Consider the following 72,089-nt stretch of genomic DNA (forward strand, 5'->3'; position numbering starts at 1 on the left):
CTAGGACTGAGCCCTGAGGAACACCACTTCTAACCGGTTTAGAGTCAGATTTAGCTCCCACAACTCTTACAATGTGGGTTCTGTCCATGAGCCAGTTGGCAACCCATCTCGTGATGTAGGGGTTTATGTTCAGGCTGGTGAGCTTGTGTATAATACCTGAGTGGGGAATGGCGTCGGTGGCCTTTGCAAGGTCTGGGTAGGCTGTGTGGACCACCTTTCCCTCATCTATAGCCTTGGTAACTGTCTCATAGATGTCCACCAGGTTTAGGAGGCATGATCTGCCCTTAACAAAGCCGAACTGGGTAGGTTCCAGTATTTGGAGGTTTCCAATGTCTCTGTTTATGAGATCCATGATGATGCACTCCATAGCTTTGCAGACCAAGCTAATCAGGCTTATAGGGCGATAGTTCCTGGGGTCCGTTGTGGCTCCACCTTTGTGGAGTGGAATAACTGTTGCTGTGTACCACTCTGTGGGCATGTAGCCTGTGGAGAGGATGAGTTTAAACAGTGTGTTTAGGTGAGGGGTTAGTTCATCTTTGAACTCATGTAGGACACAGCCTGGGACACCATCCGGTCCCATTAATGCTGTGTTTTTGGCTTTGGAGAGGGATGTTTTAACCTGCATGTCTGTGCTTTTAGGGGCACTACATTCTTCTGGTATAGTTATGGGCCCATTTGGGGGTGAGAGGGGGTGAAGTTTGCACTGAACCTGTCTGCCAGGATGTTGGCTATATCAGGCAGTTCAGTGTATTTTGTGCCATTCTGCACTAACTCCGAGTAGATCTGAGAATTGCCACTTACATTCTTGACATAGCTAAAGAATGCCTTGTGGTTATCTTTGGAATACATGGCAATTTTTCTTTCGAAGCTACTCTGGGTCAGGGTAATTCTGGCCTGGGCTATGTGATCAGAGAGCTCCTCCATGTCTCTTTTCATGTAGTCCAGGGAGGTATGGCTCAGGTCATTCACACCAACATGGATAATGACAGAGTCATATCTGTTCTTGTTATGGAGTGACCTGAGTGCTTGTGTTATGTGGTGGATCCTGGCACCTGACAGGCAGCTAACAGTAACCTTCTCCTTGTTCAGTCTCGTGAGTGGGACATCAGTGTACCTGACTATAGAGTCACCTATTACTAGTGTGTTGGGTATGTGATTTTGCCTTAAGGGCTGTGATTGTGTGGCACACTGGTTTTGTGAAGTATGTGTTTCATGGTTTGTGTTGGGGGGCTGGAGGTTACTTGGATGTCTGCTTTGGAGTTCTCTGTTGCATCTGCAAAATTGAACAGTATGCAGTACAGACGGGTGAGCAGGTTGCAGATCATGGTGCTGCTGCCTGAAAACTGGAAAATATGAAATCCTGGGATAAATTTTTATTAGAAAAAAATAAAAGGCGAATCAACAATCTATTCTCTGTAATTGGGCGATGTGCAGTTGGCTCGTTACCTGTGGAAATGCAAAAAATATATGACCAGCTGGAACAGTTAATGAATAAAGAGCTAATGGTGCACTTTAGCTTTTTGAGCTTGCAATGGTATTTGGAGTTGGATGTGACATCCAGTGGACTGATGACTATTTAATCCTAATGATGAGGAGGATAAATAATTCCAGCGGAGTTGGATGGCTGCAGCTCATCGGTGCTCCATAGACTGGATTAATATTTTAGTAGAATGGGATTTGTTAAAGCAGCATAGAATGAGAGGTGAAATATCATCAGTCTGTGACACTTTGTTGGCTAATGTGTCTGCTGGCAAGCTGGAACAATATTTCGGTGATATTAATAAACTGGCTGATGTGGAAAAATGGCTCTTAGCTATGAAAAAGAACAAATTGCTAAGAAATCCAAAGGACTGCAAAAATGGCTCTGCTTTTCTTTGGGGAACCAATAGAAGGAGACGATTTAAAGGCATTCATTTCTGGGTACCGGAAGAGGATGTAGAATAACATGCTGGCGCGGTAACGTTTTCAGAATACACTAAGGAGTCTACAGATTGGGACAGTGACTATGTGAACTATCCTGAGTTACCGCCAGCTAAGGATCCCAATTATATGCAGCAAACTTTTCGTAAGGAGAGAATGGAAGGAAATGGTATAAAATAGGGGAGGAATTTCTATGAGCCCAATAATGGATTTTATAAGGACAGGCAACAACAACAGTGACAATATTTGCATCAACAGCAACAGCAAATGTATAAAAGGTTTAAAAAGTAATGATGCACTAACTGATTTTTTTGTAAAAAAGACCAATATTGATTATATTACTAACTTATCAGGCTATGCATTAAATGACTGTGAGACAGCTGTATTAAATCCTGGTCTCAAGTTCATTCCCATTGTTAGCCTAGGCTTCATATGATTAAGAAAGACATTTTTGTCTAGTGAGGAAATTACATTTGCGGAATTTTTTTCATAATGAGAATTGCAATGATCTTGTGCAACACTTGAATGAATAATGTGAAACTGATGCAAGTTTTTATTCATGTGTTTCTGATGTAGATGATTATGATGGACGTAATGCATATTGTAAATTTGATACTAATACTCTGCCTTATAACACAAGTTTCATTTCACCCTTCACACATGATGAAGTACAACAGTTTTCCATAACGTTGAATTTTGCAATAGAGTTCATCTTTAATGAGTTTTTGGGAAATAAAAGTCAGGTTAAATATAATTTATATAGACAGGAATGGCAGGTCTTACAAAGGTTAAGTAGTAAGGAAGAAATAATTTTTAAGTCAGCGGATAAGGGAAATAAACTTGTTATGCTTCATTATGAACAGTATCTTAAGATTTGTTATGAACATTTTGGCAATACTGAAGTATATAGTAAAAGTCATGGAACAATATAAGGAAGTGATTAAAAAAGATCAAGAATTGTTAACTAGGGGTTATAGGCTGGACTATTTTTTAGAGGAAGATGTGAGTAAACATTTTAATGTAGAAGAATGTGAGATGGCCACCTTGTATTGTCTCCCCAATGTACATAAAATATTAATAATCCCCCAGGCAGACTGATAGCATCAGCTTGTAATTATTTTTTTGAATAGAGTTGGTATTTCTTTCCATAATTATTTATTAAATGTAGTTAAAAAGCAGCCATCATATATTAAAGATATGTTTAAGTTTTTGAATAAAATAGCAAAGGTACAATGGGAAAGAAATATGTTCTTGTTAGTAATTGATGTAAAGAGTTTATATACTAGCATCAAACATACTAATGGGATTGAAACCCTGAAATTTGCATTGGGAAATATTCCAGTGGCTATATATATATATATATATCTATATCTATATATATATATATATATATATATATATATATATATATATATATATATGTAGGGATATGAGAAGGTTATGCAATTTATTGGGGAATTGCAAACTAACATGTTTGATTTACAGTTTGATTAACCAATATATGGACAGCATGTTATGCTTTAGATGTACATTTGGTGGGGAGATTAAATGGAGGTATAAAAACTAAAGTAAACAGAACATTTTAGGATAGTAATCACTTCCTTCGTGGAACTAGTTTCCACCCCTTACATCTTATGAAGTCACTTCCATATGGTGTACTAATGAGGGTTAAAAGATTATGTAGTGATGAGGATATATAGGAAGAAGAATTTAAAAGAACATTGGAAATGTTTATTGAAAGGGGATGTCATGAAGGAATATTAAAAGATTCTTTATGTACATGAAAAGTAGGAAGATGTTAATAAAATCAGGGGCCGGATTCACGAAGGCTTGCATGGAGTCTAAGAGTAGAGTAAGACTCCAGACAGCCAATATGTCTGCCGAGCAATCCAGGAACAGCCGGCAGCGGCATGCATGAGAGCTCCTAAAACTACTCTTGCATGGACAGTGTTATGTTATGCAAATTACCTCACTTGCTGCTGAATGCTATGCAAATGAGGTAAATTTGCGATCCAGGAAACATTAACCTGTCCAAGTAAGAGTAGCGTTACTTGCAGAAATGTACTCCATTGGTAACAGAGTACCGTTCTGTAAATAGCTAAACGGAGGTATGATAGCTCCAAATAAAGGAGTTACCCAGTTGAGGAAGCATGCCAATGGCCAAATATAAGGCCATTGGCATTTTTATCTGTTGCAAAATAATAAAAACAAATTTTCTTTTCCCCGATCTCCGACATTTAAGCATAGCGCAGTGCCGCGCAAATGTGCGGCACTCTAAAAACCAGAAAATAAAAACAGAAAGGCAAAAAATAGGAATTTCATTAAAAATATTATTTTGCCATGCAGGTGAATGGCAGGCTGAAGACAACATGACTACTGAGTAGTGGTTGCTAAGGGTGGAAGCTCAGTTTGAGAGATGTAACCAAGCATTAGTAGGCAATCCTATGCAAATGAGGATAAGGATAGTGAATCCCAATTTTCCCTGCCATATGAACCATGTCCCTAGAGTGTAAGTGTAGGATTAGGGGAGTAGTAGAGTAGAAAATAGGTGACATCATGAGGGGGTATGTATCAAAGACTGTAAGCTTAATGGAGCAGAGTGGAATGTGTTTGCTGAGAGTTACACAGGACTGGAAGAGGCGTGTCTACAGTTGTCTGAACTGAAACCCAGAAACCAAAGGTGTACACCGTGGATATCACTAAAGTTTCTTGCAAAGATGCGTACACTGTGTGCGTGCCTGTAAACCCGTCTAAGCCTGTGTGTGAGTGTGTGCACCCATGTAAGCCTGCGTAAGGCTGTCTAAGCCTGTGTGCGCGGATGTGCACCTGACTAAGCCTGTGTACGTACGTGTGCACTTGTGTGCACGTGTTTGCGCTTGTTTGCGCGTCACTGCCTCCTGTGGAAACAGAAAGGGAAAAGGAAGGAAAAGAAGTAGTAGGAAGTTATCCAAAGAGAACTAGCAGAGCTGCCAGGTGAAATCAATCAGAATCAGCCAATTACACAGGCAGTAGACTAGCCCAGCCCAGCACTTGAAACTCTGCAAACAACATTCCCCCATGTTTTTCTCAGAAACACTGCAACACTGCAGTATACAAAGAGAAGTGAAAACTTAAAAAGCTTAACTGAGACAAAAAAATGTTAGGGGCTGCCATTGCTATTATAAGGCAACATGTGCAAGATGCTGAGGATGGTGCCATTGTGAATGCTGCTGAGCAACTGACAGTGAGGAGATTGAGAAGAGTGTATAGACCCAGGGTAATCTACCAGGGGCTACATGAGCTGGAGATAGTGGAGCGCTATAGAGTGGACAGAGACCTCCAGCAGCAAAGTGTTGAGCTGTGCAGGCCACGCCTCAAACAGAGAACCAACAGAGGAGAACCCATCCCAGTGGAAACCAAGGTATGTGTTGGCCTAGGAATACTAGCAACCGGTACCTTCCAGAGACCAACTGGTGATATGATGGGGATTTCACAGGCATCAGCATCAAGGGTACTGCACCAGTTCCTGAATGCCATATCAGCACATGTCGGTGATCATGTATTTTTCCCCAATTCCTGTGAGGTATTGGCCAGCAATATGCATCTCTTCCTGCAAATAGCGGAATACCCTGAGGTAGTGGGTTCAATTGACTGCACGCACATACACATCAAAGCACCAGCCGGTGAGTGGGCTAGGGCCTACATCAACCGCAAGGGCTTCCACTCCATCAACCGCCAGGTCATGTGCAATGCCCAGGGCATAATACTGAATGCGTATGCTGGCTGCCCTGGAAGCTACCACAATTCCCATATCTGGCATCTGACGCAGCTGTACCAGATATTTGCCAATGGGGGCATCCCTTACGGTCACCTAGTGAGGGATGCTGGATACACACTGGAACCATGGCTGATGACACCCATCAGAAATGCACATACACCTGAACAAGAACTCCATAATGAGGCACACGCACAAACACAAAATGTAATCGAGCATGTATTTGGGATGCTCAAGTCACGGTTCCGGTGCCTGGACACATCTAGTGGAGCCTAGCAGTACTCACCAACTACATGTACCCAAATTGTCATGGTATGTGCCATGCTACACAATATGATCCTGCAAAAACAGCTGCAGCAGGAACAGCATGGGGCAGGGCTAAGCAGCCCCCCACCACTGCCAAGGCCTGCACAAGCACAGCGTGATTCGGAAGAGGAACAACCTGAGCCTGCCCCAGTAGGCAGAAGTAGGTGTGTCTAGTATGCCTTGGCCTTGGCAAAGAGGCAATGCATAGCACATACACTGGCTCAGTAGGAGCCCTGGAACTGATACCTCTCTCTGACTTGCACATAAAATAAAAGGGATGCCTAACTTGACACTACCTGTTTACACACATGTATAAGGAGTGTACTATGTGCATCCAACATAGGCAGCCCTACAGCACCACCTGAGGCATGATTGCCATGTTTTAAGCAATATAAAGCAGTGCTAGGCAGCTTTTACCACTAATTAGTATATGTAAACAAAATTTCCCACGCCAACTAGCGCAACGTCAGGCAACGTTGAGCAATGTTGGGCAAGGTCGGTCAAAGTCGGGCAAAGTTGAGCAAAGTCAGGTAAACATGCTCATATCTGCTTTACTGTTCCTTAAGCAGTCTGGTCTGCCCAGCATGAAAATAAAAAGCAGTGACAGGGCTCGAACCCAGGATACTGTGCACTATAGTCACAGTACTGAACCAGTAAGCCATAACAGCATTTCACTGGCACAGACACAGCAGGACAATTGTACACTAATGCAAACACAAAGAAATGTTGTAACATGCCCTGAAAGAGGCATATGGGTAACCTCCCTCACAGGCCTATGCAGACAGAGAACAGCAGGCCAGGCGGTGTGATGTGGGTTGGGTAGGCTATGAAGTCACAATCTAATATACGTGACAGTGGACGCCAAGATCTGTAGTACAGTAGTATGCCTCAAGCCAGTACAATAGGCAACAGTACAGACTGAAATGGAGTACCTTACATAGCAGTGCAGGCCTAGCAAATGTGTATAAGTGTCAGGTGAACCACTCATCCTATGTACACCCACAGTAACAATCAGGTGTGCCCCAGGGTAGAAATGTACAAAGAATAGCTGTCCCTCCTGTATGTAGATATGTTGATAAGTCTATGCAAAGTATCTCATGGAAGCCCTGCAGGCACAGCATGATCCCTGTTGATTTATGACACAAAGGGTGGGAGGGTGTCCTAATGGTTAAGGTGTTTGCCTTACAAACACAAGGTGCAGGGTTTGAGTCTCACAAGGGATAATTGGCTAGGCTTAAAATGGCTCGCAAGGGCAGTTAGCTTAGTACTAATCTATGAACCTATGAACCTAAAGGTAAGCCCTGCTGTAAAAATACAACTTGATTTTCCACACACATATAGTATAAATGTCTATAGCGGCCGTGCTCACACACTTCAACAAATGTAGTGGATTTCATTCATCATCACACTGAAAGGTCATACTGGGCATGCTCACATACTTAAATAAACAAAGAAAATGTCAGGCAACAACATACTGAAAGGTCATACTGGGCATGCTCACACAGGCTAAATATGGAGATGATAATAAGGGATCTATGGACAAATAGGCTAAATATGGAGATGATAATAAGGGATCTATGGACAAATGTGGTTAGTCATCTCTACTTCCAGAAACACATTCACAAAGTGGTCAGAAAATCATGCTATGTGTTCACACAACCTGCCAAGGTCTGTGCATGTAGGTCAAAGGAGGTTTCCTCTACTCATCAGTCATCAGACCCATCAGAGACTACCACAACACACCTGCGATGAATCTGACTAGGCACCGTCAGCAGCTGGAAAGACCACTGAAGTACCTCAACAAGAGAATTACTGGCCTCAAACAGTTGCCCCATGCAACAAGACTGAATTTAACCCAATCTGTACTCTGTTGCATACTGTCTACTCAGGACATCTCTGCACAACAGATAGGTCCATGTCATGGCAACACTCAGATCTGTTCTGAGTTACAGCTCAATGGCACTAAATATACAGACCCAACTGATTTTGCCAACATCCTGGCAGATAGGATCAGTGTTAACTTTACCCCCCTCTCACCCATGAAAGAGAACATCACTATAATGGAAGACTGCAAAGTTGTTTTCATCACGGCTGTACGGGTAAAAAAACACTCTCCAAAGCCAGTATCACAGCAGCCATGGGACCAGATAACATTCCAGGCTGTGTTCTACACAAACCACAGAACAAACCGACGTACCATGTTCAGTCATAGCCACACCTCAGGCTTTGTGCCAGCTGAATGGTGCACAGCGATGGTTATCACACTACACAAGGGTGGAGACACCATGGACCCCAGGAACTAGCACCCCATTAGCCTGATGAGCCTGCCCTTCAAGGCCATGGAATGTATCATCATACAACTTATAAAAAAATACATTTGTAATCCCCAAACTCTGGACCACAATCATGTTGGGTTTGTAAAATGCAGATCATGTCTCCCAAACCTGATAGATGACATTGAAGCAGTCACCAGAACCGTAGACAAGGGTAAGGTGGTTCGCACAGCCTATGAAGATCCTGCCATGGCTTACAACACCACCCCACACTCTGTAAATACAGATAAACCCACTAAATGAGGTATAAATTGCTATGTCATAAGATGTGTTGCCAACAGGCTTACTGATAGAATACACACTGTGAAAGTAGCAGACTCCATGTATGACTTTGGACCAGTGACAAGTGCAGTACCACAGGGTCCAGTCCTGTGTCTTGTCCTGTTTAGTATCTACTTCCCTGAAGTAAACTTTAACATGGAAGGTCTGTGGCTATTGAAGTATCCAGATGACTGCAAACTAAGAGCCATAATTGTAAACACTAAAGATGTGGACATCCTACAAAAGGGCCTCACTGAGACAGATGGCCATTGTCAAAGCCATGGGCTTAAGCTCAATGCCAAAAAGTGCATTGTCATCCCCTTTGTTAAAAACTCTGTAGCCATGAACTACAACATAGGCGGTAGTATACTTAAAACTGAAAGTGTGAGATGAGACCTCGGGTCTCAGGTGGACAGTGGACATAACTGTGATAATCACATCTCCACAGTATTCAGCAAATCCTCCTATGTGGCACACCTCATCACAAAAGGTGTCTCATGCAGAATAGAAGAGGACATTGTTCCCCTCTACTCATCACTCACTAGAACCATAATAGAGTACAATGCCCCTTTTGCTATGTATCTCATAAGACAACTACAACAACTGGAAAGCCTGCAGCAATACCTCACAAAGAGCATTAGTGGCCTGAAATACATGCCATACACAGACCATCTCAAAATGCTCCAGCCATACTCCCTTGCATATCGCCTACTCAGAGGTGTTCTCTGCCTAACATACAAAGCTATGTTGAACACAGAGCTGTTGGACATGCTCCACATAAAACACTCACATTCCCTCTGATCTTCAGACCAATAACCACGAGTGAAATACCAAAGGAAGGGGTGTATCCATTTACCTTATGGATACCCACACCTTCAGGTTAGTGGCACAGCATGAGGCCTTGAAGACCATGCAAATGCAACTAAACTTGGGCAAAGCTGCTTATCAGATTGTAGCCTGCTACAGATCACCTACCTTGTCTCAGGAACCTCTTTCAGTATTCCTGAGAACAGTGGAAAATACAAAGGTCCTATCAAACACCATTATATGAGGAGATTACAACTAGCCAAAAAATGAGTGGGAGAATTACTCATGTACAACGTCCTTTGCCCAATGTTTCCTAGAGTTTAAAAACTCTAACACCCTGGAACAGCTAGTCACCACACCCACTAGAGGTGACAACATACTGGACCTGATCATTACCAACATGGGGTACCAGTGTACCACAACAGAGATAAACCCCTCACTGGTAATATCAGATTATAAATTAATCACACTGGACATCCACACCCCCCCCAGTCAATGAAACCACTGTGAAGACATTTTCAAAAGCAAACTGCACACTTCCCAAGACCAAAGTGGGAAGTTCCAAAGCCCCCTTGCTATAGCCTAATGCTATACAATCTGCCAAATCATTTACAAGTGCATCCTATGAGCATCTACAGGGATGCATTGATCGAGACATCCCAAATAAAACCAAGATGCACTCCTCTAAAAATAAGAAACCAATCTGGTGATCGTCGCCTATAAATAAGCTAGACAACAGCAGGAAGAAACGAACACATGATAGAGCAAACTTCACAAAAGGAAAGGCATCACTGATCATTATTAGGAAGAAACAATGATCGCTCATAAAATAATCCAAGGCCAGTTTCTAAAGACAAATTGCCAAGGAATGTAAGAATAACAACCACAAAGCCTTTGTTAGCTATACCAAACATGTAGGTGGCAACTTCCAAATATGTTGTCAGCTACTGAAAAATGGCAAGAAATACACTGAACCAACTTACACTGTCCACATCCTGGGGGACAAGTTCAGTGCAAACTCCCCTCATCATCCCCAAAAGGGCCTGTGTCCATCCCAGAAGAATGCAGAGCCATAGACTTCATGGACATGCAGGTAAAGACAGCCCTCTCCAAAGCTAAGAATACAGCATCAATGGGACTGGATGGTGTCCCAGGCTGCATCTTCCAGCAGTCCCAAAAGGAACTACATCCTCACCTATATTCACTGTCCAGACTCAATCGTACCACAGGCTATGTACCCAAAGAATGGCATACACCAACAGTCATCCAGCTCCACAAAGGGGGTGCCACAACAGAACCTGGAAACCATTACCCTTTAGGTCTACTCAGCATGGTCTGCAAAGCTATGGAGCAAATTATCATGGAACCCATAAACAGAGATACTGGGGACCTCCAGACACTGGACTCTACCCAACTTGGCCTTGTTAAAGGCAGATCCTGCCTCCTAAACCTAGTTGAATTATTTGAAACAGTTACCAAGGGCATAGATGGAGGTGAAAGTAGTCCACACAGACCACCTGAACCTCTCTAAGGACTTTTTACACCATTTCCCACTCTGTCATCATGGACAAGCTTACCAGCTTGAACATTAACAGCTATGTCATAGGATGGGTGGCCAACTGGCTCACAGATCAAACACACATGTTCAGGGTTACGGTGCCATGTCCGACTCTAAACCAGTCACAAAAAGCATCACACAGGTCTTGGTCCTGGGACCCCTCCTGTTCAGTAGATACTGCTCAGAGGTACAGGCAAGCACAGGAGAAGTATGGCTGAACAGGTTTGCAGATGACTGCTAACTGTGGTCCATAATTGACTCTATGGCTGACACAGACATCCTCCAGAACGGTCTTACAGAGACAGATACCTGGTGTCAAAATGATGCCCAGAAGCAGAATGCCAAAGAATGCATAGTCATCCCCTTTGGATAAAACAAAGTGCACACAAATTACCACATAGGTGGTAATCCAGTATGTACAGAAAAAGTCATTATGGCCCTGGGGACACAGATAGATATTAAACTCTCCTTTGATGATCCCATGGCCAAAGTGTTTAGACATTCCTTCTATGTAGCCCACCTAATGTCACCTAATTTAACCCACTTTGTCTAGTCTGATGATGTCACCATCCTACAAATATACCTGTGGAAAAACAAACTCACAGTAATGTGTATAGCATGTTGTATAAATGCATGCTCCTGTATTGTCATAAAGTAGTTAGGTAGGGGTTTGAATCCTGCACTTTATAAGTATTTGTGTGTCATCTCCTTGGAGAAAAGCAACCTTTTTGGAGAATGGTAAAACACCTTAAAAGTCACCATCCTACAAATATACCTGTGGAAAAAAAAGAACTCCCAGCAATTTGTATAGCGCATTGTGTTAATGTGTATTCCTGTGCTGTCATAAAGTAATTAGTTAGGGGTTTCAATCCTGCACTTGACAACTGTGTTTGTGTGGAGTCTCCTTGGAAGAAAAACATCTGTTTTGGAGAGTAGTAGAACACCTTAAAAGTGGTATACTTATCTTTGTCAAGTCTGATGATGCCACCATCCTACAAATATACCTGTGGAAAGCAGACCTCCCAGTAATGTGTGTAGCACGTTGTGCTAATGCGTACTTCTCTAATATCCCTAAGCAGGAGTTTGAATCCTACACTTGACAAGTGTGTGTGATTTTCTTGGAAGAAGATCAACCTTTTTGGAGAGTAGTAAAACACCTTAACAGTGGTATACTAATCTTTGTCAAGTCTGATGATGTCACCATCCTACAAATATACCTGTGGAAAAAAGAGTTCCAAATAATGTGTATAGCACATCGTGGTAATGCGTGCTGCTCTAATATCATGAAGTAGTAATATAGGGATTTGAATCTTGCACTTGGTGAGTGTGTGCTCTATGTGTGTGTGACACTGTTGGTCAATGTGTTGCATATGTCAGGTAGCTGTGTGGCAAATACATATACATACATGTGACCTCAATTATTTCATATGTGGGAACCCTGCTTTCTCCATGAACACATCTGTCATCTTTTGCATTAGTGTGCTGCCACTTTCCAGACCTTAGGTCACATATGTATGCTTGTGACAAGGCCAGCCACTGCAGAGATCCCTGGCCTAGGTCATCCGTGTCACACACACTCATTACGGTTTCTATTGAATTGTGTGAGTGAGGGTTTATGGGTGAGGTATATTACAGACCTGTTTAAAGGCAGCAAAGTTTGTCAATGATGGCTATTCATTATAGGTGTACAACAACCTTTGTGGATATGCATGCAGACCCCTTATTGTTTATGTGATCCAGCGAGGGATTTCTAAATACCTTTGGAAATGTGATTACCAAAGTAGAGATGACATAACACTTGGCTGCATGTACACATTGGTACCTGTTCAACATGTTGGTGGCTACTACCTATGTGGTACTGTGGGGATACTATGTTTCATAAAGATGGATGACTATGCTCTGGTTGGCTTATAGCTTTGCAGCATGGGTTTGACAACAGGTATCTGTCTGTATGATACCCTTGCGGAGGATGTGTGTGTCATCTGGTGAATGCATTATAGGCCACAGTATGCATTTCCAGACATGGAAGGACATATGCCTACTGTGATTGCTTGTACCTAAGAGAGCTATATGGCAAACAGGAGTGGTCTCAGGAATGGGTGCAGGTGAATACCACTGGTTACTGGAATAGTATAGTACCTGAAGGATCCAAATGTTACTGTGTGTCCTACATCTGTGTGTCAGTTGTCAAGACATCATCTAACGATTGTTTATGGTCAGGCTGTTGAGGTTATGTATACTACCAGAATGCAAAACAATGACAGATAGTAACAGTATCACCCACAGCACAGTGTCAAACCATGTCATACACACATGTGTACTCAAGTTCCAAAATGTGTGTAGTACAATGCATACTGGCCACCAATAGAAACTATGGAGTGTTACTGTGTAACACAGGTCATGTCAACCTGCCCATGTGTCCACTATGTATGTACATGCAGACAGTGCACCTCCACCATGTTCACAAATGTACACCTGCAAATCTGTGCTACACACATCCCACACGTACTGTCCACTCTCTAACACATGCTGCCAATACTACTCACATCAGCCAAGTGGCACGTGGGTGGACTATACACTATTGGAACTAACACTGGTGTAAACAATAATACATTGACAATCATAGCTTTAATGCATCATGCCTGCTCAGCTACACCTTCAAGAATATCATTACACTCTACTGCTGACAACATGCTAACACTGCTATACTGCTGTAATGTCAACCTGTGCATCAGCACCATGGTAGCCTGTTCCTGCATCAATGTTACAGATGACAGGAGGTGGCACAGGTTTCATCATATGCACAGGGTGTGTTGTTGGTTTGCCAGAGGCCTACATTGAGCCATACAATCAACATGTATGTGTGTGTGTGTGTGTGTGTGTGTGTGTGTGTGTGTGTGTGTGTGTGTGTGTGTGTGAGGGCCAAAAGTACTGCTATGGGCCAATGTTGATGTAATGTGTGCTGGTATGTGTTAGCCCTAGGTGCCTGTTTTATGTGTGTGTGTCTGGATGCACACAGTTCCACCATGTGGCTGCCATATACGGTGATTTGTTGGACAGCCACAGACTGTACCTGCCAGGCTTTACAGATCACCATCTCTGGCCACAGACAGGGTACCTGTGCCTGGTAGGTGTGCTACTGACAGTATCAGGTACTAACGAAAAACAAAAAGACAGCTTGGAAACACCAAAGCAAATTCTCTCTCAGTTTAATTCTCTTTCAGTTTAATTAAACTGAAAGAGAATTAAACTGAGAGAGAATTTTCTTTGGTGTTTCCAATCTGTCTTTTTGTTTTTTGCTAGTTTGTCTTACTTTGGTTCCTGTCTGTTAGTATCAGGTACTAAGCCAGACTGGGTACTATCCTCAGAGGTGGACAAATGTACACGGACCCAGGTTCCTGCTGGGACTGTCCAGAGCCATGTGCATGTGGTCTTCTAGGACAGTCTATGGACAGCCCACCCCCAACATTGCTGGGGCTGGTACTGGCACTAGGGGACGTCTGCGGCAACTGCCAGCTGCTGATGTTGCTGGCATATGTCCATATTGACTTCTCAACCATCCCGCACTGTCCTGACACATGGACATGATATTGCGGAGGACATCTAATATCTCACCCCAACGTCTATCAGTGACATCAGTGTAATTACGGATGGCACCTGCTAGGTCATGGATACTGTCAATTACAGCGGTGTTATGTGCCCTCTGTGTCCTTAGTCCCTGTCTGGTGCACCGTTCCATACATGGCTGTGCCTCCATGACAGCCTGGAACATGCGTGAGGTTGTAAGACCTGTGGCACATCTGCCAAGGGCATGATGAGCAGCAGTGCTCCGATGAGAACCTCTGGACATCTGCCTATGTGGTACCTTTCCAGACATCTGGGTATGGCTGCTGTGTCGGGATGCATGTGCCATAGATACCACACTGTCCTGGCCAATGCCGACTGTACACTGTCCCTCACCTAAAGGCATTGGTGATGGATGTATTGGCAGTATGACTGTGTGCATGTATGGGGTGGAAACTTGTGTTCTGTCAACTGGTGGCCCAACGACAGACCCTGGCAAACATGCCTGTGCCTCAACACATCTATCCTCATCATCACTATTTTGCTCAGTGACATCAGGTTCCCTGCTACAGTGAACCAGCCCAACCTTAGCACCTGTGAGAGGAAGACAGGAAACACACCTTACGACCTGTACATAATGTCGGAACACATGCACACATGCACATATGACCACATGCACAAATGCACACATGCACACATGAACACATGCACACATGCACACATGCACACACGCACACAAATACACTTCTCACTTAAACAGACAGACACACACACACACACACACACACACACACACACACGCACACACTACCAGCAATCCAGAACATACTTAATTGCAGTTGATGGTGGGGTACAGTATCACAAGCCAAACAGTCATATCACACGTGTCAGCATGCAGGACGTGTGTTGCTCAACAGCATGCAGTGCAGGTGTAGATAGCCCTTGCTGATAACAGTATACATGGCTCTGATGCATGTGTGTTGTTGTTCAGTGATTGGCCTCACCCTGGAACGCAATGTGTATATAGACACAACTTTGCTGTGCAAGTATTGAAAGCTGTGCAATGTCCTATGCACCATCACTCACATGTATACATACCATGGCTGTGTATCACATAGATATCCATTTCTGATCAGAGCATCTGTGTCTTTAGCAGATAATTGTGGACACAGGTTTAGCACATGCATGCTATGTATACACACAGGATGAGTGGTGCACGTATACCTGATGAAATGCTATTGATCAACATAGCCATTGTACAGTGGTTATGGTGAGTGTAGGACATATTGTGTACATGTCAGTGCCAGCCATGGCATGGCATGGCATGCTACAACACAACTGCAACATTAAACATGACACATACCCAATGTGTGTCATGTGACCTATACACTCCATAGCATTACAAGACATATATGTGTCACTTTGTACAAATGGTGATTGCTATGCATATTGTGTATAGGTGCATATGTTTGCACACACACAACAGTGAAGTGCATAGCAATGAATGCTATGTGTAGTACTGTGGTTACTGTAACTGGATGGGGTGTAGTAACATGAGCCATCATCATGCAGCATCATGTGGTCACTCAAGGCCACTAATGTGTGCCAGGCCAGCACTTAGCATGCTGTATCTGAACTGCAGTACCATGGCTACATTCACCATTTCACAACCAGTTGTTACATGGCTTTGTAAGGTGCCCAATAGGGAGCATAGCCTAACATGAATGTGTTATGTGTTGCAGAGTGTTGCACAGCCCCATGATAGGCCCCTACCCCTCAGGTATATTATGCGTGCTGTGTGGATGACATTTGGGATACTGGAGTGTGACCTACAGCGGGTGTCTGAATACGCCAAGTGTAGCATATTGACGTGTACTGTGTATGACAATGTTGTGTATATTGTGTGAATGTGTATCGACTCTGCCTATCCAATGTCCACTACAGTTTTGCCACAATTGTGTGGGATGCTCTGTGTATTGCATGTGTTTGAGACAGCTACACACATTATTGGGATGTGCATAGTCTCACAGCAAACATGCACAGCATGCATTATGCATAGGTGTGTTACGTCTACATGTCCTACACCTCACCTATGACATGCACATATATCATGCAATATTAAATGTAGAACACACTCATCAGCATGGGTCTGCTGCCTTGCTGTCACACCAGAGGGACCTACAAGGATATGAGACAGTTTGTCAGTGGCAACAACTGTGGCATTGCTACTGTGGGTTTGCAATCTTACAGTAGTACAATGGTTGACAGTCACAGGCCTACAGATAATGTTCCAAATTATCAGTATTGCACAACACCAGGCTCCACATCTTCTAAATACACAGTACACATCTCACATATGCATGATCTATGAATAGAGGTGACAGTACTCTACAGATATGCTATGTTACCTGCACACTCCGTGTCAACTTGCTGGTTGGCTCCGGCCTCCATGATGATACATGTTTGCTGTTGTTGTTACTGTTGGCCAGGAGCCACCAGGCTGAGGAGCAGCACCTCCACTCTGGTGAGGGGGGGATGGATGGCTACCCCACCACCTGTAGCAAGCTGTTGTCTACGGACATCAGATGCATGCTGACGGACATGTCTAAGTAAATCACTGCAGTGATGGCGTACCTGCTCATATGTCCAGTTATGCATGCCTATGTCATTTACCTGATGGACAACATCTTGCCACAGTGCAGTCCGCTCATGCTGGTCCTGGCTGGTTCTTGAGAACAGTAGGGCGTAGTGCTGAACCAGGCTGGTTGTGATCTGCTCATCCTCAGCTGGGCTATATGTTGGATTGCGATGGTGAGCCATGACCCTGGAAGACAATGAAACAATATGTGTGAGCAAGTCATGTAGCACACTTAACATTCTAAAGTACAGATATCACTGAACTGCCATATATAAAAACCTACTGGCTGTCAGAGGATACACATTTTCAATACCACATATCAGTGATCATACCACAACTGCCTGACAGTGCCTGGCATTCTCTATATATCAAATCATGTTCTGCACAGCAACAAAGAGAACGCAGTATGTAAGGCTATACAACAGTACATGTCACACTGTATGCGACACAATGCACCACCTAGCCACGGAAGGTATATATCAAGCTAATGCATAAAGTAATATGTCATCCATTGCAATGATTGTAAAGTCCAGTTACAGTATTACCAGTAAACCACACTAGTTGTTGGTGTCAAACCCCTGCCTAACATATGTGCACATTCATTAGTATAGGTGGCATACTGCTGTACTACAAAGCAAACACAAAGTCCATGAACTGCAAAGGTGAGGCTTCAGAACAGCAGCTTCAGTTTAGTAAAAAATATATACTCCAAAACAGCAACCTCAGCTTAATAAGGTGTATACTCAAATTTCTAACTAATTAATAACTCTACAGAATTTCTTAACTTTACCATGAATTGTTCTACTGATGGTATCAGTTTTTTTGGATGTCTATGTAGAGAAAGATAGTACAGGCAAGATTAGCACAAGAATGTACAGAAAGACCTGCCATGCAAACAAATTATTAAGTAGAGATAGTATGCATCCCAATTTTATATTCAGAAATGTAGCACAAAACCAGTTCCTAAGGGTGTCAATATTAAGTGTAAAAACCAAAGAATACGAGAAACAACTAATTTTGACAGGAAAAGAATTACTAGATAGAGGCTATGATAACAGAATGGTAACTAAAAACATGGAAGATGTGATGAGTAAAAGAGAGAATAAGGCTAAACCATATTTCTCAAAATAATTAGTGAATGGGAAAGAGAAAGTGACTCACAAGAATGTAAGGATGTGTTTAAATTATTCAAGAGATGTTGGGCTGTACACTAATATTATAAATGAACATTGGAATATATTAACATCAGATTGTAAAATGAAAGAGTTAGTAGGCACAAAGCCACAATTTAGCTTTAAAAATAAGAAGAATTTAAAAAGAAGGCTCTGTATAGACAGAGAACTGAAAGGTAGAGAAAATGAAAAGGGCACTAGACCATATGGCAAGTGCAACTTTTGCAGTTTTATTTGTAATGATTCACAATTTAAACACCCTGACACAGGGGAGATGTTTTATCTGGGAACCTATGCGAAATGTGATACAGCACATGTAGTATATCTGGCTATCTGCCAGGCATGTCACAAATTTTATGTAGGGAAAACAGGTCGTCTTTTAAAAGATAGGATAAGAGAACACCTATATCACATTAAGAAAAGAAGTAGTTTTAATGCACTAGCGAAGCATGTGTCAGTTACCAATGAACAACATGTTTTTAAATTTGTTGTCTTATGTAGAACATTCACTGATATAAGAGGGAGTGATATAAAAGCAAGGACTGAGGAAAAAGAAGCTGAATGGATTATTAGGTTAAGGGCTAATTCAGGGCATGGACTGAATGATTCTGTTCCTATAAGACCAATATTAAAAAAGAGACCATTGAATAGGTGAATGTTGAATTTTTTAGAACTTTAAGTATGCTTTTAACATATATTTTTTATACTATATAAGTTTAGAATTTGTAAGAGTGGATCACGAAAGTAACACTTAGAATGTGTATATATGCCTTTAAAAATGGTTATGCAGAGTAATGTGACTGACTTTAAGTGTTATATAAGGTGTGTGTATTTTAATGGTTGTTATACACCTGAAGAAGCTGTTTGTGAAAGCCTTGTGTACCAATAAAACTGTTGCAGCCGAGTGGAATCCAGATCTTTATTTTGTGGTTGGAGAATTTTAACTATTAACCTTATTAAGCTGAGGTTGCTGTTTTGTAGTATATTTTTTTACTAAACTGAAGCTACTGATCTGAAGCCTCACCTTTGCAGTGCATGGACTTTGTGTTTACTTTCTGGATTGTCTGGAATACTTTTATGCAAAGGTGCCTGTAACATTGGGTGGTTTGTATCATTTATACTGCTGTACTAGACTATACATGTTGCTAGATATGCACTTACATCCTGTAACACACATATGACGGAGGACATGTTACTGGCATACCCACACACACATCAGACATACATACAAGACACAAAGATATGGCAGCCCAGATGAGCTTTACCTGTTTACCATACAGTACGTTGTGTCAGTACTTACAAAACATTATGCGGGCCATACAACATTATGGGACATACACCATACTGTGCTGTTTAGGCCTACAGCCTCAGGTAGTACTACAGTTCATACGGGATTTGGATTCACCAGCAGTACCAATCAATAAGCATACATGTACTGCTTTAGCCTACAATGGCACACCCCAGTACACACAAAGGGATTACGTCAGACCGTATGCCATACGGCTTTTTCTGCCAAGCAATAGCATGCACATCTTTTGCTGGGATCAGAGCTAGGACACAAAATAGCATGACAGAAACAGTTTCCCACTAAACTATCACACATTTACAGAACCTCGACACATTCACCAACACATTCACCATCACACTCAGTCAATCTCACATAGCAATTATTGCAAAAAGTACATGTGGGTGTGCATCGGTTCATAGGTAGGTAATAGGCTATTGGCCCTAGGGCCTATAGAAGCCTAGCCATATGCTACCCTGGCCTTTGACACACATGTAATTTAATTTCACGTGCCCCTATCCAGCAGAGCCACAGAGGTGATTCCCAGTGTGTATTTCCTATCTCCCATCCAATCATCAGGATTATTCATGACAACTGCTAATGAGGAGCTTGGTTTGCTATTAATAGGTGGTTTGCTCCAGAGTATGGGATGTCTCTGAGATAGGAATCTATCCCTCCAGCATGTTCTGTCTATTGAGGTGACAAGGTATAGGTCCCCAGAGCATGTAGCTCGTAGTGGTTGTGATCTGTTTACGTGGAGCATGTCCAACAGCTCTGGGTTTGACATAGCTTTGTATGTTAGGCAGAGGCCACCTCTGGGTAGGCAGTATGCAACACAGTCTAGCTGTGGTTTTGTGAGATGGTCTGCATAGAGCATCTGTTTGAGGCCAGTATTACTCTTTGTGAGGTATGTCTGTGGCCTTTCCAGTTGCTATAGATGTCTTGTGAGGTACATACCACATGTGGCATTGTACTCTATAATGGGTTTTATGCGTGATGAATAGAGGGGATCACTGACCTATATTTCCCAGGATGACACACCTTTTGTGATGAGGTGTGCCACATAGAGAGATTACATGACTAGTGTGGCACTGGGATTATCAAAGGGGAGACTACTGTCCACCTGTGTCCCATGGTCTCTTATCACATTTTCGGTGTTAAGTAGACTACCACCTATGTGGTAGTTCATGGGTACGAAGTCTTTGCCAGAATGGATGCCAATGCAGTTTCAACATTGAGCTTGAGTCCATGGCTTTGTTACCAGGCATCTGTCGCAGTAAATATGACCCTGTCTCTCTCTCTCTCTCTCTCTATATATATATATATATATATATATATATATATATATATATATTTACACACACATACATATAAACATCCATTGGTGTACATATAGATATACATATAGGAACATATACAGTCCAACTTTCATGGTGGGAATATCAATTATGCAAAGGTTATGAGGTATACAGTTATGTAATAATATTGCACAGTGTTGTGCAGAATGCATTGAAGGTGTTCTCAGCCCATGTAGCTTTAGCAGGTCTCACTGGCTGCAACACTGTAAACCTGACAAATCATACCCACAGCGTTTAACCACCACATGTCATATACCAGCACTGTATGCTCTTTTCTTTGCCACACACTACAACCTACATAGAAATATGCACATAACAACCTTCACCAACATATATATGTCCACCCTTCACAAACAGTTGCAGTATGTCCCTTGCTCTATGCACATGTACAGATGTTAATATATCTGACACAGACAGATCTCTCCGTATGTGTGTGCCATACAAATACAAGGTCCACACTGTTGTAAGTTCATGTACCTTACAGCTGACCTGTTGGGCCTTGCTGCAACATGGACAGGTGCCACATGTGAGCACACAGTAATATTAGAGGGTGTATATATAGCTGCAAATGCTAGATGAGCATATTAGCCTGGTACAGCTGTTGCCAATGCTAAGCTACATGTTAATATGACTATCATGCATTTGTTACTCTGTCACATCCATGTTTTTATAACTGTATGCGCTACTCCCCCAAACAGACATTGTACACACTACTGTACAGAACACAGATAACATGGATCAGATGTTTGACATTTAATACTGAATTACATATGTCACAGTCATATCCCACTGCACACAGCTACACACTGATTTCTCCATGGTAGTAGTTATGCAGGGCATCTGTGCATAGATACGTACTGCTGCCACATATGGATGATTCAAAGTATGCAGTGTACTCTTCAAAAACATGTACTACATGCCAGTAAATACATATCTGTTACATACCTTTCCTTTGTATGTGTGTGTATTTGTCAGTTCCTTGTGTTTTGTAATTTTTTTTTAATATCTTAATTTTTTTCAATATATATATATATATATATATATATATATATATATATTCAATATATATATTTTTTTAAATATCTTTTTTTTATTCGTTGCTGTTGTTGTGGATGTCGCTGTCTGTCTGTCTGTCTCTCTCTCTCTCTCTCTCTCTCCCTCTCCATAACTGCAATGAAATGATTGCATGCGTGGACAGCAAGTACAGCCTGCTTTTATAGGTATCTGCACAATGTGCATGTAATGGCCTCTGCACCAATTTGTAACCACCATTTGGTAATTGCATTAAGCCTGCTGTGTGGTAATTGCTGTACTCACTGTCATAGCAACCCAATGCTATAAATTGCTAAGTCAGGTAAGCGTAGCCCTTTCAGCTTTCCAAAGTGGGGACCATGCTTGTTTGCTGTTGACATCGTTGTGTAAGTCAGAAGGTTGGTATACTTCTTATATCTAAAGCTAGGGGTGTAGCCAGTGATTTGAATGTTGTACTCAGACCTGAATGTTGCCACTTCCAGTACACAGTTGTCAGTGTAGAATTGTACTCACCCCTACAAATGCTAACACAAGATACATGGGAGTATGTAGTTTCTTTTCTACTTATACAATTTGCTGCCATACATATGTAGTAATTGAGATGTTTTCATTTGGCACATGAACTGCTTGTGAACTGCTATACTGTGAATATTAATGCACTCACTTCTGCACAGTTTGTGCTTTTTTGTTGACATTAGCACAGGATGCTCATGAAAGCTGGACAATTACAGTACTGAGTATGCCTACCTACATCCTTGCTGGACCCTGAACACAGAGGTATTTTGTACATTTGGGTGGATATTGTCCTGCTATGATACTGTGTGGAGGTTGTAAAGTGCTGTTGTAACATTATTTACTGCTAGAATGGCTGGTTCTGTTATCACAGTCATGTAATGCAACTCCACAACAACTGCTGGTAAAGTTCCACAGAACAAGTTTTGTGTTATGGCATTCCTATCTTTCCTTTACATTCACTCATTCTGATGCATGATATGTATATTTCAGCAACAACCTGCTGTATATCTACTGTGGCTTTGTAATACTTCATGCAGTCTAGTGTGTCCGGGGTTCACGACTGACAGTGGTGTTTTATTTTGCTGCTGAGCAGAACAAGGGCCCTCACATGCAGGGTGACTAAGGCACTTTTAAGCAGTTGTAAGCGGGCTTGCGCGGGTTTGCGCGAAGCTTAGCAATACTTAGCTAAGCGCACACAAGAGCACACTCACGCAAACCCGCTAACTACTGCTTAAAAGTGCTTACTCCTGCTAACCCCCGTACTCATTTCTTTGAAAGAAAAGATAATGGAGAGATAGGAAAGTGGTGAAAAAGGGGCACAGAGAGGGAAAGTCAGTAGGGAAAACAGCTAGGGATGTGCAGGACAGGTGTAGGGAAGGTCCATAGCTGTCCATTTCTTTAACAGCAACAGCTGTGCATATACTAGAAATTTGAAACATTCCACCCAAGAGAGAGGGGTGAGGACAACAAAATATGTTGTACTGCCAATTAAATATCAGTTTATGCATCCAGCGGACATGTGTGCAAAATACGCAGCTATGTATGGGGCATAATTTTTTTTTGGGAGCAGATTGCCCTTTTTTTTTTTTCAGGTTAGAGTGGAATGTGGGGTAGGGGAAGTAGGTATATTTGGGGAGGTAGGTTGGGGAGGTAAACAAACAAGACAAACAAGACGCATACCGGGGCAGAATATGACATGTGTGGTGGGTGAACACCATTGACGGGGAAGGATGTTTGGAAATCGCAAGCCCATGAGCCCACAGATGGCAACAGTGTAAGTGAGATCCCCACCCATGGGCAGTCACCACTGCACCTTCACCGCCCAGAGGGTGGCTGTGCTGGGGGCTGCGTAGGAGGGGCAGGCTCACCCATGAGTTGCACCACTTGTGCCTCAAGCTGGCATAGAGGATCAGTGACTGAACGCTTAATCTCCCTACACACCACAGCCCAGACCATTTGGAGGGTGATAGGTGGCCCTCCTCCGGCCATGCTTGTAGTGGGGGATGAGCCCAATTCCCTGCAGTGCTTCCACCTGAAGGTGGCACAGGACCAATGGAGGAGGAGGTCCCGGGCTGGGCACCGGACCTGCTGGTGCCAGGTGCCATCGCCAGCTGAGGTGGGACAGGTGGGTCCGCTGGGACCGACCTTCCCATACGTTCTATGTTTAGGTGGATTTAATGACAATATGGGTTGGTAACAGTGAACAGCATTCCAAATTAGTTGTAACAGCATGTAGTAATATTCCCATTAACCCAACACACCAGAGTTACAACAGTTGAGCAGCAAGCATAACACATGCATATATAGAACAACAGGGGACATTCCAACAGCATGCAGGATTGATTGGTGGTAACAGGCCACCAAGATTGTGGTATTTGAACAGGGCACATGTATCAAAGTAAATGCAGATATTTATAAACCAATAGGACATATGTCCCAACAAATGTTTTGAGATTAGACATCGCCATTGAGGTGTGGAATTGCATTGTTTATGCACATACAGTATGGTGTAAAAAGATACCTCCATTAACAACTTATATGTACTTATAGTTTACACTACATTCCTATTGACTTTAGGTATATATCCCCTACATGTATTATTACACTAGGTAATATCCGTTAAATTGTGAAATGGGTATTGCTAGTTCCTTATATACCTGAACTGTATCTGACATACAAACTGTCCAGGATGCAGATGTTACTGCTATGTATTTATATATTTTATTTATATTTATATATCTACATATCTGAATGTGTTCAGGTGACATTATCAGTTATATTTTAACAGCCCCCTACATTTCTAGCAGCACACTGACATTTCTGGGGAATACAGTAACAAGCTACTCATGTGCCATATTTACCTATACATGCCAACCATGAACCAAAAGTTGAGGACTGTATATATGCTTAACAGATACTGGCACTCCCTTCATCCACTTTCTAGGGGCCTACCCAAGTGTGGGTTGACAGCACTTAATACAACAGTACTATTTCTATAATGCAAGAGTACAACATTTCAAAGAAAGTGACATGGACACACTCCAGGAATTATACCTTTATTAATTACATTACACACTTTTCTAGAGGCTCTCTCATTTATTTGATATTACAGTGCATGCAGTTGACTTATTCAAGATGTATTATACCTTTATTAATGGGTTATAACCCTCTTTTTCAGGCTCTCTCACTTATTTCATATAACAATACATGCAGAGAAATTATTCAGGACTTATTATACCATTATTAACGGGTTACAATACTCTTTTTCAGGCTCTCTCACTTGTTTTACATAACAGCACATGCAGAGAGGTTATTCAAGACTTATTATACCTTTATTATTGGGCTACAACACTTTTTTTCGGGCTCTCTCCCTTATTTTATATAACAATACATGCAGAATAATTACTAACCTGCCTGGTGGCACAGCCTTAGCAGCCTATCTGCATAGGCTTGCTGATTCACAGCATGGACACCTGTAGCTGGGAAGTAAGTGAAGTGATATTGAGACATTTACCTATCCATAATATCGACTACAATAGCAATTCTTCCATATCTCATTCCATGGCTACCTACACATTAGTGGGGCATTTTGCATCCCACCGGCCTCATGTATTCACTGGTTCAGTTGGTTCTGCTTGCGTCTCTTCAGGTCTCTGTAGTGGTGTCTGACCTGCTCACCAGTCCGAGGGATGCCTGTGGCACTGGTGAGATCATGTGCGAGATGGTTCCAGGCTTCCGCTTTGTATTCAGTGCCCTGGAACTGGCCCTGCAGGAGTCTGGCATCATGATCATGGACGAGGAGCCAAACCATCACTTTTGACTCCTCAATGCCCCACTGTTGCGCTTGAAAGCAAGAGCCCTCTCCAACACCAGCTATGCTGCCAGCAGATGGGAGCTACAACCAGTTATGGCAAGTATTCCCACCTATGGAGCTTAAATATGCCTCATTTCCCACACTTATTTGTGATTGGCCGGTTTTGAAAATTCTCAGCTGAGAGCACACCTGCTTAGCACTGGGTAAACTTTCATTAATCTATATGTGTGTGTTGACAGTGCATGAATATCAAAAGCTGTCATGGTTTAGTGGTTCAGTACTATGATTATGGTGCACAGTATCCTGGGTTCGAGGCCTGTCATTGCTTTTTATTTTATTACTGGCCTGACTGGCTAGGAGGTTTGGCTGTGTTTAGCCAACTTTGCCCAATGTTGCTCTATGTTGTCTGAAGTTGCCCGATGTTGCGCTAGTTAGCGAGGTGCGCAGCTTCGCCCAAACATGTTTTGTTTGCGCTAGTTGGCGCGATGCACAGTTTCACGCAAAGCCATTGCGCTAGTTAAAGCAGTGCCAGGCTATGAGCAATTATACTTAAATGTGCTTAATACTGGTAAACTTTGCTTAGCAGTGCTTTACATTGCTTAAGATACGTTACTTATGCATTCATCAGTATGCATAACCAATTCACCTTCTTATATATGTACTAAATATCATTCACTACTACATAGGCCATTTCAATGCTATTTACTAAATTTTAAAAGATAAATGTCAGGAATTATTTTTCTATACAGATTTCATACAGAAAACAGAAAGGGGAGTGGAGGGACTTGAATTGGGAATGCCTCTTCTTTATGCAAAGGCTCTACCACTACACTATTGTTATTTGGCTTAATTTGCATATAAGTGTCTTATTATCCTCTTTGATGCTTAAACTGCTAACTATAGCTAAGCAATGGGCAAACCTGGCAAACGCATAAATACAGGCAGCTATTTTGGGAATAATAAAAAAAAATAAGAGTTTTACATTTTATAATTGTACAGGGGTTTGGAATGTGGGGGAGTGTAGTGTTGTGTATGTACACATTTGAGCAGACTCACTCATGTCATTTACATTTGACGATTGTGGGACTTGCATGGGCATGGATTTTTTGACTGCTCGTCACTCTGAGACACCCTCCTGCACTCGTGCATGCTCCATGTTAGCCTTAGAGTTGAGTCAGCACGCCCTTGTGAATATGCATGGTGTGCTGACATCATCCTCTTAGGCTGCAGTTTCTGAGTAAGACTTATTTAGTCTTACACAGAGGATTACTGAATCCGGGGGGGGGTGTAAACATGGAAGGAATATAATACAGAATTAATATAACCAACATAGAATATATCCAGTCACTACTTATGACTTCTTCAGTGAACAATTTGCTGTCATAAAACAACACTGTGATTATCTTTTTAAATTTAAGGAATCTATGGTGTTATGTAGGTATCTAATGCTTTTGTTCCGGAAGAGTAGAATTATTAAAGATAGGCTTGTGCCTAGTAAATTAGTGATTCCAAGTAATAGAATATATAAGGTTTCTCCACAGAGGGGTACATTCCCCTGTGGTAAATGTGTAGTATGCAGGTATATAGTTTGCACTTCTGAATATATAAAGGGACCCAGGTTTAACCTATTGAGTAAATTTTATTGTAATACAGAATGTATAGTATGTGCTTTGAAATGTCCATTAAAGGTGTTCTATATAGGGGAAAGTAAGAGGGCTTTCAAGTTGTGTTTACAGGAACATGTTAGAGATATAAAAAATGGGAAGCTTGAATGCTCTCTGGCACAACATTTTTTGCAATATCATGATGGAAATCCAGAAGGCTTGTAGGGTACAATTTTAGAAAAAAATGGAAAAACAAAACAAATGTTTTGAAGTTAAGAAGAAGCTTCTATATAAAGAAGTAGTTTTCATTTTGAAATATGGAACCTTAGCCCCTGTAGGGATTAATGTAGGATATAGCTGGAAGGTGTTAATATAGTTTTAAACTGTTTAATTGTTTAATTAGTTAAATGGCATTATTATGTAGTTAATTATATAAAAGGGGTTTTGCACTTGTTTTTTTTACTCAATTGAAGGCAATGTGGTGCTGAGGTGCTAGAGAGTTACTTTTGATGCTGGTTTGGTTATATTTTTATCTTATTTCTTATTTTCTCATTGTGTGTTGTTTTGGGTGTTTCACAGATAGTTCTGTTGCTCTTTTTCCTTTAGCTTCATTGTTCATTTATTTACTAGAGTTAGAGTAGTATACAAGAGATGCCAAAATGAAAACTCGTGCCGCAGATAGCCAAAGTGATGGCTCTGCAACATTATATCACCATGCAGACTCAAGTTTACAATAAATACTTGAAGGAATTCACCACCGCAAATTTCAGCTTTGATTCATACGTTCGTAGAGTAGTACTAGGCTAACTGCCCTTGTGGGCCATTTTAAGCCTAGCCAATTACCCCATGTGAGAATCAAATCCTGCATCTTGTGTCTGTAAGTTAAAGTCTGTAAGTGTCTGTAAGTTAAACACCTAACTCATTATGCCAACCTCCCATCCCACCTGGCAAAACATTCTAGTATATCCACTCCCACAGAAAAGAAAAGCTTCTGTCAGTGAGAGTTAAGTTACCACTTTTTAGTTACTTGGTATGCCCACTTCCTTATAGAGCTAGCCCAGAAACATTAGCTGAATCCCGAGATTATAAAGCCGAAACTCAAAACTCTGAAACACCAGAAGCGTGAATTTCAAAATCCCGAAGTTCAGAGATGTTGAAGTAGCCCTTCTGGTGTTGCAGTGTGTGAATGGATAGGCCGAAGTTCAGGTAAGTATTTATGTTTAAGGTTTGTGGTTAGGGGCTTTAGTGTGTGTCAGTGTGCATTGTGATTGATGTGTATGTGAAAGGGGAATGTATGTGTGTGGTGGTGTTTTTGCTTGCCCCCCCTGCTTGTATGTAGTGTAGGTTTGCGTGTATGTGTGTGTATGTGTGTGTAGGGAAGATGTGTGTATGTCATGTATGTGTGTGGTGTATGGTTAGTGTAGGTTTCGCAATTTTAAATTTCATGCTTCTGTGCTTTCGAGATTGTAAGGTTTCGCTTTATGATCTCAAAATTCTGAAATTCAATATTTCAGGATTTTGGGATTATAAAGTGAACCTATATATATATATATATATATATATATATATATATGTGTGATAGCAGTACATGCTTGCAAGCTTTTCTATCATTCAGTAGGGTAGTAAGCTCAAGTTACACCCTATGATGTTGTTTTTATCTAATTTTTATCATGTGACTACTAGTGATTGCTAGAGGTGGTATAAAAAGAAGCACATTTCAGTTGTAATTATTAGCATCTGATGAAGCAGATTTTTCTGCAAAAGCACTTACGTTTTAACATTATAAATTCAATTGAAACTGGAAACCTTGGTCGTACCTGAGTTCTTCTGTGTTTTTTTTTTCAATATTTAAATTAAATTCAAAGCTCTATACCAGTGGTATAAATGTCGTGCTGTAAACTGTAATCTGTTTAACTGGAACACCCATATGTGCAATATATGCATATGTCAAGGAGTACTTGCTGCAATCTGTAGTACAGTGTGTTAGGAGCTGGTAGTCTTGAAAGTAATAGTTAAAACAATAGAATCAAATAATTGTATCAATGCATTGCATGCCACATATCAAGGTACAATCTTATGTCTTTTTTTTCCTCTCTCACCCCAACCCTTATCTCTCTTTTTTTATTTATTTTTGTATTTTTTTGTTAATTTTATTACATATCATCAAAATATGTCCATGTTATCCATGTGTACCACATCACTAAATGCTCCACAGCACAGCAATGTAGGCCTGCTCTACATGATCTACCCTCCCAGCCCCCACCAGCTCCAGCACCATTACCCAGTACATATGAAAGCCAACCTGGCAGCACCGCCTTTGCTGCCCCTGCACTACCTGCCCCCTCAGGTAGTCCTGCCCCAGAGGCTGGTTCAGCTACACCCTCTGGGAGCAGTGGCAGAGGTGGTGATTTTATCATCCACTGAGAAGTGCCAGGGATGGTGCATAGGGTTGTGCACTGCTCTGTCTGTGCATGCCTATGCTGGCTGGAAAGGCTGCCCGTCCTCATTTTTGCAATGTACCAGGAGGAGGAGAAGGAGATGTCAGTCACTCCAGCCAGCAGTGTATTGAGGTGACAGTGGTGACAGTCCAGTGGGTGAGGACTCGATTCTCACTGTCACCCAGCTTGACAACCATGGGTTCAGGATGTCCTCACCCTCACCCAAATCATGGTTTCCCCATCCTTTTTTTGTCCATTACTGTCTCTGTATCTTGTCTTGTCTGTCTGAAATTGCTTCCTCACCTGCCTAACTTACCTCTCCCAGATATTCCTATGCCTCTTCCCAAGCATTCCATTCTCAAAAAAAAAATGGGCACCTGTCCCAGAAAAAAAAAACAATAAAAATCATCCCATACGTAGCTCTCCATTTGACACATGTCTCTTCATGACACACTTTATTTATTATTTATTTTATTTTACATTTGTTGGCCAGGAGAGTCCAACTGGATTACAAGTCCATTTTCAGTGGAGGCCCGAGGAGAAAAGCTCCAAGAGAACAATTTTTTACAAAACATAGTTTTAAGGACAGACTTTTGACATACAATTTCCATAGAAGAGACTCTGACATATATATTAACTAACAGATAGGATACATTTGTTCTCTACAATATAATATTACATTTTAGAAGATATTCCTAAGTTTAGAATTCCTGTGATAGATCTACTATCAGAGTAAAAGCAGAGAGTCGTAAAATAAGGCTCTGACAGAGCAGATGATGCTCGCTATAGTTGAGAAGGATAACAAATTGATTCACTATATGTCTTCACCTGGTTTTAGTTGAGAAGAATAACAAATTGATTTACAATATGTCTTTTCCTGGTTTTAGTTGCTTATGGAGAGCTCAACATTGCTGGGGTAGTCTTCCCTAACTCCTGGAGAGATGGGATGAGCAGTAGATTAACAGTCCTAAGTGAAAACAGTACTATGATTGGTTGGCTTAGCAGAGTTACTTAAGTTAGATGAAGTGTTCTAATGAGATATTAGCCAGTGGAGATACAGGAGCTTGATTTGGTCCAGTTGGTTATACAACATGATTGTGTTGTGGTCATCTCTCTCTCTGGAGGTGATAGTCCTAATTCAGTTAATATTTTCCACATATGTTTACTTTACACTGTTAAAGAAATGGATAGCTATGGTTCTGTCCTATCTCTCTCTTGCACATTCTTGCCCTGCTTTCCCTTTGTTCTTCACTCATCTTGCTCCTGATTTCACCACTGTCCTATCTACCCATTTCACCTCTTTAAGGCATGTTTGTGTGAAGGTGCGCATTGAGCACCAACGGGCAGCAATGGGGAATGGCTGCAATGTATTTACATGTATTAAAAAGTATTAGATATAATGGCAATGTATTTGATACACCTGTATTCAAAACCCATACCATCTGGCCCCAACAAGGAATGTATCATTGCATTAACATGTGCTGCCACAGAGTCAGTTAAGCAAGTGTATTTCATATACTCAATACTAACTGTCAGACTTTAGCAATATGGCTCACATTTTCCCACTGCTTACTTGCATGCAGACTTGTGTATCTTGCATGTGTTTACACTTTCCTAACTATCAATCAATCCTGCTGCTCACTGCACTATGGAAATGTACATATTATGTTGTATTACTGCTGTTTACTGTCAATTCTCTGTATATGGCATGAAATTAAATGTGTAAACATTATAGACTGAGTGCCCAATCTAACAATATGTCACATATTTACAATACACTGATCTGTTGCCACCTCCCCAAGTACTGCAACTATGGGTCTCAGTACTGTTTCCACACATATATCAACCACAGTACAGAATGTAATCGCAGATGCTGTGTGCTATGCAATGCACAATCTGGTAACATGCAGAACTAGAATTATTGATGTATATGCCTAAAAAGACTTATCTGCAAAGCTAGGGAAGGAATCACCATGGACCATATCCACAGGGACATAGGTGACTTTCAGCACACTTGAGCCTATCCAGGTTTTTGTCAAGGCCAGATCTTCCTTATTAAACCTTGTGGACTTCTTGAATACTGACCCCACAGAGCTGGATGAGGGAAAACAGGACATACCACCTATGTTGACTTATCCAAGGCCTTTGACACTATCCCCATTCATGTGTCATAGTGAAGATATCCCATGTGCGAATTAAGCCATACAGTATATATAGTAGTACAGGAATAGGCAACTGTTTCACTGACATAACACACACTGTCAAAGTTGGGGACTGCACCCCCACCAGTAGCCAATTACCATTAGAATATCTGTGCTGGATCCTCAACTGTTTGCAAACTACTTCCCTGAAGAACAGGCCATGATTGATAGCCTGTGGTTTACCAAATCTGCAGATGACTGGTAACTGGACACACTATTACAGAGTCCCCTAATGATGGTAACATACTACAGAAGGGGGCGCCACACATAAATGATTTGTACCAAACTCATGGACTGAACCTTAGAGCATACAATGGTTCATCATCCCTTATGGCAATGAAATACCCCTGCTAATTATGATATACATAGCACCATCCCTCTAACCTCAAACACAGAGTTGTGAGACTTGGGAATACATCTACATTTTCATCACTATGTGTCCATAGTGGTGACAAATACATTTTGCATTGCGCACATCATACATATGGACATCACATCCAATACCAGGGTGGTCTGCTATACTTTACCTTTATCAGACTACTATCTGAGTACAATGTTCCCTTCCATCTGTACCTTACCAGACACCTGCAGCAATTGGAGAAAACACAGGATTGTGCCTGGGAGACTAGAGGGCCTTCAAACATGATATACATTGAAAGACTGAAAGACCTGTCAGTGTAGTCAATATCAAGCAAGCTCTGAGAGGTGGCCTATACCTGCCCTACAGAGAAATCTCCGACAGTGCCCTACTGGAAATGCTGGACATCTGCAAATCAAATGAGACAAGAATAATATCGCCCAGCATTCTCAACCTAGCCTGTGACATAAACAGAACATGCTGATGAGACAGATATATCCCGCAGCAACTCCCACTCATCTGTAATAGACTTCCACTGCATGTGAATCAGTGCTCATCAATGGTCATGTTCAAGCACAACCTTGACTACTGGTTGGGTAATTGTAAAGTCACTTTTTTTAATTTCTCCAATTCTGTTGGGTTTCTAGCACCTTGATGGGAATAGACCCCATTCCTAAGTCAAAGTATGATTAAAGTTCATGAAATGAATATTGTTTCAATCTTTGATGTTAGCCAGAAGTACTCTTCACAGCACCTGCAATGTGCCCAGTAATGACTCCTTCTGCAATTCGTACAGAATTACATGTAGAGGTAACATATCTAAATATGACAGTAGATTCTTTTTTATAAGACCTGCTGCTCCTACTACTATTGAAACTGTCTGGGTGTCTTTCTTCCACATTGCTCTCATTTTTGCCTGCAAGTCCTGATATTTTGTGACTTTGTGTCTCTCTGTATGCAAGACATTATATTCACTGGGTGTAGCGACTTCAGTGATCAATGCTACTTTTGTCTTCTTTTCACGGACCACTAAATCTGTTTTTCTCGTATATATCTTTTGAACATTTTCTATGATGCTTTGTGGCTCATGTTTCCAGTGTTTTTCAGCTACCTCAGTATTATGTTTGCACAATCCCCAGTGCAACAGTCTTACCGCATTATTATGCCTTTCAGTATAGAGTCCTTCTGTCATTAGTATGTCACAACCAGCAACAGAGTGTGCAACTGTTTCCAATTATGTTTTACAAAACCTACATTTGTCTGTTTCTCTCACCATTGATCAACATGAGGTTGTTTCAGGAGATTTCTATATGTTCAACTATATTTATGCATTTTCCACATTTCAGGCCTTCTCATCCAATCCTTCACATTATATTCTTTCTTTTGTTTTTAGCACATTCAGTTGCTGCCTGATTTTTGTCTATTTATGATCTGATTTCCATTCCTGCTTGACACCGATATGCTTCTGCTAAACTAAACAGGGAAGTCATCTTAGATTTATTTTCCCATGTTTCAAAACTTTCATTATGTTTCAGCCTTCTGAGGTCAGCAGATATATATGCAGTCCCACGACTGTAGATCTATACATGTAATCAATTTTAAGGAGGCCCATACCTCCTTCAGAATGGGAAATATATAATCTTGGTATGTACTGATTTTTATAAATCATTTTATGAGCATGAAGCATCCTTTTTGTTTTCCTGTGTAAGCTATCCAACACCTTTTGGGGCCAGTCAATCACTTCAAAACTGTAAGTTAGGACAGGAAGAGAAAATTGTTTTATGGCTTGAACTTTGTTCCAAGATATCAATGCTGTTTTCAGGATTAATATAAGTCTTCTAAAATATTCCTTACTATGTCTTGTTCACATATGTTCATGTTTTATTGTTGATACTTCATCAGTTCCCAAATATTTATACACTCCGTCTTGCTCAAGCTCTTTTATATCACATTCTTGTCCCAAACTGATGTTTTCTTGGTGCTGCAGCTTTCCTGCTTTAAAGGTTGTTTTTGCACATTTATCAAGACCAAATGACATTCTTATATCATCTGAAAAAGTTTTGATGACTTGCAGTTGTACTTTCAGTTCCTCATCTGATGAGCTATACAGTTTTAAACATCTACTAGGAAAAGATGAGAAGTCTTTACACTTTGTTACTTTCTGGGAACAACTTATAGCTATGACCTAATCTGTTAGGCAGACAGCATAATGGGTTAAGAGCAAGGCAGAAGAGTAGCAGTGACAGAGAGTCACCCTGGAATATCCCCCTTTAGATTTTTATCCCTGGAATAATAATTTGTCTTTTATCATGTCTTAACTGCAACATGGTTTGCCACTGTTTCATGGTCACTGTGATGTAGTTTCAGTGTAGGGTGTATCTTATGCATTTTTTGAGTACTGTTTTATCCATGAATGTGGGGTACTGTCAAATGCTTTTTTGTAGTCTAGCCATGCCATACCTAGATTCTTCCCCTTTTTACAGTCTCCACTATGACTTTATTTAACAACAAATAATCCTTTGTTCCATATGACTTTCTTTTATTACCCTTTTTTTGTATTGCCACATTTGAGTTTTCTTCTAAATGACTATACACTCTATTGGCATCAGTTCCAGTGTATAGTTTATATGTTGTCAAAAGGCAAGTTATTGGTCTATAGTTTTTAGGGTGGCTTGCAGGTTTGCTCTTAAGTAGGAGTATTGTTTTTCCTATTGTTAGCCAGACTGCTGTCTGTTTCAGGTGCATATATAAATAGTTCTTACTCATGGCTAAATCTTTGTGCAAAGATGTTAATACTTTTAACCAGAAGTTAGGTATTGCATCTGGGTCTGGGGTTTTCCAATTAGAAGCTTTTCTTAACTCTGTTTCACTCTCTCTGGCTATTACTGCATCCAATTTTATATCCTTTACATTTGAACTTCTTATGCTTTCTTTTACTGCTTCTATCCATTTAGCATCTTTGTTATGTTCCACAGAATCTTCATATATATTTTTCTAAAATGTATCTATTTTTTCTTTTATGGCTGTCTTTCAATTCCCTTTACATTGTTTCCTAAATCTCTATAAATCTTTTTTGGGTCATCAATAAATGGCTTATTTTATATTTATCTATGTATCTTCTAAGTTTTTCTGTCTGTACTGATATTTATAATTTATTATTTGTGATACTGCATGATAAATCCTGATCTGTTATAATACTGCACATTGCTTTTACCACGTCTGTCTTTCTGAGTATTTTAGTTGATCTGTTCCCTTTTCTATACTCTTCTAACAATGACACATCTTGTCTTAATTGCTTTATAGTTTTCAATAGTCAATGCATGCATGATGACATTTGATTTCTCCCTGTTCTTTCCCTCACTACCGTGTGTTCTTGTGGTAGGACTTTATCTGTTATTGATTTGGTTGCACAGTAATGCATCCTATTTACTTCTGTTATATTGCATGAATCTCTTTGGACATTTCTAACTACTGTGTTCATTTGTTTTATCAAACTTCTAACTTTTTGGGTTTTATCTACCTTCTGCAGTCTATTTCTTTCATTGATCTTAATATGTCTATCCATCTCTATTAAATCAAGCAACTCTTCTCTTAGATCATTTTCTTCTAAACTGAGTGAGCATTTTTTGCTCTCCATTTCTTGCAAGCATTCTATAGAAAGTTCCAGAACATATTCCTGTGCAACAATCTCTTCATTTTCACCATCTGTCATCCATTGCTCTTTTATATGGGAAGTCACTGGCCTATCAATCCACAACATTGACTTTGTCGGAGTTGCCAAAGTTCCCTGTTCTTTCCTTGCTGTATAGCTCCAACTGAACATTTTTACTGGTTTCCTAGGAGATGCTTCAAAGTATCTTCATATAGCAACTGATTAGATGCTTCCCACTCCACCAATTTCTCCTTAATTTGGGTGTCCATTGCTCAATCCTGTTGTGTTGTTATCTGAGTAAAATTTTCTTCACTAAATCCTTCACTTTGCAGACAATCTATAAGCTCAGTTTTTATTTCTTTAACTTCTCCATTACTAATCCTGTTTTCTAGTTTTTCTCTTTGTTTTCTTATTTTTTATATTGTAAAGTTTTCCATATCTGGATGTCTTTGCCTGTATTTCTCTTCAAATTTCTTTGATGCTGCTCTTTTTGTATTGATTAGTTTTGCTTACTCGTTTGCATAAATATTGCACCATGTTAAATCTTTTTCTTTCCTATGTCCATATTTCTTCTTTAGATGTCTCCTGCTCCTCCTGTTTCTCCTTACTTTGGGGCTAGTTGTTCCATCATGCTATGATATAACATGTTAGACTTTCTACACTGAATCCTTCACTTCACAAATATTCCATAACTTCGGGTTCTATTTTTTTTTACTTCTACTTGACTAATCTTCTGTTCTACATTCCCTCTTTATGATCTTATTTTTTTTTATTGCGACATTTTCCATATCTGGATACATTTGCCTGTATTTCTCTTTGAATAGCTGTGGAGTTGCCTTTTTGTGCTGATTAATTTAGCTTTCTTCTTTGCGTAAATATTCCACCATGTCAGATCTGTCTTTCTTTCCCATGTCCATATTTCATTTTTATACCCTTCAAACATCTCTAAATTTTGTTCTTTACATTTTCACACTTCCTCAGTTGCTTCTTTTTCCAAACAGCACAAGGTTTTTTGGTGTATATAATGTTTTGTCATGTATCTGTTGTTATAATGAACACAAATCTTTATTTGAAGCTTCTGACAGTTTTTCTTCTGGAAGTATTTTTCTTTCCTCTAATTTTTCTCACAATCTTTTTGTATATCTTTTGCTTGGAAATTCTGGGCTTCTTGCTTAATACTAACAATACATGATTTATTTCTTATTCTCAATTGTCCACTCTATCGTCTGTATGGCTCTTTTTGGCCTATCAGTTTTTGTGATTTTTTTGTGGACTGCTACTTCCTTTTATGGGGGGGGGATCCCCCCCTGGGACTGGCCTAACCTCATTGTAGGAATATTTCTGTGTCTTGAGGATTCTACATTGACATTTGTCTAGTCCTGGTACTAGTGCACCTGCCAGGACTGGGCACTTTTTTATCTTGGGACTTGTGTACCCAACTATCTTGTTTTTTTTTTTTAACCTACTTCTGTCCATGATATATGCTATGTAAATACAGTCTATAATATCAATGTCAGCTTGGTGAGATTTTATGAAAAAAACAGGGTCCACTTCATGAAGGTACTCACCAAAACTTAAGGATGAATTCAATTCCAATAATACTTCTCTCATTTTACTGATTTTATCATCTCTCTATTTTATTTATTTTATTTTATTTTATTTTTTATTTCACATTTGTTAACCAAGATAGTCTGACTGGATCATCATCTTCTTTCAGCTGTTCCCATTAGGGATCACCACAGGGGATCATCTGTTTCCATTTATTCCTGTTCTCTGCATCTTGCTCTGTCACACCAACCACCTGCATGTCCTCTCTCACCACATCCATAAACCTTATCTTAGGCCTTCCTCTTTTCCTGTTACTTGGTAGCTTCATCCTTAGCATCTTTTTCCCAATATACTCAGCATCCCTCTACAGCACATGTCCAGACCAACATAATCTTGCCTCTCTGGCTTTGTCTCCATACCTTCCAACCTGGGCTGACCCTCTAATATACTTATTCCTAATCTTGTCCACCCTCGTCACACCCAGAGCAAATCTTAACATCTTTAACTCTGTCACATCCAGCTCCAACTCTTGCCTTTTGGTCAATGCCACTGTCTCCAACCCATATAACATAGCTGGTCTCACTACCCTCTTGTAGACCTTCTCTTTCACTCTTTCTAGTACTCGTCTGTCACAAAAAACTCCTGATACTCTTCTCCACCCACTCCATCCTGCCTGTACTCTCTTCTTCACCTGTCTTCCACACTCACCATTACTCTGAACTATTGATCCCAAGTATTTAAACTCATCCACCTTCGCCACCTCTACTCCTTGCATCCTCACCATTGCTCTATCTTCCCTCTCATTCACACACATATATTCTGTCTTATTCCTGCTGACCTTCATTCCTCTTCTCTCTATAGCATATCTCCATCTCTCCCGAGTATCCTCCACCTGTTCCCTACTCTCACTACAGATCACAATGTCATCTGCAAACATCATAGTCCACAGGGACTCCTGTCTGATCTTGTCTGTCAACCTGTCCATCACCATTGCAAATAAGAAAGGGCTCAGAGCTGATCCTTGATGTAATCCCACCTCCACCTTAAATGCATCCATCACTCCCACCGCAGACCTCACCACTGTCACACTACCCTCGTACATATCCTGTAACACTCTTACATACTTCTCTGACACTCCCTACTTCCTTATACAATACCCCAACTCCTCTCTAGGCATCCTGTCATATGCTTTCTCTAAGTCTACAAAAACACAATGCAACTCCTGACCTTCTCTGTACTTCTCCATCAACACTCTTGGAGCAAACATTGCATCTGTAGTGCTCTTTCCTGGCATGAAACCATACTGCTGATCACTAATCATCACGTCCCTTCTTAACCTAGCATCCACTACTCTTTCCCATAACTTCATGCTGTGACTGATCAATTTAATCCCTCTGTAGTTACTACAGCTCTGCACATCACCCTTATTCTTAAAAATCGGTACTAAAACACTTTTTCTCCATTCCTCAGGCATCCTCCCACTTTCCAAGACTTCATTAAACAATCTGGTTAAAAACCCCACTGCCATTTCACCTAAACACCACCATGCTTCTACAGGTATGTCATCTTGGCATACAGCCTTTCCATTCTTCATCCTCTTCATAGCTATCCTTACTTCCTCCTTGCTAATCCATTGCACTTCACGATTCACTATCCCCACAACATCCAACCTTCTCTTCATCTCATTCTCTTCATTCATCAACCCCTCAAAGTACTCTTTCCATCTCCTTAACACACTCGCCTCGCTTGTGAGTATGCTTCCCTCATTATCCTTTATCACCTTTACCTGTTGCACATCTTTCCTAGCTCGGTCCCTCTGTCTAGCCAATCAGTACAGGTCCTTTTCTCCCTCCTTAGTGTCTAACCTTTCATACAACTCTTCATATGCCTTATCCTTAGCCTTCTCCACCTCTCTCTTTGCTATGCACCTCATCTCCTTATACACCTGTCTACTTTCTTCATCTCTCTGACAATCCCACTTCTTCTTTGCAAACCTCTTTCACTGTATACCCTCCTGTACTTCCTCATTCCACCACCATGTCTCCTTGTCATCCTTCCTCTGTCCAGATGTCATACCAAGCACCTTTCTAGCTGTCTCCCTTACTAGCTTTGCTGTAGTTACCCACCTATTTGGTAACTCTTCACTGCCACCCAGTGCCTGTCTTAACTCTTCCCTGAACTCCAGCTCACAATTACCCTTTTTCAGTTTCCACCATTTGATCCTTGGTGCTGCCCTCACACTCCTCCTCCTCTTCTTGATCACCAATGTCATCCTACAAACCACCATCCTATGCTGCCTAACTACACTTTCACTGGTTACCAATTTACAGTCTCCAATCTCCTTCAAACTGGCCCCCCTACATAAGATATAATCCACCTGTGTGCATCTTCCTCCACTCTTGTATGTCACCCTATGCTCCTCCCTCTTGTTAAAATACGTATTCACCACAGCCATGTCCATCCTTTTCGCAAAATCCACTACCATCTGACCTTCTGCATTCCTTTGCTTAACACCATACCTACACATCACTTCCTCATCCCCTCTGTTCCCTTCACCAACATGCCCATTGAAATCTCCTGCAATCACCACTCTCTCACCCTTGGGTACAGTCATCACCACTTCATCCAACTCACTCCAAAATGTTTCTTTCTCATCCATCACACACCCAACTTGTGGAGCATATGCACTAACAACATTCATCATTACCCCATCAATTTCCAACTTCATAAACATCACTCTATCCAACACTCTTTTCACCTCCAAAACACTCTTAGCATACTGTTCCTTCAGGATAATTCCTATGTCATTTTCCTCCCATCCACACCATGATAAAACAATTTGAACCCACTTCCGATACACCTAACCTTACTCCCCTTCCATCTGGTCTCTTGCACACACAATATACTAACCTTCCTTCTGTCCATCATATTGGCTATCTCTCTCCCTATACCAGTCATACTGCCAACATTCAAAGTTCCAACCCTCACTACCACAGTCCTAGCCTTTCTCCTCTCTTCCTGTCTTCAGCCATGCCTTCCCCCTCTTCTCCTCCTTCAGTCAACAGTAGCTCAATTTCTGCCAGCACCCTGTTGGCTAACAGTACTGGTGGCGGTCATTGTTAACCCGGGCCTTGACCGATCCGGTATGTAAATATTTATTGCTGTCCGCATGAATGATTTGGTGAAGTTTTACGCTGGATGCCCTTCCTGACTGGATACATGTCCATTTTCAGCAAAGGCCTGGGGAGAAAAGCTCCAGTTAACAAGTAACTTAGGCATAATACAACAAGATCAGAGCATAGTAAACATGCATTGAAATGTAGCTATAAATGAAAAAAATTACAAACATTAAATAAATATTGAGATGCAGCTATACATGAAATAATTACATACATTGAAATAATAACATATATTGAGCTACAGTTTTACATGAAATAACAGTTTGTTAAGGTTTATTATACATTATAACCCATATTAGGATATATCAGGATACATAAAGAGTCATTGTGTAAATTTCTTATCTAATTAACATGGCAAAGCTTAGTATCAATAACAGGGTAGTTGAAGGTAGGTAAACAATGTTATTAGCAGGGTAAATGAGGGGGAAGCAGGATCAACCAGTGGATGAGCAGAGGCAGGTTCAGTGATCCATTTAGTGTGACTTAGATTTTTTGAAAGCTGTATAATAGGATTCAAGAGTTAAGGCTGATGGGAGAGCATTCCATGATTTAGCAACATGAGTAGAAAATAAGGAAACCACAGCTGAGTTATTTACATTTGGGGCCTTAAGTAGGAGCTTGTCACTTGATCGGAGAGGTCCTGAGGTGGTTTGTGGCATAATTATGTTTTTTAATGATGGTACCCTGTTTGGTTGAGTTAGTATTTTGTGAGCAAATACAAGCTGATTGTAGCAGAGGTGGGGAAATTCCAGCCAGTTGAGCTTTTTGAGAGAAAGTCAGTGATGGGTTTGATTGGCCGATCCATGACACATATTGCAATCTTATTATAGCCTGCAGAAAGTTTGTTTAGGTCAGACTTAGACAGGTTAGTTAGGATGGGGGATGCATATAATAGTGTTGAAAGGAGATGAGCGTGAGCAATGGTAGCTTTGGCATTATGGGATAGGAAAGATTAATTCCTGTAAAGGCAGCCCAGTTTCCACTCCCAGCAGTTTAGTATGGGAGTCAGGGGCAATTAATGTGCCATTGCTGGAAATGATACTAAAGGTTGGAAGTGGTTTGATGTTACGAGTGGGGGTAAACAGTAAAAATGTTGTTTTTTTAGGAATTAATATTAGGCAGTTGTTAATGAGCCAGTTTTCAATTGAAGTAAAAGTGGTCTGGGTAATTGTCTGTAGTTCAGAGAATGAGGATGCAGAGCAGATAAGTGTAGAGTCATCTGCATATTAGATGATGTTTGCATCAGGACTGGTAGTATTCAGGTCATTGAGGAAAATGGAGAAAAGCAAGGGGTCCAGAATAGAACCTTATGGGACCCCTATGGATACTGGTAGTAGAGAGGATAAGCTTTTCTGCCATTGAACTGCCTGTTGTCTTCCTTCTAGGTAGTTTTGAAAACAGGCAATAGAATGATTGTCTAAGGCTTAGTTTTGTAAAGAGTGTAACAATTTTGAGTGATTAACCATGTCAAAGGCCTTTGACAGATCTAGGAAGAGTGCAGATGATAATTTACCATTATTTCTGTGAAAATTGATGGTATTTGTAAATGTTAGTAATGCAGTAGTTGTGCTGTGGGCTGGTCTGAAACCATGTTGACATTGAAACCTATGTCCCTCATGGAGAGGGCCAGTTAGTGCTGCTCACAAAATCACTCTGGTAATAATGGCTATCCAACTATACTCATTAAGGATACTGGTGATTTTAGACAGCTAGGCTTCTAAACTAATATACTATGTTCTGCAGTCTGTATACTTAGGTAGGTATTCTGTTCTCCCTGCAGTCAGTGGTCATGTGTGCAGAAGTATGTATTCTACAGTTACTGCTCCAATCCCATGGATTAACAATATGTTGATGCTTGCAGATGCCTACACAACCATTTCATGCAGGCATCCCACCTTCTTCTCTCTAACATGCACTGCTGATGTCATCCACTCTAAGTTGGCCTGCAGCCATGTAAAAGTCAAACTTGTGCCATGGTGCTTGCATAGAGTACTGAGTTCTGCACTCTATGTACCTAGATAGGTAGGGGTTCTGTTCTCGCTGTAGTCAACTGTGTGGGTGGCTAGCCAGAAGAGCAGAAGTGTGAATCTTGCAGTTATCCTTCCACTCCCATAAATTAACAGTATTTGGATACTTGCCCATTCCTACATATCCATCTCACTGCAGTCAGGTGTGTGTGTGTGTGTGTGTGTGTGTGTGTGTGTGTGTGTGTGTGTGTGTGTGTGTGTGTGTGTGTGTGTGTGTGTATGTGTGTGTTTGTATGCATGTGAGGATTTGCTTGATATTCCAGAGAGCATTTTCTATCAGCATGTGGGACACTGTTATATTCTCTTCAACAGACACTGCTGATGTCATCAGCTATTTCCGATTTTTGGATATGCAGTACTCCCACCAGGGCAGGGTGAAATACTCGTCAATAGGCCAGGCAGAAGTCACCTCATCATATACAGTAAAGATTACAGTGACATGGTTTTTAATCTATCCACATACATCATGGCATGGTTTGTAGACCCTGTGTTATCTTGCTGAGAAGGCTCTGTGGTCTCTGCAGCTGCTAGCTGCTAAAGTATTGTACTCTATTACTGTTGTGATGAGGTTTGACTACAGTGCTGATATACAATCCTAAGATCTCAATATGATGGCATGACTTATTATGTGCACAGCATAGGCTTTCAATGCCAGAAGGCACACTTGGTGATCAAAGTTCAGAGTGCTACCTATATGTGTTCCAAGTGCTTGCTTCACAGGGCGTCTGCATAGTAGGACTATTGTTAATGTGTGATTAACATGGAATTCCACTTTTCAGATGGACAACATTACAAACACACCTTTCTGCATTTATTTGTAGACTGTGTGCCTTTGTCACCATTCACTTGTGTGTGTTAGCTGCTCCTGTACTATGTTATCACCATTGGTGGACTCAATGATTCTACACAATATCCAAGAATCAGCAAACCTGATAAGCCAAATATACTTTAGCTTGAACTATTGAGAAGTAGAGTTTAAATTGTGAAGGGTCAAGCACAGATCCCTGGGGTTTGCTAGTGGTGATAGCTCTACTGGTACAGGTTGATTCATCAACTTTCACATGATGTGTTCTGTCAGTGAGCCAGTTGGTTACCCATCAACTGACGGAAGGAATAATCCACAGCTTGGAGGTTTTCTCAATAATATCTGCATGGGGGATTGTGTCAAAACCCTAACCCAGTTCACAGTAGGCAGTATGCATTGTCTTACCTTCATCCTGGCCTATCACATGGAATTACTGGACTATGACAGTATTACAGGTCACCTATGGCATGACGTAGCACATACACCTTCCTGTTAAAATTAAATACACAGTTCAACACACCCTCCACATGGCCTATTTTCCCATGCAAGGTTGTACATCAACATGTATCCACCTGAGGTGGGGGACAACACCTGATGCTTGCATGTATATAGATATTCTGACTCTTCTCAACAGTGAGGTTGATGAACATGTCATCATGGACCTCTACTACATATACACTAGTAATATTCCAGGTGTGTGCAACAAACTTGTGTGAGTTGCTAATGCTACATCAATATTGTTATATCTGATAGATGTCCTCAAAGAGGTCATCAAGGGCATGCATGATGGCAGCAGTATCATCTTGTGGAACTTGACCAGGTAAAGGCATTTGACACAAATCTTCATTGAGGTATTCACTCAACACTGTCATATGTGGCCATAAACAGCTATATCACCAAATAGGTAGACAAGTGTATGACAAATGTGACATCTCACTATGTCAAAATGTGCGATGTGACCTATATGTCAGGTCCAGTGATCAGGTCAGTACATCAGGGGTGACTGCAAGACCCTTTCCTGCCTATTATTAAGTGATGAATCACAGATGACATACACATGCTGTGTCCAAACAGCTGCCTGAAGGACTACACACTGTGAGCAATCAGTGACTCCAACTGTGATATTAATATAATACAGACAGTATCAACACATACCAAAAATTGCTGCCACAAACATGATAACACTTGCATTGCCAAGAAACATGGAGGGATTTGTTGAATCATGAAACAAGCACACCACCCAAGTATAATGCGGATATCACACTCTATAATCAGACCAACAGGTATGCAACCCATGTCCTGGGGTAGACTGTAAGTGGTACATACATCAGCATGTATTCACAGTGCTGAATACTCCCTTGAAAGTAACAAAAATACTGGCTATGTAAAGGGCATGTACATTACACGCTATAATACCTTCATGGTTCCCAGCCTTAATCACACTAATAACTGTGTACAGTGCACCCTTCTTCATGTATCTCCCTATACATCTTCTAGTGATGTATGACTGAAGTGTATCATCTTTGTCACAGTGTGCTGTCACACAGCTTACTGGCCATACCTAGGTATTCTTTCTTTGGAATATACATGACTGTCTGATGGTGCAGAACATCAATCAAGTTGTCATACCAGATGCATTTGCGCTACATGTTTTACTTATGCACACACTGCACACATAGGTGTTTAACAACATTAATGGCATGTATCTCTTCCGTGACAATGTGGAATGTGCCATATATATATATATATATATATATATATATATATATATATATATATATATATATATATATATATAGTATATGATTACCTATTACAACTGTGAAACCGCAATTGCGCGAATACGGAAACGACGACACATATAGAGCAAACGTCGAAAACACTGAACATCTTGAAGTGCGAAATTCAAAATGTCGAATTGTCATAGTTGGCCCTTCTCCGGTATAGCTCCTTAAGGTAAGTGTGCAATAGTTATGGACCTTAGGGTTAGGGTGCGGGTTAAGGTAAGTGCATACATACTAATATATGTAAGCTTTAGTTTAGGGTTAAGTGTATGTATGTGGATTATTTATTTTGTTTGGGTATAGCTCCTTAATGTAGTTGTGCAATAGTTATGGACCTTAGGGTTAGGGTGCTGGTTAAGGTAAGTGCATACATAGTACTATATGTGAGCTTTAGTTTAGGGTTAGAAGTACTTTTTTTAAGTGTATATATGTGGATTATTTATTTTGTTTGGGTAGGTAGTACGTAGCGGGCCGTGGGGTTGGCCAGCTATGCCGATTTGACATTTTGAATTTCACGGTTCAGGATGTTCGGTGTTTTCGCAGTTCGCTTGATGTGTGTCAATGTATCGTATTCGCGTATGTGAGGTTTTGCGGTTTTGATATAGACCCTATATATATATATATATATATATATATATATATATATATATATATATACCATGCACACAAGCTAACTAGACTGTATTGTCCATCCTGTCACATACAGGTATAGCAGTGTCGCTCCCAACACCTCTTACACATATTACAGTGCCATGACTGTGTGTATAGGTTCATAGGGTCATAGGTGTTTACTAGGCTAACAACCACAAGGGCCTTTTTAAGCCTAGCCATGCATCCCAAATCTCTGACAAGTTCTGATACCCTTGAAAAGTGTAAGCATAGGCCTGGAAGATGAACCATTTACAGGTTATCTGTTTGCATTAGAGACATGTTTGCCAAACCAAGGCTTAATTTCCAGTTTCCCATCCAATTGTCCAAGTTGCACTTGAATTCGATTAGGGAGGAACTCTGCTTCACATTGATGGGGAGCGTGTTCCATTAGTGGGGTAGTCTCTGGGATACATATCTATCTCTCCAGCTGGTCCTATTTATATCACAGGCAAGGTTTAAGCCTTTAGAACGGGTAATTCTCGTATTGTTTTGTGGATATGCAGGAGGTCCATCAGAGTGGGGTCTGACAATGCCCTCTATGCCAGGCATAGATCTACCCTCAAAAGCCTGTAGAAGACAGAATACAGGAATAGGGCCTTGAGGCAGTCTGCATAGGACATATTACTAATGCGCTGTATTCTTTTAGTGAGGAACCTCTGTGGACATTCCACTTGTTAGCTATGCCTGGTTAGGTACATAACAAAAGGGGCATTGTACTCAGTGATAGGTCTAATGAATGCCGGATACAGTGGAACAATGACTTCCTTGGACTTAGATGCCATATCTTTGCTTATAATTTCCGCAACACAGAATGATTTCTTCACCACTGTGGATATGTGATGATCAAAGGCTAGATTACTATCTATGTGTGTCCTTAAGTCCCTAACTAGTGAGGCAACTCTAAGGTGTGTCTTGTCGATTTGATAGTTACCAGGGTTGGATGACTTCCCAAAGGATACTGTTATGCATTTCTTGGCATTTAGTTTTAGTCCATGACTCTGACACCAGTTGTTTGTCTGTGTCAGGCTTTCCTGGAGAACATTTGTGTCAGTGTGAGATTCAATGACAATTCCTAATTTGCAATCATCTGCAAATTTAGTCAGCCAGGGAACATTGACATTGGCCTTGACTTCGGTGAAGTAAATGCCAAAAAGGAGTGGTCCAAAGACTGATCCTTGAGGGACTCCACTTGTGACTGGCCTCTTTGTAGAGGTGGACTCCCCTATTCTAACTTCCTGGGTCCTGTCTGTGAGCTAGTTGGGTATCCACCTGGTGACATACGGGTTTGTACCTAATCTCCTGAGTTTGTCAACAATGCCTGAGTGGGGTATTGTGTCAAATGCCTTGGCCAGGTCAAGATAGATAGTGTGAATGATTTTGCCCTCATCCATTGCTTTGGTGACCTTCTCAAAGAAGTCCACCAGGTTCAGTAGGCATGATCTGTCCTTGGTGAAACCAAAATGGGCTGAGTCTAGTGTCTGGAGGTTTACTATATCTCTACTGATCATCTCCATGATAATTCTTTCCATGGCTTTACATATAAGACTAGTGAGACTTATGGGTCTGTAGTTTCCAGTGTCTGTAGATGGCTCACTTTTGAGCAGAGGGTGACTGTTGCCTTTCTCCATTCATGAGGCATGAAGCCTGTTTAGAAGCTACAGTTAAATAGTAATTCCAGAGGCCCTGATTGGTCATGTTTCATGCTATTTAGAAGGGATCCTAGGATATTGTCTGGGCCCATTGCTGCAGTGTTCTTAGTTATAGAATGAGAATTAAGGACCTGTTCCCTAGTGATAGTAGGGGGAGTTATATTTGATGATATTTCCTGATGGAAGGTTGAGGGGGAGAGACGAATAAAGTTGGAGCTGAATTTATCAGCCAGGAGGTTAGCTATATGTTCTGGCTCAGTATAGGTGGCTCCATTTAAAAGGAGATCTGCACACAATTGTGCATTGTCTTTGAGGTTGCAGACATAGCTAAAGAATGCTTTGTGGTTGTCCTTGGCCTGGGAGGCCAAACTTACCTCAACTTTGGCTTTGGTAGACTTTTATTTGTCCTCTGAGTTGTTTGTTTAGTTTAATGAGAGTGCTTTTATCTTGCTGGGTGCTGCACCTCCTAATTTTTGCCACAGAGGTTACCCTCTGTGGATGTATCATAATAGTTCAAGTGTGTGTGTACAGGCTCATCTCTTATCATGCCACATCACATATGTTATGTCAGAGGCATGGAATTAGTGGTGGCATTATTATGCGATTGTCCATTATTGCGTTTGGTTCTTGCAATGTTTCCATCATTCTTTACCTGCGGCCACCTTGCTGAAGACTTCTGCTGAAAGTACACTCAGATTCAGGCTTATCAGTTTGCATAGCTTCACAATATGCACCCTACCCCAGTTCTATGTTAGACCCCTGATAGATGTCCTCTGCATTATTCATATAAGGATGTTTAACTTACACAGACATCCTTCCTATTATGTCACATTGTGTGACAGTCACAGACAGCACATTTTCATTGTACAGTCTGTTCTGTAGTGTACCAAAGAGATATGTTATTGGTGTTGCTGCTGCAACCATGTTCAATTAACATTTTCTCCTCTGCTGTGGATGAGAGCATTTCACCTGTCCTCTTTCCCTGTGTTCATTCCTACAATACATCTGTGTGTCCCTATTGAATGCACACACTTCCCCTGAGTAATCATTTTACATGGCAGCCCATGTCCTGTAAACACAACTTCACTACAGAATGCCAGGCATGAGATATCACAATTCTCTGCACTGCAGGTACACTGTCTTGTAGCGTGCTTGGACCATATACTTCACATTCATACCTCTCAACTATCCAGATATTCCTAGGATGTCCAGATGTTTTCCTTGTCAAATTTGTGGTTTTCTGCCATATCACTGGGATGATCTCTAGACAGATGTGACTCTCTATTACATACATTGGAATGCATACCTCTCAGCTGTCCTGATTTGTGCAGAATGTCCAGTTTTTGTCACATATTTGTGATCTTTTCCTCATAACATTTTTGTTTTCTGGCAAATCATTGGCATGTCATTGTGGAGTAATGTCAGAAAGTGATGACTGACATTTGAGTTTCAAACTTCATGCTCTTCAGAAAGTTCATGCTAATCTGCAGCCTATTTATTCTATCAGCTTTCTAAGTTTGGATGTGCACTACTAAAAGTCTGTCCCAATGTTAGTCCTTTGCCCCACCCCATTATCTATGCTTTTTTCCACATATCCTGCTGAAAGAGGATGACAGGTATGTTTGAGATTCATTCTACCACAAGTCTATGCGACATCTATGTTAAATATGACTCGATTTCTGGTTATAAGTCCCCAGATTATGTTGGCCTTTGTGGAGATATGTTTCAGTAGTAGATTTACAGCTATATGTGAAGCCCTGATGGTTATTGTGGCATTTTGTGCAAATCTGCAGACTGTAGTTGTTCTGCTTTAAACAGAATTGTATCTGTGCTTGCTTAAACAGTTTCATGGCCAGCAACACAGTTGCCAGCCATGTAACCTAACTTAGGCACACCAAGCATTATTAAAATGCATTTCTCACTACCATTCGTCAGTCACCATTTCACAAACATGTAAACTCTGTGTAAGGTCTGTGCGAAACCTACTTACAGTTTATTGAATCCTGGGGCTAGTTTAATTAACCTTTGAAGAGCATGCCTCAGTAAATCAGATGAATTTGTAGAGAATTATATTGAAACGTAACAATGGGTAATACCTTGGGTTTGGAACTATTAAACTGTTCACAGGAGTGCTGGAAGAATAACCTTGCCAGTTAACCACAAACACTCATATTATTCATAACCACAGCACAAATGGAATTATTACTTTTCATTCTAATAAAATCAAAGAAGGCCTTGTATTTGTAAGATGAACTAGTAATAATACAACTCTTGGATGATGTTTTTCTTTTCCTGTTGTTATAACAAACAGATTTTGAGATTTTGTAAAAATTTTTTTCATTCTCAGTAGTAAAGAACTGCCTATAGATAATGGCAATGCTATCATTAGTTATAAAATTTGATTAAAATTGAGCAACATCAAAGAAGTCCCTCATTAATTATTCTCTGAATATGTTTATTCCTTTAAAGAATATATAAAGGGTTAACTTATTCAAGGTGTTCTGTAAATAGTTAAAGAAGTTTTCCAGCTTGTGAACCCCATCATCTGTTTTAAGGTTTGTATAATGCATCAGTTTCCCTGCCTGATAGAGCAACTCTCCAATTCAAAGTCATGGGTAAAGCAACACAGAGAAACACCTCATTAGTGGTTCATTACCATGTCTCTGAATCGAGCAATGTGCTGTCAAACTTGACAGCACTGGGGTCCTGGGGATCTTGCTTTCAGCCCATGCATTCAGGTAGCATAGGTTCCCCCATAGGCATGCACACATACATGTACACAGTCAGCATCCCATACCTACCTGCTGTACTGTGATTATCTAGACAGGGGCAGACACACACACACATGCATGCGCACGCACGCACACACACACACACACACACACACACACACACACACACACACACACACACACACACACACACACACACACACACACACACACACACACACACACACACACACACACACACACACATACTCACACACTCAGCCATATTCATGCCTTGCAGAGATACACACTCACATATCCACACATTTACTCCCTTACTTTGTGTTGCGCTTACTGTACCATGACTGCTACTATAAGAGTGAATGAGTGAATGTTGTCAAAAGATGATGTTCACTTTTTCTTCCTAGAAAGAAAAAAAAATAGATAAATAAATAACTTAGCACACTGATGTAGTTTGGAGCAACTGCTCTTTCCAGAGGAAAGCATTAAGCCACTACCCTAGACTGCTGTTTTAGCATGTTGCTTCCCCATTGAAACTTATTTACATATTACCAAGCTGAAAACATACCAGGGTAGTAGTCTCTAAATTGCCAAGGCTTACTGCAATGCGCAAACCTTCAGGGATAAAACATCTACATCATGGTAAGCCTTTCAGAATCTGGCATTATATGATTTATGTTTAACCATTTACTGAATATTATGAGGCATATTCAATGGGTTACATTATCTGTTCTTAATGGAGCCAAGCTGGTTTTGATAACTGATGTCCTCATGTGTGTTCAAACTGGGAGTTTTGTAACAGCCTTTATAAAACAGTTGAAGATGCAAATGATGCTAAATGAATAGCAGGCTCCTAAAACCATGGGTATACATTTATCAACCCACAACAAATGTAATACTTCAGTAATCAATGCTAAAAGCACACACATAAATCCTTACAAAATACAAGGCATACAAATGAGAAAATACAGCCAAATTTGTAAATTAAAACATAGAGTTATACAAACATTATCTGAAACACAGAAGGCAATTAAAACACATTCATGTATCAACACTAGAGAAAAAGTACCCAAAAAAACAAAATCTGGTGACTGTATAGCACTCTACAGCTCTATAAAATGAGAACACAACATATGTCTACTGAGCTGTAAATAACAGCCTGAATTTATTTCAGTAGATCTTCATTAAGCAATGGCCATTATCAAAAAAAAAATAATTATAAGCATAAACTACTTTGCCAAGTCACCAGTGTTATGATGTCTACTTTCTTTTCTCTCTCCAAAGTAGTCAGATTTGTGTCTGCTGAAAAGATAAAGGACTACTCTTTTAGTAATATTTTTTGTTTGCATACTGTCTTGCCAGATTTCCGAGTAGTTATACATTGAACAGGAGGAATGCATTTAGTAACTGAGAGTTTGTGTCATATCTTATAATATTCTTTCTACTCAAGTCAGAGCAGTTTTAGTATACTTAAGCTGCATGGCTGTGTATGGATCGCACATAAATGCTGCAAAAGTATAGCATCAAGTTCAAAATTCACTGTAGTCGACATTCAGAGTGGTGCCACTCACATTAGTTTAACTTTCACTTACAATAGGAACTGTATCAAACAGGAACGTCAGTTACTAAATAAAAATAAACATAATCTTGCCTGCACATGGGGTTCTGCTCAGAATACTTCCTCAGCCTATACTTAGTGCTGCAAAACTTCTGCAGCTACCTAGGAAGGCAACTTTACAATACAGTTCATCTTGGTTTTGCAACAGCCATGCCATGACTTGCAGGGAGGATATGTTTTGCAACGCATGAAGGACATGGTGATAAAATTCTGAAACAATATTCTTAACATAATCTTAACATAGTCAATAAAAAACACAACATGGTTTTATGACATACCAAAGCTGGCGTTTTACACAATCAAAAAAGCAACATTTGTTCACTCATTCATAAATTGTTTGATAATTGTTTTATACTATTCATTTTGGCTGAGAAATTAGATTAGACCTGTAACTCAGAAACATTAGCTATATTGTGCTAGGCAATGGTTTATGATGAACAGCCACTCTCAGGGTGTACATGATACAGAGACACACTTACCGTGAGCAGTAGAGACCATGCAATACTGCTACACAGTGTCTACCTGTTATCACTTATCACAAGTATTTATGCTTAATTATCAAATAGATATGTGTATATATATATATATATATATATATATATATATATATATGCATAAGTATCATATTTCAAAACAGGATTTTGTATGAGTGTTTAGTAAACAGGCCATGAATGGCTCATGAAAAAATAGGATACTTAGCACCTGAGAAAATGTGAATTATTTCCATGCAATCTTATGAATATATGCCATATGTTAATAACCCAGATAAAAAGAAAAATGAACTATACTGGACAAGTTAGTTCACTAAAGGTAGCACAATGGATAAAGTAGCAAACTGAAATGCAGTATAATTTTAACAGCACCAATAACATATGTTAATAACATTATTAAAAAACCTGAACCAGAAGGTGTTTATATGATACTCCATGTTATCAGATGAAATCATATTCAGAGCTGGAAAAACTTAGCACTGATACTGGTTTTCTAACTAGTATTGTTTTGCAGGTACTTATATTTATTTGGCCATTAGATGTGCAAATATGCATACACACTGTTGTTGTTGTGTCTTTCAGCTTTTCCTGGTTAGGGGTCGCCACAGTAGAACGACGGTCCACTAATGATTGGTAGTTGATTTTTACATGCCGAGTTGCCGGCCCTGCCACACAACCTTCAACAAAGGTACGCCCATTCACGCATGTCTCCTCATAGAAGACGCTCAAGCTGAGAATTGAACAGGACAACGTCTTACTGTGAGGCGACAATGCTACCGCAGCACCACCACCGCAGTTCAAGTACACACTGTAATTTTGCAAATTACTCAAAAATGGAGTTATACCTACTAAACCGAACAAAAGTCATACTAATACTTGGAGTCTATCTTATATGGCTAGAGCGATATTGTCATTCTTCTGTATAAGTACTATAAAGACATTTATGTATTGTTTAATTCCTTTTTCAGTACAACAATCACTACTATGTTTGGTTGATGTATATACTTTGAGAAGAAGAACTTTTTCATTTTAGTTGTCTTTGTAACTGTAACACCCTACCACTGGGCCAGTAATCAAGGAGCGTCAATCCTCACCTCTGGCATCTGTGGGGAATGTTCACTGACAGAATAAAATGTGCACACACAGTATGTCCAGATGCAGATCTCTGCATCAAGCACAATTTCCCTTAAGAGCATAAAGTGAACATAGTCAGCCCAGGGGCTGGTTCCTCTCTCTTTCTCTAGATCCCCAATAAGACTCCTCATTGGAACAGCTATAGAGTTGAGTCCTTAGCCAGGGTTCCAAGCCAAGACCTCCAACACTCTCTCTCTGCCCAGCCAGTGCTTTGTGTCCCTGTCCAAGTAACTGACACACACACACGCACACACGCACACACACACACACACACACACACACACACACACACACACACACACACACACACACACACACACACACACACACACTCTTTGAGATTTGATTTGCACACACACACACACACACACACACACACACACCTGGGAAAGGCTGGCACAAGTTTACTAGCTATGCCACCTTTTGCCCAAACTAGTTATCAGTGCCACCAGAACCCCTCACCAGCTACTTTAAGGCCCTTAAGAAAGGGCATCCAATTTTGCTGTGTAATGTTAATACTAATACAAATGGTAGCTTGACCAAGAACAAGGCTATTAGGAAGTGGCCCAAATAGTGTCACCAAATAAATATGCAAATACTCTCAAAACTTAAATATTTCTACAAAGATCAGCCACAATGAAAGGTTTAAATATATTTAATGATAAATAATAAAATAACAAGACAATACTAAGTATCTATTCACAGTGACATCAGAGTTCAAAATCACAAGAAATATTTAAAATAACAGTGAAGGACCGAATCAGACAAATAAAAATAATATCTAAACTAAGCTTCACTATATTCCTGACTGAATCCAAGAGAATCATATTATTCCCTAATAAAGTACTTGGGCAACGCAAGATGAAATAAGTGAGCAGTCTATCTGGTCAGGCGCCAAACAGAATACTCTATCTCACTAAGAGACTTCTCAAGAATAATATCTAAAATGTTACGTCTGGGATAGCTTGCAGAATATCATCATTTCTGGTCATCTGACTTCTAGTTTGCATGCAAACCCCCATTGCTGGATGCTGGCAGGATTTAGCCCCTACCTGTAAAAATACACATACAAGGGCTTTTGCTCAGATCTGTGGCAGGTGCTGGAAGTCATAAAACAATTTCATATTGCCATGCTTCCAGATTAGTAATTGGTTCACTCCCAAGACAATGCAGAAATCTTCTGAGGACAGACATTGCGTCTCTGGCTGTATTGAAACCTGTGAGATAGCGTCTTTATGGCCTAGACCATTAAGTGATTTAATTTCAGATATATTTTAAAGTTTGCTGGGCTAAAGTTAATCTCCTGTCTTCCAGTTTCCTCTGTTAAAACATATATATTTAAACTGTTACAATAGTGCATATACATTTCTGTTCACTCCAGCAAGGCACACTGTTGATACATTTTAAACACAAGCACTTTACAAATACATTTTCAGCACAAACATCTGTACAAATCAGTTTGATATACACATGACATACAGTTCCAATACACCATTTTTGTTCTCAGTAGTGCCAAACTTGCACACCTACAAATATCTTCTGTTAGTTTTCTTATTTTCCTGTTTAAAGGCTAGAAAGCAGAAATGCACAATTGTAAAATATAGTGCACTACCCTTGTTTGCCTAACATTGCTTAATTTGGCTGAGTATAGACAAATAGTACTGTACTTGTCTAGTTTAACCATCAAGCAAGTCTTATTAACTTTTCTCTCTCTCTCCCCCAGTGAACCAATCACATACTAAGTCTGACTACTGCTGCTGCAAACGTTATCATATCCCACTACTTAAAGAACTTGCACAGCTGAATTTCACCTGCAGTTGCAAAAGTTCACTTGAACAATAAATTGAGTTAAATCTATGTAAGGTAATTTCCGAGACTCAGACTAATAACAGAATTCATTAAGTCATGCATTAGTGTGTTCTGTTTTGTAGTGTTGAATTTGCTGGAAGGATAACCCCACCCCAATTTACTCACACACACTCACAAGAATTTTATTTCTGAAGGTGAATTTAAACACTTTAGCACATTTTACTATTTTCAGTGTAATAGAACCCTGTAAAGATTTGGAAAAGCCCATAACCACGAAATTAAATGCTGTAACTCAAGTCAGGTATTTAGAGTTCAGAGACCTTGTCTTGGTATCCGTGAACATTCTAACTCACTGATTTTTTTTTGGTGAAAAAACATCTTGGGTGTTTCTTCCTGCTTTGTTTGCTTTGCTCTCTCCACTCCCCTACCTTGCCCCCAAATCCCACCCCCACCAGCACCTCTGCTCATATCCCAAGCAAACCACTCCCCCTTATTCCTATGATTAAATTATATACAACTCTACCTTGTCCACACCCACATTTCATTCACACCTTACATACTTTTATTTATCCAAACTTATCTGCTTCCCCTTACTTCCATCACCTTGAATTCTCACCCCCCCCACTATACTTCTTGGCATCTTACTCTACTTTATCAGCACAATACAATCACCACCTCAAACTATTTTACATTAACTACAGGCTTGCCACCTTCTCTTCTACTATACACAAATCAAACTAACATTGCACCTTAAGTTTACTACTTACCAATCACATCTCTCCCACCCCTCCTTATTGCACACACAATAAGGCAAACCACCTAACCACATAGTCAAAGCCCAACCTGAAGTCAAAACATTTCCAACATTACCTTAAGTTGCTCACATACTACTAGATAGTATACATCTCTATTTACATCTGATAGTACATTCTAACACATTAATAACAATTTTTTATTTTTAAACCCACCATTGCAGTTGACATGCTCCTTCTTACCTGTCTAACCTCTTTACTCTTAATTCTCAACCTTGCTACAACTATATCCTTGCATACCCCCACACACCACTACATATCAACAACCTCCTCTATCCATCTCCACAATAAACAACACGGCTTCTCAGATATCTCTTCCCAGCTTTTCCCCTATACCCTCCCATATTATTCAAGCCACAGATTGGCCTCCTCACCTCCTATGAAACCACACTTGACACCATTACCTATTAATAAAAAAAAACACTTCTCACGGTACTCATTCCTCATTACCTATCTTCTCAAATGTGGAGGCATACATCCCAACCAAGGCCCATCCTGTAATCCTAACTACAGGAGTAACACCAAAGATTTAAACATACTTACATTAAACTTTAGAAGTGCATGCAATAAAATAGCCCCACTGCATGCCTGGATTGAGGAAAATAAACCTGACATACCAGCCTTTACCAAAACATGGCTATACCCCAGTGTAAAAGATTCTGAGATAATATCTCCAAACTTTGAAATAACCAGAAGAGATAAATCTAAAAAAGGGGGGGAGGGATAGCCCTCCTATATTCCTTTACATTCAACATCACACCGTAACATAAAAATATATACATCTTTTCTAATGCTGAGGTACTAATCTTTGTTTTGAACCTCAACACATCAAAAAGGGTTTGTATAATAGCAATATATATCCCACCACGTCACAATATTCCAGTGTTGGAAAATATTTTATCCTGGGCATCCCAAACAATAAACCTTGACACAATAATCTTAGATGATGTTAATATAAATTGGCAAGCCATGCTTTCAAACTTCCTCACAAGCAGTATAAAGCTGTATGTTTTTTCTCAGCTTATCAATACTCCAACAAGATACAGCAAAGATCTTACCTGCCAATCCACTCTAGACTGGATCCTAGTATCCCACCCCACCAATTACGCCTCCTCCGGTACACTGTCTAACTCCCTGAATGATCATCTACCAACTTATTCCCTTAAAACAAACTCCTAACAACTAAGCGTACACACTGTAAAATCAGTTAGGAACTCAACAAATTTTTGTCAGCATAAAGTTAACAATCTCCTCCATGAAATAGACTGGACATTCCTTAAGCAACTACCCTTTAATGATGCTGTACTATAATTTAATAACAACTTCATTCACATACTTAATACCCTAGCTCCCATTCATTTGAAAGTAATGAAAAAGAACTCAGCACCATGACTCTGTAAGGAATGTAAATACCTGATGAAGCAAAGGGACCTAGCCAGGATGACCTGGAGACTAAACAAAAAATAACAAAATCATCAGTTTCAAAACACTATGTAACGAAGTGACAAAACTAATCAACAGAGATAAGAAGCCATTTTATTCCCATCTTCAACTCCAGCATAAAATCAACCCCAATAAATTTTGGCACACCATATCTTCTCTACTTAACCCTGGAGCAAACAGAGAGCACACCCTATCATCTGATACCCCTCCATCACAAATAACTGTAAACTTTAACAAGCAGTTCATAAAATTAATACAGATCTACTAACTAACATCCCTAATGATGGGCCCCCAACCCAACCCTTCAACCTACTCAGACATCAACCCTAGACAATCAACTACTTCTAACCCTGTCATTAATAACCCCCTATTCAACAAAATGTCATACAAACCCCATTTTCATTTTAGCCCATACCCACTGACACCATTAAGAAACTGCTACAAAAACTAAAACCCTGCTCCACCTCAGCTGATAATCTTCTACCACACTACCTCAAACCAGCTGCTAACTCAGTTGCCTACCCAATAATAAATAAATCCTTATAAATAAGTCTTTATGCAAATAAGAAGTACCTATCATATGGAAACAATCTCACACCACCCCCATCCATAAAGGAGGCAACTTTTTTGAACCATCCAATCTCTGTCCTATATCCATCTTGTCACCCATATCCACAATTCTCAAGAGAGGTATCCATAAGCAGGTAATGCAATACCTATTGCAAAATAATCTTTTAACCAAAATCCAACATGGCTTCAGACCCAGCCACAGCACAGTACAGCTCTATTATCCTTTACAGACACTGTGAACAAGGCCAGAGGTGCAGGATGCTATACAGCCTCAGTTTTTCTTGATCTCTCCAAGGCCTTGGGCACAGTGTCTCACCCCTTATTATTGAACACACTGTCTAACAAAGGCTTCTCAGGTAACACAGTAAAATGGTTTCAGAGCTACCTCAAGGATCGTAACCAAGCAGTGAAATGGTCCAATGAACTCTTACCCTTTCTGCATAATCTTACTGGAGTCCCTCAAGGCTACATCATCGAACCCCTACTCTTCAGCTTTTTCACAAACAACCTTCACACTGCCTCTCACCCTGGAACCCTCATTCAATATGCTGATGATTCTATCAAAATTTCTACTGCTCAATCACTACCAGAACTACTTTCAAAACCTCAGCAGTCCTTTACTGTGGTTGAATCCTGGTTAAGAAATGTGCAACTCTTTCTTAATCCAAAGAAGACTAAACTAGTACTCTTTCTTTTCAAAAACACCTCCATTGTCACTGATCATTTCAAAATCCTTGCGTCTGATAACACTGTCATAGAAATAGTGCAGGAAACCAAACTTCTAGGAATAATCATTGACAATAAACTTTCATCTGAATCCCATATACAGCGAAATATAATGAAGACTTATCAAACACTTAGACACTTATATAGAAACAAACATTTCTTTACTGCAGTAACCAAGACTACCCTTGCAAAAACATTTTTACTTCTCTCCCTTCTTTATGGTGCTCCTATTCTAACTAACTTACAAACTTCTACCCTAAGCAAGATGGAACAGTGCTACAATAAATTTGCAAAGTTTGCCACAAACTCTAAATATCGTACACACCACTGTAAACTGCTACTAGAACTAAACTGGCTTGAACTCTGTAACCAACTTGCCTTTATTCAGCCATTTACCTTGCACATCCTTATTTCCAAGCCTACTGCCTGCCCTGCACTAGCCAATCTGTCACACCTTACACAACAAATCAATCCATATGATCAGAAGACAAAATCTCTTAGGTATCTCAAAACCTACAAGAAAACCTGATCACTCTCTGTATTCATACTCTGCCTCTATACTAGGGAATTCACTACCTCTAGCTACCAGGTCTATGCCTGGCCTAACCCATTTCAAAGCCTCTAAAAAATCCTCTCAGAAATATATGGCTCTGCTCCTGCATAAAGCCTGCCTAATACTCAGCTCTTCCTCTTCTTCCACACTAGTCTCATCCTCCTCTTCCGTCACATTTCACTCCCTCATAGTCTGCAAGATCCTAAGGCTCTCCTAACTCCTTCTCTATTTCTGTATCATACCCTTAAGCTACTGCTCAGTCTGTGATGCCTTTTTTCTTAACTCTCTCACTATTTTTCTGCATCACTAACTTTTTGATGATTATTTTCCTAACTGAAACCGACATTCTGTTTTTTCATGTACTGTAACTGTCAGTGTCATACAATGTACTACCTACATACTATTTTTGGACACTATCTACTCATAGGCTATGTATATGTTGTGAGTGACTATAGAATTATCTAGATGTTTAGTATTTATTGTAATATATTGTAGCATAACTTATGTTCTTTCATCTTATTTTTGCATAGTATTTCTATGGTCATTTGTATTGTATTGTATTGTACTGTATTTGTATTGTACTGTATGTGGAGCTTTTATCCCCGGGCCTCTGCTGAAAAGCAGTTCTGTAGACTCAGTCAGACCACCCTAGTAAACAAATGTCAAATAAATAAATAAATAAACATGTAACAAAAGCATCTTATAGAAATTGGTTTGATATTCACAAATAATGTATAATTATCTGGAGCATTTCACCCCGGGCCTCCGCTGAAAATTGACTTTGTTCCAAGTCAGACTTTCCCAGTAAACAAATGTTAAATAAAAATAGATAAAATAAATATTTACAGAATTCCAGCTAGCTGTGCTGGCAGTCCCTCATTTTGGTCCAGTAACTTTCACATCTGCTATTATAAGTACTTTTGTGAAGAGGCAGATCCATTTAAGGTGAAAGTGGGATTAGCTCTAAGCCCTTTCTTATTTGCAGTGGTGATGGACAGGTTGACAGACGAGATCAGACAGGAGGCCCCATGGACTATGATGTTTGCAGATGACATTGTGATCTGTAGTGAGAGTAGGGACCAGGTTGAGGAGACACTGGAGAGGTGGAGATATACTCTAGAGAGGAGGGGAATGAAGGTCAGCAGGACTTAAGACAGAATATGTGTGTGTGAATGAGAGGGAAGATAGAGGAATGGTGAGGATTCAGGGAGTAGAGTTGGCGAAGGTGGATGAGTTTAAGTACTTGGGATCAACAGTTCTGAGTAATGGTGAGTGTGGAAGAGAGGTGAAGAGGAGAGTACAGGCAGGGTGGAATGGGCGGAGAAGAGTGTCACGAGTGATTTGTGACAGATGGGTACCAGTAAGAGTGAAAGGGAAGGTCTACAAGAGGGTAGTGAGAACAGCTATGTTGTATGGGTTGGAGACGGTGGCATTGACAAAAAGGCAGGAGTCAGAGCTGGGAGTGGCAGAGTTAAAGATGTTAAGATTTGCACTGGGTGTGACAAGGATGGACAGGATTAGGAATCTGTATATTAGAGGGTCAGTTCAGGTTGGACAGTTTGGAGATAAAGTCAGAGAGGCGAGATTGCATTGGTTTGGACATGTGCTGAGGAGGGATGATGGTTATATTGGGAAAATGATGCTAAGGATGGAGCTGCCAGGCAAGAGGAAAAGAGGAAGGCCTAAGATAAGGTTTATGGATGTGGTGAGACTGGACATGCAGGCGGTTGGTGTGACAGAGCAATATGCAGAGGACAGGAAGAAATGGAAACAGATGATCCGCTGTGGCAACCCCTAACGGGAACAGCCAGAAGAGAACAAGAAGTGAAGAGGCAGATTGCAATAGTGCATTCTCAGGAATTTAATTTAGGTAAAAGACTGTTCAGCCAGGAACTCCACAAGTATCAGAAAATGTGAAATTCCACAGAGACTGTGAGTTAATGAATTAAACAATTTCTTAAATGCACTTATTTAATGCAGAATTAATTTATTTCTACTCTTGACTGTTGCTGTTGGCATTCTGATTTAATTATTCATTTTGATTGTTAATTTTAACAGGCCTACTAATGTTTTTGTTTCATTGCATCACAGTGTTGTTGCTATACATGCATGTAATGTGTACTAATACAGAGCCTGGATATGGGCAGTTGAATAAATGTAATTTTGATTTTTAACATAAAACATATTGTGTCTTATCCAGGAGAACAGCAAATGTGAAATGCAAATTATATGTGGGATATGAATTCAGTCAGTGATACTGCTCTGAAGTGTATAAAACAAACCAATGCAGTAGCACACCAAAGCATACTAAAGTATACCAAAGCATGCCAGTCAATGTTGGAAGTAAAAAGCAGAAGAAAATGCCCCAAAGAAACAGAATGTTTATATTTAGAAAAAGGCAGGATATTGAGGGGGTGGCTGACAAGGACTAAGATAGCAGCAAAATGTTCAGAATGTGATTGATTAGCTATAATCATTTCAGTTATCAGTAGTGCTTTAAAGTACCTTCAATAAAGATAAATAAGATACCAGCTAATATTTTACTAGGAAAAATTCAAAGAAGCACATCAAGAGGACAAACATGGTTCTACTATTTAAAAGGTTTCCTAGATTATAAATGAGGTATAATATGGACCTCAAGCACCAGTACTGACTATCTAAGTGCAAAAAAAAAAATTCCAATTACATTAGTGCACTACTTAGACTGAGGTACAAGTGTAAAAAATAAAAATAAACTGCATGATTTAGAAAACCAATTGTGGGTAAATGTAAGAGGACTGGAAGTCCTAAAAACATTCAGAAAACTGAACTTCATAGCTACCTTTGTGGTGTTGAAGGGTGGGGCCCTGATTGTGACACATACCTAAGCTGTAACTGGTGTAGATCAATGACACTTGTTCAGAGTGACATACATATGTAATGCATGTTGGACATTGGGTGGAACAATAGCTACCAGCTGTTAGAATGGTGCAGTGGGACGACATCATCATCTTCTCATTACACACTTCCCCAATTGACTTCTTTAAGTATTTCCCTACAGATGAGGCCTCTGTCCAAATGAGAAAGTCTGACAGACAAAAGGAAGGTAGAACACATGCTCAAGAAGGGGATCCACTTTATACCTAAAGGCAGTCAGCTAAAGTGTGACCACACACAGAAAAAAAAGGAAGGGGAAAAAACAAAAAGCCCTCTGTGATGCCCACAATAAAATAAAGGGTGAATTGATTGATCTTGTAACATTTATATCAGTTAGCCGTGATTCCTCCAAGGTCTCTAGTGGTTCCCCATGCATTGAATTCAGTCAGCTATAGAAACAAACATAGTCTATAGCTACAATTAAACTTATTAGTAAATTTGGAAACTACAGACTGCAGCAAATAAAATATGACAGACTAATATTAATATTACCCCACATTAGTTCATTATTCCATTTTTATGAAACATGGTTATTCATTGGTTGGGTTAAAGTACTTGTATGTCATGTGTCAGAATATCACTCAACTCTGATGAAGTCTTTGTGACAGTAGCATAAGACAAAAGTTCTTAGTTTATTTAGTTTAATAAACTGTGGTCGAATTAAGTATTCAGTCTACGGCTGTATTTTTGTTTTGTGTGGAAAGTTGTTTGTTTGTGAGAAGTTAATATTACTTTACCTAGTTCATTATTCCAGCAAATTTCATCATATAACTACTCAGATTATAGTTGTCTAGCAATTGTTAGTGAAATCAAATTGGTATCTAAACAATACCCAACTGCTGCTACAATAAACTAGACAAGCCAAGATATACTTTGTATATAGAATGCAACCTGCATTCCATCTAAACCTATTTAACAAAAATTAAGACACTCTTTACAATTATGTCTTATTCCCACACTAAGTACAGTGCCATACTTTCCTAAAATTTGCCAGTGACAGCCATTTAAATCCTGGTCCTGGCAATACGTCTTCCCTACATAGTCTCATTAGTCACTAATTGTTCTTTCCCATCATTAATAATATCTTTTCATCACCCAGTGAACTCCCCCTAAACTATAGAAAAAGATAAAAGAAAATATTAAAGAAAAGAGGGATCTGTGAAAAAAATGATTTATGTCTTCCATGACCTTTACATCTCAAATAATTTAATAATTGCTGAAACATGACACAAAACAAACACGACAAAGTACATGCCCCTTACAGCACAATGTATTTTGAAACAACAGTGTTGACATAGCAGCAGGCATAGCAGCAGTCTTCAGTAATGGACATCAAAGTCCCTAAGGTAGTAACTGTCCCATTGTAGACATTATAAGAGCCCATAAATCTTTCAAATTGCTCATTCTTTACATTCCACCAAATAAACTTAGTGCAGATCTAAAAGGTACCTTACCATGGGCAAACATATACTGCCATCTTGGTAGAAGGCAGAAACTGTCATAAATAAAGTAAAGAAACAACAGGGCTACCACTGACCTTGATTTAAAATGAGATAGTAGCTGGTAAGATTCAAAAGGCATCATTCCCATAAGAGTTCTACCAGATTGTCAAAACATGCTTACTTTTAATGGAGGCTACTTTGTTTTACACCAAAAAGTCTAAAGAAGAGTATCACATGCAGTAAAGGAAGGAATTGCAACCTAATAAACTGGCATCAGATAATACAGATTCTGCACAGAAACCAAAAGACAAGAAGAATCTGATAAACTTGATAGAGAAGTTCAAGTCCTGTGGCAATAAAGTTATTAATAGGGCTGGAAGAAGAAAGACACATCATATGATAAGTCCAACCAGACCACTAAACTGGGTGTGAATTCTTGTCAAGCGAATCAGACTTAGCAACTAAATACCGTTTGCTGTCTGTGGGTATAGAAAACTAGGTGGGACTCCAAGGAAGGATGCAAAGAAGAAATGATTAACTTGTGACATATGAAACCTTTTCCTTTAAGTTTATTTTATTTATTTTTTGTTGAGTGTATTTTATTTGTTTGAGCTTGCAGCTCCCATGTAACATATCAGTGAATAGTAGCAACTGAAACATTGTGCATTATGACCTAATAAAAGGCAAGTATGGGTGTAGATCTTAATGCAAATTATATGTGTCTTTATTTTTCAGGCCCAGTGATAAAGAGTTCAAGTGATGTTTGGCAAGTTTCTAGTTCTTAGTATTAACCAAAGAAGTGGTTATTATGGCTATGCCAGCATGGGAAAGCAAGAAATCTCACAAGAGTTCTTACATAGTCTTCAAATGTCACATTACCTCTAACATGCACAAATTCACATATAACACTCCAAGAATATCTAATTTGCTGTAAGAGCAGTGTCTCATAAAAGAGGATTCTTAAAATAAGCAGGCAGACTGCCATACTTTCCTCCTGACCCTACCTTATTGAACTTTCTGTGCTGCAGTAATTCCTTTTAGCACAAAAAGAAAAAAAAAATGAAGTTGGTATAAAAATGAGTACTGGACACTTGAATAGGGAGAGGAACAAGGACCCCTATTTCAGCATAAGAGTAATTGTCTTCCAGGAGCACTGCAAACAAGTAATTACAAATTAGCAATTGCTTAAATGTGTAATCAGGACAGGATCACACTGCATTTCACTCCAGTATACCACTCTTCTTTACACATTAAAAATATGCCTCTGGTCATGGTAAAGTTTGAGTCACTAGTGTGTATATCATTAACTTAGCATTTTTGAAACAAATTCATGTTTTATATCTATCTATATATATATATATATATATATATATATAGGGGAAAAAGTGATGTTTTCCAAGTGGAAGTATATCTCACTTGGGCTGAAAATAATAATGTCAGACAAGTACAGCAAGAGGGTTAATAATAATAATAATAATATCCATTTGTTAACCAGGTGGGCCCACTGGACATATAGTCCTCTTTCAAGGGTGAGAAACGTCTCATAGAGACAAACGAGGGCTGAGAGAATCAAGCTCTGTATTACAGGTGCTATAGTTCACAGCCTTAATCCACCACACCAACCACCAGGGTGAACCATAACTAAATGATAGTTACATTTTAATTAATGTACATAGTAAAAAGGGAAACAATATTTGGAAATAAAGTTTCTGACAGACATGGTACTATGATTTAGGGTGAAACAAGCAACTCTGTAGATGGTGATTACTGCTTTTGGGTTCAGTATAGGAGTCAGATATGTCTCAGAAGCATAAATGACACCAGAGTGTAAGAAAGACATCTGCTGCTCATAAACATTATGATCAATTATTATAAAGAGTCATTTATTTTTATTTTTTTTTTGTTTGCAAAATATAACAAAAACCTTTATATAGCATGTTGTCCTATACTGTTAACACTTCACATTGAAAACAATCCTTGTTTACAGGAAAAACTTATTCAGTGACTATCAGATAATGGGAGTATGTCATTTCATCTAAAATTCAGCTTTTCTAAACACAGCATATTGCACACAGTTTATCTAAACTAGCAAAATTAAAAAAAATGAGCAAATATTTTTGTGCATTATACAATGATTTTTGATCACTGATATGAGTTTTCTAAAAGATATATAATTAATACTGAAGTTTGTTTAATTATAGTGTGCTGGAATGATGGAAGTTGCATTTTACATGATATGGCACATAATCTGAATAACAGATATCAGAGGTTCATCTGTTTTATAGAATGTCTATGATAGTGAAATAGGGGCTACATTCCATGATAAGCAAGCAGTAGTTAAATACCTATCAAAGTTCAGAAAGCCTATTTGCATGGAAAATGCCTATCTCTTTCTACCAACCACATCTCTTGGCATACCTCACAAAATGCATGTGAAAATAAAGGACCATAAATGATTATATATATGAATGCTACAATGTGTGCATAGAACTACAACTTCTCCCAAATGTAGTGTATGACATCTTATTTAGATTAAAACATTTGTACCATTACTGTAGGACCTGGTATGACATGCAGGGGTGACTTTCTTTTCTTGCTGTCTTGTAAGTGTGTCTAGGAAAATAATTCAAATTGAAAATTAATTTGAATTGGTGCTCCAGTTGTCACTTTCTTTACTTACTGTAATTGGTGTTGGTGCTGCAGTTGTGATTTTTTTGTATAGGAAGATTGTGACAACAGGGAAATACTGCCAGCCCAGCTCTCTGGAATTTTGTAAATAATAATATGTCATTTGTGAATAGTAATATGATTCATATGCTTCTCTTACAAATGTAAGAGAAGTGTATATTATGTACTCAGCTTCAAGAATGTTACCACAGTGTATCCTACTGGAAAAAGAACAGAAATGTACATAAACTATATATCTGTGCAAATGTATGTTTTAATAGTAGAAGCTGGAACATACAGAGCTAACTTGCAAAATTTCAAGAAAATAAGTGAATTGTTTTACGAGGGTGTTTACCTCCCAGTTTCACTGAAGGAGACAGGATGTCTAGTGCTAGAAGTTTCTTTCTATTGTCTTGAAACAGAAATAATTACTAGGTTTAAAATGTAAAGTGTTTATATTACTCTGTGACTTCCTAGCAGCTGCACATCTGAGAGATAAGTATTTGTAACACAGAGATGTTATTATCTGGTTAGCCTGTGAACTGAAGGCAGGTAACAAAAAGTGATGTAATCCAGGCTAAGCCAGCAGTAATGTGTGATATTAATTTAAGAACTCTCTCAGAGACAGCGTGTGCATTTTGTATCTTGTCTTGGATCTAGAAACATCCATTCAGCACTTCTCATCTGCATTTGCCTTGCTCTGTAATAAGTTATTTAGGTCATATTATTTCTTAGATATAGTTAGAAATATAGTAAAGATTATTTTATATGTTTCTGTATTTATTTGAGACTGTCCTGCAATGTTGTTTTAAAATATTTCCTGTGATTCTGAACTCTGTAGTTACTGTGTTGTTTGGGTATTTCCTTGTTCTTCTATTTATTATTAAATATATTTAAACCTTTTAATTATGGCTGGTTTCTTTAGAGATATATAAGCTCTGAGAGTACTTGCATATGCATTTGGTGACACTGTACAGGCCACTCCAATATCCTTGCAAGTCTTGGTCACATTCATCATTTGGATTATTAGTAACATTACACAGTAGGCTTGGACACCCTTTGGTAATGGCCATATAGTAGCTGATAAGTAAGGGTAGCTGATGGCAGCTGGTACTACCTTATAGTCTGGGCAGAAGGAGGCATAGCTCATAAATCTGTGCCAGTTTTTCCCAGGTGTGTGTGTGTGTGTGTGTGTGTGTGTGTGTGTGTGTGTGTGTGTGTCAGCTACTTCGGCAGGGACACAAAGCACTGGTTGGACAGAGAGGGTGCTGGAGGTCTTAGCTTGGCCACTCAGCTGATATCTTAACCCTATAGCTGTTCCAGTGGGGAGTCTTATTGGGGATTTTGAGAAAGAGGGAGAAACCAGCCCCAGACTGACTGTGATCTCTGGGTGTTCTTAAGGGAAATTGTATTTTACTGTGTATGTACTTTTCATCCTCACAATGTGTACGTCTCTTACTGGTGCTAGTGGTGAGGATTGAGGCTCCTTGATTACTGGGCCATTACAGAGGCATCAGAAAGATACGTGTGATACAGTAATAACACATGCTTATTCTACAACCATCTGGATATACAAAGCTGATTTAAGTATACTTTTTTGCACTTGATCTGTTTCAATGACTGTTAATAAAACTGTACTGCATTTATTTATTTGTTTCCTTGAATAATGATTGAATATCGGTGGTCTCTGTGTGCAGTTTGTTTGTTCTTTCCACCACCCCCGCCCAACTGTTGTTGTATTTTTAAACTTGGTGGCTTAAGAAATGCCTACCCCTGCTGTAAATTTGTCTTTGGACACTCCTCCCAGGGCCATCTCATTTGCTCACTCAACTGAGTGCAGTGAGATCATTTGGGAAGGACTACCTCGTCGCTTCTTTGATTTTGGGCACTCTTCCTAGTCCCATCTTGTTAGCTTTCTCCACTGTGTTCAGCAAGAGCATTTGGAAAGGCCACCTTAGTTTCTCTTAGTTAATCTTGAATTTTCTTTTATTTCCTCCCTCTCCACTTAAACAAAAAAATGTTTACACTTTATTCAACTGCTCTTACTGTAACTATGTTCTTCCTACTTTATTACCTTATTTTGCTTTGCTGTGTGCTCTTAAGGGTTCAAGTGCTTTTATTCTGCTGCATTTATTACTGCTTATTAGTAACCTGATTAAATTGATCTGCTATTCTAAGCATCTTACTTTTGGTTTTAGCAATTGTGCTTCAGGCCAGTTATTTTACATTTAAGAAGGTGTTTGTGGTCGACACTCTTGTGGACAGACCCTTGTCAAAATCCTCTCTCCATAAGTCTGCCCAAGTATTCAGAACACTATGTCTGGACAATTCCCATCAGTTTCTCTTGCCTGCCTGGATGACATGGGCATAATGAGACAGTGTAGCAACTGCCTCATGTTCACTGACAGCCCTCTTCTCCTAGCATATAATTCTCCTACTTGCGAGAAATGCATCTACATCAGTAACCTGGAATCCATGCTCTCTCATGCCACAGTCAGTACTCCTGACAAAGAGGAGATTGCCAGCAAAAGCACCACTCCACCTGTATCACATAGCCAAGCACAACACACACACACACCTATGCAGAGGTCCTCAATAAAAACTTAACTAAATGGCAGAGTCCTCCAAAACACACTCACAAACATTCCAAACACATCACTCACAGCAAACAACACACTAGTGGCTCACAAACACAGCCCATAAGGCATAACAATAAACCAATGCAGCCAATAAGGCATACCAATAAACCAAATATACTAGGCATTGGTGACACAATTGTGAGACACACCAATGTCCCCCTCACCAGGCTTGACAAGGAGAAGGTCATGGTCAGCTGTCTTTCAGGTGCCAGAATCCACCACATCATGCAACCACTTAAGTTTCTCCACAACAGGTACAAGTATGACTCTGTCATTGTCCATGTTGGTGTGAATGACTTGAGACGTACCTCCCTGGACTATATGTAGAGAGACATGATTGAGCTCTCAGAGTATGTGTCTCAGGCAGGTATGACCCTAGCCCTGAGAAGCATTCTACCTTTACCAAGAATGATACCACAATACCAACAAAAACTAATTGACTTCAACAATTGTATTAGTTTCTGGTGTCTTCCCATGGGGATCTAGTATCTGCCTGGGATGACATGGTTGACAGGTCTCAATTCTTTGCCAGAGATGGCCCCACCTGTCACCCCTGGGATTCTGGATCCTGGCCAGGACTCTTGCTTCCCCCATTGTGCCTTTTTTAGGCTATGTCCCAAAGACAAATCTTCCAACATAAAAGATCTGTCAAAAAGCAAATTGAAGGTCATGCTGCTTAATGTTAGGAGCCTTAACCTGAAAATTCACTCACTGAAAGCTCTCCTCTCACTCGAAGATGATGATGTCTGTGCGGTCGCAGAAACTTGGTTCAGGGTTGTGGAGAGCACCCCTGCCTTACCAGGCTATACCTCATTCCATACATTCTGACCCCAAAACAAGGTCAGGAAGACTAAGGGTGGTGGAGTCACTATCTTCATTAAAGACAGGCACATTTCCAGACTGGTTTGCCAGCATGACACACTGGAATTACTCCAGGTGCAACTGACAGTTCGCAAGATACCCATCCAAGTTACAGCCAGTTATAGACCCCCCCCCTCCATGACTCTGGACACCCGTTCCTCCTACCTGGACCTACTTGACTCCATCAAGGTACTCCCTAACACCCTGATCCTTGGTGACTTCAACTGCTCCACCATAGACTGGGTGAACTATTCCTGTAATAATGCACTCACCCAATGATTCCTTGACATCATCAGTTCTAATTCACTAGACCAGTCCGTACTCCACAAGGGGAGATAACATTCTGGACTTGGTTCTCACCAACATGGGTGGCCGCTGCACCACTGCCATAGTATTTCTTCCCTGGTGAGATCAGATCATTGGTCTGTTTCATTCAAAGTTTCTATCCCACCCAACCCCCAAGCCATAATCAGGCTAAAAAGCTTCTGAAAAGCTGACTACAACCTCCTAAGGGAGGGTATCAGTAGCTTCACACCATTGCCCCCTCAGAGGATGCAGACAACTATGCTGAACAGTACGCCAGTGCAGTATACAAGCACCTGTACAACTGCAAGAACTCAGCCATACCCAACAGAACTAAAACCTGCTCCTCAAGGAAACACAAACCTGTGTGGTGGACATCCTCTATCAACAGGCTTTACAACAAAAGGAAGAAACTGTCATCCAAGTGTAAAAAGGAACAAATTCCAAACTGGAAAAACTACCTTCTCAGCCTCAACAAACAAATTAGATCACTAGTAAAAACCTCCAAAGTCAATTATGAATTGAAACTAACCTCTGAAACAAATGGAGACCACAAAACCTTCTTCAGTTACATCAGGAACCTCCATGACAAAGTCCAGGTTTGTTCTGAATTAGTACATAATGATACCACTTACACTGATCCTGCTGACTTAGCCAATCTGCATTGGCTGCAGGCTGTTAGATTTACTGTTATGACTGATTTAATCCACATACCTTCTCCCAATAGTTCATGCAGAGTCCCTTGGATGGTTTAAATGTACTGTTCCTGAAACATTATGGCTAAAATGTCATTTATTATTGCAATTTTCTCTTGTCAAAACATTATGTCCTATGTTGAAACTTATTATGTATCAGTTATACAGTCTTAATTGCTTATTATCAACATGTCTGCAAACATCAGTCTTCAACAAGTGCAAGCACAATCTCATTCTTTTTAGAAATAGCATGGTAGGTGACTCATTAATGGTGAACATATGGCACTTCTGAGTTGCACATTCAGTGGCATTGTTAACTCACAGCAAGACATTTTGCAGTTCTGTTCTTGACTGGAATGCCTTCTGTGTAGAGTCTGCATGTTCTGCCTGAGTTCCTGTGAGTTTTCAATGAGCAATGCAGTTTACTTTCACATCCTAAAACACATGCTAAGTGATTTGTTGACTCAAAATTGCTTGTAAGCATGTACACAGTGTGTGTGTAATATGGAGGAAAGGCTTGGCAAGTTATTGTTTCCTACTTGTCCAGTAAACTTTTCCGATGGTGTTGGCTGTTCGTGGTGTCCTTGTAGGTGTCAGATATAGTTCAACTGTACTGAACAATGGAAGGCATTTCAGTTTGTGAAAGAAAGAAAATGTGCTGTTTGCATTGCAGTGCCTTCGAGTCTGTGCTGAAAGCTTTCAATGGCTTTTGAAAAGTCTGTAGGACTCTACAGGCTAAGTAATGGGGTGCTGAAATGAAATGTGATTTCCTGAAGATTTTTAACCTAATCTGATTTGTATTTGGCTCATTCTCATTCACAGTTTACTATGTGCTCTTTTATTTATAAATATTGTATATTGAAGTGTAGTTTTTTTCTCTAAAGTAGTTTATTCCATGCAGACCACTTTGGATCACATGGTAAAACCTTCACTGCTAAGAGAAATACACAGTCCATCAAATGGCT

The sequence above is a fragment of the Protopterus annectens genome, chromosome 6.part0, assembly GCF_019279795.1.
Source record: "Protopterus annectens isolate FY-2018-M chromosome 6.part0, PAN1.0, whole genome shotgun sequence".
Lineage (NCBI taxonomy): Eukaryota > Metazoa > Chordata > Ceratodontiformes > Protopteridae > Protopterus > Protopterus annectens.